General features: G+C 45.8%; 1 protein-coding gene and 1 pseudogene across 7 annotated transcripts in view; one reads left to right on the forward strand and one right to left on the reverse strand.

The window, feature by feature from the left end:
* The first annotated feature begins 18,191 nt into the window (after positions 1-18,191).
* On the forward strand, positions 18,192-19,381 carry LOC121555185 (annotated as a pseudogene).
* A 31,350-nt stretch (positions 19,382-50,731) lies between these two features.
* prkag3b (protein kinase, AMP-activated, gamma 3b non-catalytic subunit) overlaps positions 50,732-72,089 on the reverse strand; it is a 26,450-nt gene continuing 5,092 nt past the window's right edge. For 5 of the 7 annotated variants that reach the window (XR_005997834.2, XR_005997837.2, XR_005997836.2 and 2 more), the window contains 9 exons: positions 71,265-71,323; positions 69,962-70,007; positions 64,144-64,198; positions 63,883-64,009; positions 63,482-63,647; positions 62,872-62,909; positions 62,487-62,633; positions 60,865-61,055; positions 59,030-59,540 (listed from right to left, as the gene is read on the reverse strand). Coding sequence is in view for 2 of the 7 variants with exons in the window: in XM_041868888.2 (XP_041724822.1) it covers positions 59,518-59,540; positions 60,962-61,055; positions 62,487-62,633; positions 62,872-62,909; positions 63,482-63,647; positions 63,883-64,009; positions 64,144-64,198; positions 69,962-70,007; positions 71,265-71,323 (755 nt within the window). In the remaining 5 variants the exon portion in view is untranslated. Of the gene's footprint in view, positions 50,914-59,029; positions 59,541-60,864; positions 61,056-62,486; positions 62,634-62,871; positions 62,910-63,481; positions 63,648-63,882; positions 64,010-64,143; positions 64,199-69,961; positions 70,008-71,264; positions 71,324-72,089 lie in introns of those variants that run through there. The other 2 variants (XM_045212069.1, XM_041868888.2) reach the window with 2 other exon arrangements.

Here is a 72,089-nt window from a genome sequence, read left to right on the forward strand (position 1 = left end):
GCGACTTACAGTCATGTGTGCATACATTTTTACGTATGGGTGGTCCCGGGGATCGAACCCACTACCCTGGCGTTACAAGCGCCATGCTCTACCAATTGAGCTACAGTGAGGGAAAAAAGTATTTGATCCCCTGCTGATTTTGTACGTTTGCCCTCTGACAAAGAAATGATCAGTCTATAATTTTAATGGTAGGTTTATTTGAACAGTGAGAGACAGAATAACAACAAAAAAATAGGTATTTGACCCCCTCTCAATCAGAAAGAGTTCTGGCTCCCAGGTGTCTTTATACAGGTAATGAGCTGAGATTAGGAGCACACTCTTAAAGGGAGTGCTCCTAATCTCAGCTTGTTACCTGTATGAAAGAAACCTGTCCACAGAAGCAATCAATCAATCAGATTCCAAACTCTCCACCATGGCCAAGACCAAAGAGCTCTCCAAGGATGTCAGGGACAAGATTGTAGACCTACACAAGGCTGGAATGGGCTACAAGACCATCGCCAAGCAGATTGGTGAGAAGGTGACAACAGTTGGTGCGATTATTCGCAAATGGAAGAAACACTAAATAACTGTCAATCTCCCTCGGCCTGGGGCTCCATGCAAGATCTCACCTCGTGGAGTTGCAATGATCATGAGAACGGTGAGGAATCAGCCCAGAACTACACGGGAGGATCTTGTCAATGATCTCAAGGCAGCTGGGACCATAGTCACCAAGAAAACAATTGGTAACACACTACGTCGTGAAGGACTGAAATCCTGCAGCGCCCGCAAGGTCCCACTGCTCAAGAAAGCACATATACATGCCCGTCTGAAGTTTGCCAATGAACATCTGAATGATTCAGAGGAGAACTGGTTGAAAGTGTTGTGGTCAGATGAGACCAAAATGGAGCTCTTTGCCATCAACTCAACTCGCCGTGTTTGGAGGAGGAGGAATGCTGCCTATGACCCCAAAAACACCATCCCCACCGTCAAACATGGAGGTGGAAACATTATGCTTTGGGGGTGTTTTTCTGTTAAGGGGACAGGACAACTTCACTGCATCAAAGGGACGATGGACGGGGCCATGTACCGTCAAATCTTGGGTGAGAACCTCCTTCCCTCAGCCAGGGCATTGAAAATGGGTCGTGGATGGGTATTCCAGCATGACAATGACCCAAAACCACAGCCAAGGCAACAAAGGAGTGGCTCAAGAAGAAGCACTTTAAGGTCCTGGAGTGGCCTAGCCAGTCTCCAGACCTTAATCCCATAGAAAATCTGTAGCGGGAGCTGAAGGTTCGAGTTGCCAAATGTCAGCCTCGAAACCTTAATGACTTGGAGAAGATCTGCAAAGAGGAGTGGGACAAAATCCCTCCTGAGATGTGTGCAAACCTGATGGCCAACTACAAGAAACATCTGACCTCTGTGATCGCCAGCAAGGGTTTTGCCACCAAGTACTAAGTCATGTTTTGCAGAGGGGTCAAATACTGATTTCCCTCATTAAAATGCAAATTAATTTATAACATTTTTTTACATGCATTTTTCTGGATATTTTTGTTGTTATTCTGTCTCTCACTGTTTAAATAAACCTACCATTAAAATGATAGACTGATAATGCTTTTGTCAGTGGGCAAACGTACAAAATCAGCAGGGGATCAAATACTTTTTTCCCCTCACTGTAGTAATTAGTGGCCTCCTTGTGAATAAATGTTTTGTTTGTTTTAACTATGATTTAAAAATAACTGCTCTTCTGGTAAAACAGAGATAGAGGATGATAGATTGTTGTTGTTTTCCTTAATTAGAAATAATAAATAATAAGTGTTAAATCGACATTTTTTGAGAAGACTGGAATTAAATTAATGCCTTCTAGTAATGAGAATGCAAATATGTTATTAGTTATTGGTGGTTTGTGAATAGACTTTACTAAGGCCATGTTCTAGTTCGTAGGTAAAAGAGAGACAGTCCAGCGAGAATCGAACTGTAAGGAAGCAGAGGTCTGAATAATAGCTGTAAGGAAGCAGAGGTCTGAATAATAGTTGAATGGGAAACATTCTTTGACAAATTCTAATTGTTATTACTTTATTCTGTAGTTTGCGTAACACCAGTGATGTATGCAAATAGTTAATGAATTCTAAAATGATAATTTGTTTTCGGTACGTGGATCAGTGGATTGCAGGTAGTTTTAACTATTATGCTGATGGGATAGCACCAACTTTTTGTAGGTTCTGGATTGATGAAACAACAAATGTATATTTTTACTAAATCAATGCAACAGGTTGAAATGATTAGATTACCGGAAAGTGGTTATGGGTTTGTTATGTTATAGGTGTATATTCCACTTAATGAAACATGGTAATATCTGATGTGTCTTGATTGGGAGTTTCTCTTCTAGGCTATGAATGATAAGGGAGATGTAGGAGACCACGTCTCACACAACATTTTTAATAGATACTTGGGATCAAATATCACTGATTCCTTTACGCTGAGTAAATTGACTGTATTTGCGACAGGTAAAAAAGTATTACATTTAGTGAATTAAAGAATCCTTCCGAGGGTCAAAGATAATGGATTCTGGAAAGGTGACATGTAAATTGGCAGTATGTATGTAAGCTACATGTAAACATTTACATTTTAGTCATTTAGCAGATGCTCTTATCCAGAGCGACTTACAGTTAGTGAATACATATTTTTTTATACTGGCCCCCCGTGGGAATCGAACCCACAACCCTGGCGTTGCAAACGCCATGCTCTATCAACTGAACTACATCCCTGCCAGCCATTCCCTCCCCTACCCTGGGCCAATTGTGCGCCGCCCATGAGTCTCCCGGTCACGACAGAGCCTGGATTCGAACCAGGATCTCTAGTGGCACAGTTAGCACTGCGATGCAGTGCCTTAGACCACTGCGCCACTCAGGAGACCAACAACAATAGCTAAAGGGGGTGAATTCGAGGGTTGTGTGTTGTAGTAAAGTGTAATAGGCGTTATGGGCGTCGAGTGACGAGAACCAGGACCAGACCATCATCACATTATTAAACTGTTTTGGTGGAGGGGGGGCACAGGGCATGTGGGGAAGTGCAACCACCGAGGCAAGAGATAGCATATTTGGGGATTTGAGTTTTCGAAGTCACGAAGCGTTTTGGGCGTGATCAAGTGGGAGCAGTGCGACTAGGGAAAAGCCTAAGGGTTTAAATCTCATGAGACTTCATTTTGTTTTACGTGCACTGGATTGTGAAATTCCCCGGGGAATGGAGCAGTCACGAGTGATGTTCTTGAGGGTTTTCTGAGTGGGGGGGGATCAGGAGATGTGGACTGGTAAATTCAATAGAGAGTGAGAATTTGAAATGTAAATTGTTTGGACTGGTTAAGAGGTATCAAAATGGAAACTAACTAAATGTGCACTTTTTTTTCCAGGAAAATGGAGTAGTGATTTTCTCTTTCTTCGAAATGTTTCCCGAGACTATTAAAAGGCCATTTTTGTTTGTTGTTTTATTATATGTTTTTCAAATAACCACAAACAACCCACTTAGTATGAAATGGTAGCTGTATAGGATTTTGATTTTAGGGACTCTTTTCACGGGATCGAAGTGATATATCTTAAAGGGGCAAACACATGTAATTTGAGGTTTTATTTACTGAGTGAGTTTTAAGTAAATACATATTTTGAAAAGAGCTGTACTAAGGACGTACTGTACACTTGGGATACAAAATGTTTGAAATGTTTTGATGGTTCTTAATGATTAGTCTACTATAGAATGAAACACTTCTTTGAAGGGTTTGAATGACCTCTGACCTTTGTCCTGACTTTCTAGTGTGATTTGATCACCCACACTGGAAAACCGAGTGACATAGGATGATGAGTTTAAGGTAATTTATTAAACAGCGTTAAGGGTCATTTATAATTTGGCAATAATCCTTTATATCATTCCAAACAGGACAAGGATAAAGTGAGAGTTAGTCCTGAATGAGGGATATTCCTTGAATAAGGTTATGGGATACAATTAAATTAAGATATTCTCAAAGGTTGTCATTTTAATTTAATTTATTATTTTGGTTTAACAGACGATGTTGTTGTTTTGGTTTTTGAACGCATGAATCAAGATGTGAATCATGTGTCCAATAGGGGGAGTACTGGTTGCATGTTTTTTAGGGGGGAAATATGCTAATTGTATTAAGGATATGAGCAGTAGTAAGTAATGTGTTATGGGTTAGGTTAAATGTTTTTTGTGGTAGGGGGCAGGGTGATAAGAAGACATGGTACAGTAGCATACTGTGTGTCACCTAACCTAACAATGTTCTTAAGACTTTCTTCCCATGGGTGAAGGCCACTCTGCCCAACTGAGCAGGAGAATCTGAGCATTTTCTGCGCTCTGGAGACTATGTGGCGGTAATAGACTACAGAAGAAAGAGCTGGAAAGACCCTATGTGGAGGGGCCCGTACCAGGTGTTGTTGGCTACCTCAATGACGGTAAAAGTGGCAGAGACAGATACTTAGATCCATGTGTCCCACTATAGGAGTGTTCCAACCCCAGGAGAGGAAGACAGCCCCGCCATTGGGTAGCATTGTTGTCTGTTGTGTCTGTCAGTGTTTGTGTGTCTTTGCAGCAGTGACTCCGAGCTTCCCTATTGGTAAGCTGACAAAAGGACACTCTCTGCAGACCAATGTCGATGGATTGAGAGGGACTCTGGCTGATCCGGAGACCCTAGTGACGGGGAAGGTCTGGCTGATCCGGAGACCCTAGTGACGGGAGAAGGTTAACAGCTAAAGTGACCATACATCATCGTCCAGGTTACACCAATGGCTGTACGGATAGAGGGGAGCGCGACCTGGTATCATCTAAACCACTGCACCAGAGTATCACGAGGGAACCGATGACTTAGAGATGAGGGAGCCGAGGATGCTGGAGCTGGCGAGAATCAGGAGATGGGGGAGGCAATTACTGATGAGCTACGTGTTCTTGCTGATACCCTCAGCGGAGGGGTAGACCTTCAAGACCTCCCAGACCTCCAAGACATCCCAGACCTCCAAGATATTCCAGACATCCAAGACGCATAAGATATCCCCATCATTGATTTCTCTGCCCTTGACTAGTCCCCCTGAGAATAAGGGGAATGGCTGACAATAGTAAAGAGCAAAAGAATAAGACAGAGAAAATAAACTGACAGGATTAAAATGTATTTTCCTGCACAGGCAGGAACCGTAACTAAAATGCAGAAAGGGATCGCTATTAAAGTACAAGGGTCAACTGGTTATTGGTGTGGGAGGAACCAACACAAGGATTATGGGGAAATCAGAAAACTGTGACCTTAAGAAAATAAAAGAAAAAGACAGGTGGATCATAGATATAAGGATAACAGCCCAAGACTTAGATAAACAATGTGATGTAGTATTTAGTGCTACATTTCCAGGGGGAAGTGTTGTTGAAGTAGTTATTCCTTGGGAAAGTGCACTAAACCCTGTACATGTTAGAGCCATACCAACTACAGAAGAAAGGGAATGGAAGGAGCCGTTAAACAATGACTGGTATAGATGAGTACAATATACTACATTAAAATTAAAGAAAGAAAACTGTCTAATATGCACTTAATTTCCTTTTAAAAGAATTCCAAATCTCCACAGTTACCAGGACTGTTCAACCACAACTTCCGTCATCTAAGGAACACATATTGCCAAGGAGAATGTTTGTCATATTTAGAAAATCCTAAATATAAACAATTTTATAATCAACCAGGGTGGGGAAAGAAGTGAAAGCAATTAGATGCTAGAATAGAGACAAGGGAAAGGGAAACACCAGAGAAATATCAAATAGACTATGAGCAAAAATATGAGCGTTACAATAAAACAATTGAGTTAAAATTTAGGAGAATTCAAGGGAGAATGTGAAACTCTATCACACTTAGATACAGATAGCCTTTGGATTGCAGGGTACCCTCAAAGAAAAATCCATCAGACAGCAGGGTCAAGTATTAGAAATTGGTATTAAGAATGATTGGTGAAACATAATCATTTGTCATTTAGTCAATGCGTATAGGGATTTTTTGGATTGGAAAAGAACCCAACTAAACTGTTATGATCTGTCCTTTTTCGAGGTTACTACGGAGGGTGTCTTGATGCATAGCAGAGATAATTCGGTCCAGAACGGTGTGAACCTCAATAAAAACAAAAAACCCTCTACCCAGCTGAAGAGGAGCAACAAAGGCGTTGAAGACATTCCTGTCCAGCACACCTCTACCAGGAGACCTGAATCAGAACCAGCATCCAATCGAGCAATCAATCTTATGCCTTTTCTCTCAAGAATGTGACAGGAGTCCATGTGGAGTGGGCATGAAGAGAGATCTATTCAAATACAACATGTCTCATGGTTCTGGTATAATGGTTGGCAAAACGGACAAAACAGAATGGAGGTTGAGGTGGGGCGGCTCAGGTGTGACATTGGAATTGGGACATTGTCATGGGCAGTCCAAGATGAACTATGAAGCTATCTGAAGAACATAATGAAGACAAGCCAGAAGATTGAGAGCCTGGGGAGGAAGAGATTGTTATTTGAGGTAGTAGGTTGATTAAGGAGGTATTATACACTGCTAAATTTATAGTAATTTAGACTAAGAATGCATTGAGATACTGATCTGTCGTTATTCTCCTTATGAGGAAGCAAATGCTAGAATTATGGATAATATAAATGTACATTCTGCCAGTTTTAATGGGTGCTAAGGTGAAAGTTTTAACTTTGAGTGATGGAACCAAGGTGAAAAATTAAGAATTGTCATTCTACATTTGTTTTGGGTAATTAATTTGATTATGATTATGAGTTGTAAGCTGACTGATTGATCTGAATGAAGTTATGTGAGTTAAAGATGTTGACACTATTCTCAACATGTCCTAGATATTATGGTTAAAACAAAGTTGCTTTTATCTTAGGTGTGTTAATGTGTTAGGATACTAACACTTATATTGGAATTGGTTTGAGTAGAAACTTCTGAATTTTAATGTTTGAAAACTATAACCTTAAATGCCAGGATTGTGTCTGATATCATGACCATAATTAATCATTATATACTGTTGTGGGGTTGTGGGACAATGAGTATGAGGGGGATTTTTTTGTGAACTATGTGCTAAACAAAGTTAAATCACGGACGTCTCTGTTGCTAGGCAAGAACTAAGAATGGTTCCTTTCACTGGGCTTGTGTATGTGTGAAATGGGGATCTGACCTAGGGTCGAATTGCTCGCTCTTACCTAATCCATGGCTGTCTTACCTTATCAGAGACTGAAACCAGACTGTTGCCTAATGCATCTCTCCTCAAACAAAGGTTCTGAGAGTGGAGCCAAAGTTGAACAGCGTTTAGACTAGTCATGAGTAATTACAGCATGACGGGAGGGAAGAGGAGTAGGTTTGGGTATGTTTGAAAGATTAAGTGTGAACCTGTCATGTCCAACAATCAATCTTCAGGTCAAGCCCGGGAGAGCTGGGGTTGAACGGAGTTTAAACTGAACATGAGTGTTTTTGCAAGATAAGGGCTTGATTGATTGTATTACTATTGATTCTGAATTGAATAAAAGTCAAATTTAGCCGCTTTCAAAGACTAAGGGGATGGGCGGAGCGGTAGAGAGAGGGAAACCAGAATGGTGGTAGGGGAACCCAAGAGGGAGGGGCTTTAAGCTAGGATGTGTGTGAATATGACTATATAGACGGAGAGCCAAGGGAGAGAGGAGAGGTGCTCTGCAGGACCATCACGGCTTTGTCCATTGTAATAAAGTCAATCTTGATTTTACAAAAACTCTGGAAGAACTTTGATTTTTAATCAAGTATAGTCAGAATTGTCCACATCACAGGTCAAATGAATGACAAATATGAAAGGCCATAAATCATGTGCAATGGTCGTTATGGACCTCTGTTCTCTTGGCCCTCCCACTCCTACAGGAGGGCAGCTCCCGCTCAGCCCAGTCAAAGCTCTTCTCTGTCCTGGCACCACAATTGTGGAACAAGCGTCCTCCTGACGCTAGAACAGCAGAGTCCCTGCCCATCTTTCAAAAAGTCTGACACCCTTGCCTTTCTTGAACTAATACTCGCATTTTACTTTTTTACTTTTTTCCTACAGTGTTGTAAAGTTCAGGGAATACTTGTACAGCTGTGGGAGGAGTGTTGTCATGATCAAACTGCCATTCAGCTCCTCTTGAGTCATCTTCTGCTTGAAATCAGCATAATGTCCAATCCATTGAGAGGGATACAGTTCACAGGATACAGTTCTGCTACAATGACACACGCAGGGAAAGGAATTCTGTTTCTCTCCATCCAGAGTCCACTCCAGGAAGAAGCCCAGGCACCACATGATATTGTGTGCAAAAATATATATATTATACTCTATTCTATTGTACAGTTTGTAGGCAGTTGAACTGTGCCAGCATAACATCAACAGTAGGGTAGAATAGTTGAACATGCATACGCACACAGGCACAGATATTAGAACAATATCTAGCCTAATAAATATAAATATAAATATGACATAACCTTCAACATTTGCACAGTGACCAGACCGTACAAATGTACTTAGGTAGGTAGGCAGACAGTATCTACCTACAGCCATGTCTATAAGGCATGCTTAGGCAAATATTTTTTATAGTAAAACTAGCTTATCAGTCTGAGATTTACAACAGTCAATTGTTGTATTATTCTTTCTGCTCACTGTTAGCTAGTAAACTTAGCTAGCTAGCTGGATAGCCAATACTTGTTATTTACATCTGTTTGGAATCCTATATTGCGTCATGCTTATAATTCTGTGAGATTGAAATGCTTCCACGGTCATAATCAAAACCAACGTCAACCCTCGTCAATTATGTTACATAGCTAGCTAGTAAAATTATTTACAGTTGCTGATGTTACACATTTGCTAACAAGTTACAAACACAAGGCATGGTGCATAACAAGTTAGCAGGCACCAGGCTAACTAGCTAGCCAACTACAGTCATGTGCTAACATTTGCTGGCAAACCTAGCTTTAGGTGGCTGGTTGTAATGTTGTAGCTTGCTGGTAATTAGCCATATCTATGAATAAAAAAAGAAGAGGTTTTACAATCGATATACAATATATGTCAGATTGTAAAACCTCTTGTATGTTTTGTCATAGATATGGCTACCTTTATTTGTTTAGCTAGCTAGACTAGCTAGCTACCTAAGTTAGCAAACAGAAAACTAATTTGATTTCCCCACACTGTAACACAGTAGTATGTTAGCCAGCAACACACAATATGGGTTTCTGTAGATAAACTCAAGTTAGCTAGCTAGGTGGCTTGCAGGAAAAATTACATACTTAGCTAGCCACCATATGTGTCATCTGCCCTCTTGGTGCTGGCATCGGCTGTAGCTGAGCTTCTAGCTAAATCCAACTCTTTGTTTCGAATCATCTTCGCTATATTCCGGTTGAAACATGTATGGTTGAAGGTCACCATGTGGGTAATAGAACATTACAAAAATACTCCATTGTCAAATTCGTGTTGATGAGAAGAATCACTTCAAGCCATTGCAGTTCTTTCAGTTTTGTCCAAAGGATTGTGTTGTTAGTGTCCGCCTCCCTTTCAAAAAAGCCTGCCTTGGGGGAGGGAAGGGCCAAAGCACGAAGCCCAGCCCCACATGAGTTGTAGTCTTTCAGAGACTGGAAAAAAATGTGTCAGCTTGTATATTTAGAAATTAATCCACTGATAGGAACAACACTGAAAGACATTCAATGGCTCAAAATGCATAGTGTGATACAGTGACTGTACGTACATACCCCAACCAGAAGCCATGGAATTACAGGCAACATCCACACTGAGCTAAAGGGTAGAGCTTAACCCGGAAGTTTATAAGAAATCCCGCTATGCCCTCGGACGAACCATCAAACAGGCAAAGCGTCAATACAGGACTAAGATCTAATCCTTCTACACCGGCTCCGACGCTCGTCGGATGTGGCAGGGCTTGCAAACTATTACAGACTACAAAGGGAAGCACAGCCACGAGCTGCCCAGTGCCACGAGCCTACCAGACAAGCTAAATTACTTATATGCTTGCTTCGAGGCAAGTAACACTGAAACATGCATGAGAGCATCAGCTGTTCCGGATGACTGTGTGATCACACTCTCTGTAGCCGATGTGAGTAAGACTTTTAAGCAGGTCAACATTCACAAGGCCGCAGGGCCAGACGGATTACCAGGACGTGTACTCCGAGCATGCGCTGACCAACTGGCAAGTGTCTTCACTGACATTTTCAACCTCTCCCTGTCTGAGTCTGTAATACCAACATGTTTCAAGCAGACCACCATAGTCCCTGTGCCCAAGAACACTAAGGTAACCTGCCTAAATGACTACCGAACCGTAGCACTCACGTCTGTAGCCATGAAGTGCTTTGAAAGGCTGGTCATGGCTCACATCAACACCATTATCCCAGAAACCCTAGACCCACTCTAATTTGCATATCGCCCCAACAGATCCACAGATGATGCAATCTCTATTGCACTCCACTCTGCCCTTTCACACCTGGACAAAAGGAACACCTATGTGAGAATGCTATTCGTTGACTACAGCTCAGCGTTCAACACCATAGTGCCCTCAAAGCTCATCACTAAGCTAAGGACCCTGGGACTAAACATCTCCCTCTGCAACTGGATCCTGGACTTCCTGATGGGCCGCCCCCAGGTGGTAAGGGTAGGTAACAACACATCTGCCACACTGATCCTCAACACGGGGGCCCCTCAGGGGTGCGTGCTCAGTCCCCTCCTGTACTCTCTGTTCACCCATGACTGCATGGCCAGGCACGACTCCAACACCATCATTAAGTTTGCTGATGACACAACAGTGGTAGGCCTAATCACCGACAACGACGAGACAGCCTATAGGGAAGAGGTCAGAGACCTGGCCGTGTGGTGCCAGGACAACAACCTCTCCTTCAACATGATCAAGACAAAGGAGATGATTGTGGACTACAGGAAAAAGAAGAGAACTGAGCACGCACCCATTCTCATCGACGGGGCTGTAGTGGAACAGGTTGAGAGCTTCAAGTTCCTTGGTGTCCACATCACCAACGAACTATCATGGTCCAAACACACCAAGACAGTCATGAAGAGGGCACGACAAAGCCTATTCCCCCTCAGGAGACTGAAAAGATTTGGCATGGGTCCTCAGATCCTCAAAATGTTCTACAGCTGCACCATTGAGAGCATCCTGACTGGTTGCATCACTGCCTGGTATGGCAACTGCTCGGCCTCCGACTGCAAGGCACTACAGAAGGTAGTGCGTACGGCCCAGTACATCACTGGGGCCAAGCTTCCTGCCATCCAGGACCTCTATACCAGGCGGTGTGAGAGGAAGGCCCTCAAAATGGTCAAAGACTCCAGCCACCCTAGTCATAGACTGTTCTCTCTGCTACCGCACAGCAAGCGGTACCGGAGCGCCAAGTCTAGGTCCATAAGGCTTCTTAACAGCTGCTACCCCCAAACCATAAGACTCCTGAACATCTAATCCAATGGCCACCCAGACTATTTGCATTGCCCCCCCACCCCTCTTTTACGCTGCTGCTACTCTCTGTTTATTATTTATGCATAGTCACTTTAATAACTCTACCTACATGTACATATTACCCCAATTACCTCGACTAACCGGTGCCCCCGCACATTGACTCGGTACCTCCTGTATATAGCCTCGCTATTGTTATTTTTACTGCTTCTCTTTAATTATTTGTTACTTTTATTTCGTATTATTTTATATTGTCTTTTTTTGTGTTATTGTTTTTTTTTAGATTATTCTTTCTTAAAACTGCATTGTTGGTTAAGGCGCTTGTAAGTAACACCAGGGTCCAGAATCTTCACAAGGTCCTTTGCTGTTGTTCTGGGATTGATTTGCACTTTTCGCACCAAAGTACGTTCATCTCTAGGAGACAGAACGCGTCTCCTTCCTGAGCGGTATGACGGCTGCGTGGTCCCATGGTGTTTATACTTGCGTACTATTGTTTGTATAGATGAACGTGGTACCTTCAGGCATTTGGAGATTGCTCCCAAGGATGAACCAGACTTGTGGAGGTCTACAATTTATTTTCTGAGGTCTTGGCTGATTTCTTTAGATTTTCCCATGATGTCAAGCAAAGAGGCACTGAGTTTGAAGATAGGCCTTGAAATACATCCACAGGTACACCTCCAATTATAATAATAATAAATAATATGCCATTTAGCAGACGCTTTTATCCAAAGCGACTTACAGTCATGCGTGCATACATTTTTTTTGTGTATGGGTGGTCCTGGGGATCAAACCCACTACCTTGGCGTTACAAGCGCCGTGCTCTACCAGCTGAGCTACAGAGGACCACAATTTACTCAAATGATGTCAATTAGCCTATCAGAAGCTTCTAAAGCCATGACATCATTTTCTGGAATTTTCCAAGCTGTTTAAAGGCACAGTCAACTTAGTGTATGTAAACTTTTGAACCACTGGAATTGTGATACAGTGAATTATAAGTGAAATAATCTGTCTGTAAACAATTGTTGGAAAAATTACTTATGTTATGCACAAAGTAGATGTCCTAACCGACTTGCCGAAACTATAGTTTGTTAACAAGAAATTAGTGGAGTGGTTGAAGAACGAGTTTTAATGACTCCAACCTAAGTGTCTGTAAACTTCCGACTTCAACTGTAAATGTAAAATGTAAATATTCATAGAGTATGCAATTTAGGCAGTGTTCATTTTGGCACTCTTTTTACGTTTTAGTGTTGGTCACATTTTTGTCGTTTGAATAATGATTTAGTCTAGTTATTGTCAAAATACATTTTAGTCATTTAGCAGACGCTCTTATCCAGAGTGACTTACAGGAGCAATTAGGGTTAAGTGCCTTGCTTAAGGGCACATCGACAGATTTTTCACCTAGTCGGCTCGGGGATTAGAACCAGCAACCTTTCGGTTACTGGCACAACGCTCTTAACCACTTAGCTACCTTCCGTCCTAAACAGTGGGCCATTTTATCAACTAAATTACCTTTCGTTTTAATCACATCACATTTGTATCGCCTCATTAACCTATAGTAAACATAAATCCCTGACTTCCATGTGCACAAACATACATACCCTGATATTGTTCTGCATCACATCCTATTCTCTTCCCAACAGCAGAAATATGACAAACATCTTTATTAGGTATACCCCCTTTTGCCTCCAGAACAGCCTGAATTCTTCGGGGCATGGAAACTTTGCTCAATTGGTATCAAGGGACCTAACATTCCCCATTACACCACCGCCACCAGCCGGTACCGCTGACACCAGGCAGGATGGGGCCATTCCCCACACCATTGCACCACCGCCACCAGCCGGTACCGTTGACACCAGGCAGGATGGGGCCATGGACTCATGCTGCTTACTCCAAATCCTGACTCTACCATCAGCATGACGCAACAGGAACCGGGATTCGTCAGACCAGGCTATGTTTTTTTCCACTCCTCAATTGTCCAGTGTCGGTGCTCGCGTGCCCACTGGAGCCGATTCTTCTTGTTTTTAGCTGTAATAGCCCATCCGTGACAAGGACCGACGAGTTGTGCCCTGTCGGTATTCGGCCAAGATTACTACAAGTTTAGATAACTGGCTAGACTAACTACCAATCAAAAAAATGTTTAGCTGACATGGCTAATTGAGTGACTGTCAGTGACTGACAAAACAAGAGAAAAACTGCTGATGCAACAACCAAATTTCGAAATTGCACCTTGTTGTATTCAACTATTCTTACTCTCAATAGTAAGTTGAGACCCCGACTGAGTTCCTAGTGGCCAGGGTTCCTAAGCGACCGTTTATGTCTCTTATGCGTGGAACCGGCCCTGATTATGTGACTTGTTAAGCAGAATTTTACTCCTGAATTTATTTATGCTTGCCATATCAAAGGGGTTGAGTACTTAGACTCAAGATAATTCAGCTTTTCATTTATTTATTTTCTTTATTAACAAAAATTCCACTTTGACATTATGGGGTATTGTGTGTAGGCCAGTGACAAAATTTTGAAAAAGGAAAGGGAGGTGAATACTTTCTGAACTGTATATCATTCTAAGACAAAAACAAAAATGCATGGCAGATTGCACAAGCACTTTAAAAAAACAAAAACAGTAATTGGTGACATATTTTATTTCAATCCTAGACTTTCAAATCTCTTATTTCCTAACATGGGGACAATTGGGGAACCAAAACACTCCCAAAAAATAAGGGGTAAAAATAGGATCATTTTCCCTGTTGTTGCTCTGATTCTGTAATAGTCACGTTGTATGTTTACAACTGCATCAGAATCCCACAGTCCTTACCATTCTAACAGTGCTAACCATGCTCTTGTCAGATTTATAGTTTGAATGTATTTCCTGAAGGTATAGGTGTGGCTTAGAGCCACCAGAGGGCGCCAGAGTTTAACAGCTTTAAACTGTTGAGGATACTGGAGCCGAGAGAGATTTATGTCTATTCATTATTCCCATGGATTACTATGGACTTTAGCAATCTCATTCTATAGCAGCAAAACCTACAAATATAACGTGTGTGTGTGTGTGTGTGTGTGTGTGTGTGTGTGTGTGTGTGTGTGTGTGTGTGTGTGTGTGTGTGTGTGTGTGTGTGTGTGTGTGTGTGTGTGTGTGTCCCAGCCCACACAATGTTCTGAGAATCAAATGTTTATTTCTTAGAGGTTGGTGAGAGCATTGTTGTCCCATTGATATTTTGCAAACAACCTTCCCACAACTTTCTGGGAATGGTGCAGGATAGATGCTTGGCTTTCGAACATTCTCAGCACATTTAAGGAACTTGTCAAAAACACATTATTTTCATAGTATTTCATTACTTTAATAGATTGTTTCCTAAAACATGGTTACATTTAAATAAAATTTTGGTAATGTCATATGAATGTTGTCCAACTGGTTTGACATTGGGAATGTTCTCAAATAGTTCAGAGAACGTTAAGAAACAATGTTCTTCTGTGGGAATTTCAGTACTTCAGCATAACATTTCCTGCAGGTTACCTCATGGTTCTATTCAAAGTAATGTTCTAAAATTGTTCCGAGAACGTTAAGAAAACATTCCATAAAAAAAACTTTAAGCAACGGTTCAGAGAACGTTCTAAGAATGTTACTTAAAAATGTATACATTCCATTCTCAGCATCAACAAAACTCTCTCTTATCCTCCATCTTGTTAAGTGTGTTCAGGTGTGTTGGCCGCGCCCACTAATTGGCCACACCTGATCATAATGAGTGCTTGTTTCCTTTGAAATGGGGCCTGTTTGAATAGACTAAAATTAACAGCTTTGTTCGTGTAAAAACAAAACATGGCATGTTAGCTCCATGCTGGTGGCGCAGCGGACCAAACCCATGAATAGAAAACAGAAGATTATGGTTTGAATCTCACTGATGCCGTGTCACAATAAGAAATACATGTGTTTGCATGATTAATGCCTAAGGAAATTAATTGCCATGTGTCCTATCTGTGCTTGGAGTTAAAAACAGTTCAACCAAAATAAGATAGCAGTGTTATTAGAAGTCTTCTTGAAACATTCAGTGAAAGTTAAAGAGGTTATTCAGAAACCTAAAATAAACTTTAATTTCCATTCTCAGAGCGTTAATAAAACCTTCCAGGAAAACTTTCAAAGGACCAAAAACATTTTCAGAACCAGGGATTCCGTTAGCCATTGTTTTTGCCTATTCATTGATGGAAATACCAGTCGATGGAAATACACTGAACAAAAATATCAACGCAACATGTAAAGTGTTGGTCCCATATTTCATGAGCTGAAATAAAATATCTCAGAAATGTTCCATACGTACAAAAAGCTTATTTGTCCCAAAAAAAAAATGTACATCCCTGAATTTAATGTTAATCTCTCTACCATAAGCCACCTTCAATGTAATTTTAGATAATTTGGCAGTACGTCCAACCGGCCTCACAACCGCAGACCACGTGTAACCACGCCAGCCAAGGACTGAAATTATTGGCACCCTTGATAAAGAAAAGCAAAAAAAGACTGTAAAATAAATACAAATACTGAACTACTGTATATTGTACTGTATATTGTTCTGTATACTGAGCTACTGTATATTGTTCTGTATACTGAGCTACTGTATATTGTACTGTATATTGAGCTACTGTAAATTGTACTGCATACTAAGCTACTGTATATTGTACTGTATACTGAGCTACTGTATATTGTACTTTATACTGAGCTACTGTATACTGAGCTACTGTATATTGTACTGTATACTGAGCTACTGTATATTGCACTGTATATTGTACTGTATACTAAGCTACTGTATATTGTACTGTATACTGAGCTACTGTATATTGTACTGTATACTAAGCTACTGTATATTGCACTGTATACTGAGCTACTGTATATTGTACTGTATACTGAGCTACTGTATATTGCACTGTATACTGAGCTACTGTATATTGTTCTGTATACTGAGCTACTGTATATTGTACTGTATACTGAGCTACTGTATATTGTACTGTATATTGTTCTGTATACTGAGCTACTGTATATTGTACTGTATACTGAGCTACTGTATATTGTACTGTATACTGAGCTACTGTATACTGAGCTACTGTATATTGTACTGTATACTGAGCTACTGTATATTGTACTGTATACTGATCTACTGTATATTGTACTGTATACTGAGCTACTGTATATTGTACTGTATACTGATCTACTGTATATTGTACTGTATACTGAGCTACTGTATACTGAACTACTGTATATTGTACTGTAAATTGTTCTGTATACTGAGCTACTGTATATTGTTCTGTATACTGAGCTACTGTATATTGTACTATATACTGAGCTACTGTATATTGTACTGTATATTGTTCAGTATACTGAGCTACTGTATATTGTACTGTATACTGAGCTACTGTATATTGTACTGTATACTGATCTACTGTATATGGTACTGTATACTGTACTGTATATTGTACTGTATACTGAGCTACTGTATATTGTACTTTATATTGTACTGTATATTGTCCTGTATATTGTACTGTAAACTGAGCTACTGTATATTGTACTGTATACTGAGCTACTGTATATTGTACTGTATACTGTACTGTATATTGTACTGTATACTGTACTGTATACTGAGCTACTGTATATTGTACTGTATACTGAGCTACTGTATATTGTACTGTATATTGTATTGTATACTGAGCTACTGTATATTCTACTGTATACTGAGCTACTGTATATTGTACTGTATATTGTTCTGTATACTGAGCTACTGTATATTGTATTGTATATTGAGCTACTGTATATTGTACTTTATACTGAGCTACTGTATATTGTACTGTATACTGAGCTACTGTATATTGTCCTGTATACTGAGCTACTGTATACTGTACTGTATACTGTACTGTATATTGTACTGTATACTGAGCTACTGTATTTTGTTCTGTATACTGAGCTACTGTATATTGTACTGTATACTGAGCTACTGTATATTGTACTGTATACTGAGCTACTGTATATTGTACTGTATACTGAGCTACTGTATATTGTACTGTATACTGTACTGTATATTGTACTGTATACTGAGCTACTGTATATTGGACTGTATATTGTACTGTATACTGAGCTACTGTATATTGTACTGTATACTGAGCTACTGTATATTGTACTGTATACTGATCTACTGTATACTGTACTGTATTTCGTACTGTGTACTGAGCTACTGTATATTGTTCTGTATACTGAGCTACTGTATATTGTACTGTATACTGTACTGTATACTGAGCTACTGTATATTGTACTGTATACTGAACTACTGTATATTGTACTGTATACTGAGCTACTGTTTATTGTACTGTATACTGAACTACTGTATATTGTCCTGTATACTGAACTACTGTATATTGTACTGTATACTGAACTACTGTATATTTTCCTGCATACTGAACTACTGTATATTGTACTGTATACTGAACTACTGTATATTGGACTGTATATTGAGCTACTGTATACTGTACTGTATACTGTACTGTATATTGTACTGTATACTGATCTACTGTATATGGTACTGTATATTGTTCTGTATACTGAGCTACTGTATATTGTACTGTATACTGAGCTACTGTATACTGAGCTACTGTATATTGTACTGTATAGTGTGCTACTGTATATTGTATGCTCAACATTTGGAAAATTATATTATTTTATACTAATACAATTAGTATTACAGCTACCTTTTTTTGGACTCTGTTCTGGATGTGGTGAGGAAAGAGAGGATACATCTACAATGAGGCAACTGGTGGGTCAACATGCACAACATTTTACTCTGTAACATTAGCTTGCTCTCTAGTTGGACTATTTTACATTAATTATATGGCATTTGTGTCCAAACAGGAGCAAAAATGTGTTCCCAGAGCAATTCTGGTGGATCTGGAGCCAGGCACCATGGATTCAGTTCACTCTGGACCATTTGGACAAACCTTTAGACTGGATAACTTTGTCTTTGGTATGTGAAGTTTGTAAATACAAATAAGTTGATGACACGTGGATGTCATCAGTCAAATATATTCAATGTGTAGCCAAATCACTCAGGTTACACACAACACAGATACACCTGAACTGAATTGGGGAAACTGTCAAATGAATGTATTGAAAATGTCTAACATTTATTTTTTCTGCTCACAGTGCAGAGTGGTCCTGGTAACAACAACGCTGCAAGGCCACTACACAGAGGGAGCGGAGCCGACGGACTGTCCTGGATGTGGCGAGTCTGCGACATCCCCGCAGCACTGCCATCCAGGAGCTGTTCAGGAGTATTTCTGAGCAGTTCACAGCCGTGTTCTGTAAAGCCTTCCTGCACTGGTACACCGGGGAGGGGGGGCATGGACGAGATGGAGTTCACTGAGGCTGAGAGCAACATGAATGGCCTGGTGTCAGAGTACCAGCAGTACCAGGACGCCACCACTGAGGAGAAAGGAGAGCTTGAAGTGGATATAGGCTGAAAAGACTAACACATAACATCTTCCTATCCCTTGGTTCTGTTGTCCAGTCCTGTCCCTTGGTTCTGTTGTCCAGTCCTATCCCTTGGTTCTGTTGTCCAGTCCTGTCCCTTGGTTCTGTTGTCCAGTCCTATCCCTTGGTTCTGTTGTCCAGTCCTGTCCCTTGGTTCTGTTGTCCAGTCCTATCCCTTGGTTCTGTTGTCCAGTCCTGTCCCTTGGTTCTGTTGTCCAGTCCTATCCCTTGGTTCTGTTGTCCAGTCCTATCCCTTGGTTCTGTTGTCCAGTCCTATCCCTTGGTTCTGTTGTCCAGTCCTATCCCTTGGTTCTGTTGTCCAGTCCTATCCCTTGGTTCTGTTTAACACCACCTGTCTTTCTGAGTTGTCCTTCTGTGATTATCTGTCAATATAAATGTTGCATTTGGTGTATCTTCCAAAACACATGGTCTCTGCCTAATGCTTGGTGTATCTACCAAAACACATGGTCTCTGCCTAATGCTTGGTGTATCTACCAAAACACATGGTCTCGGCCTAATGCTTGGTGTATCTACCAAAACACATGGTCTCGGCCTAATGCTTGGTGTATCTACCAAAACACATGGTCTCTGCCTAATGCTTGGTGTATCTACCAAAACACATGGTCTCGGCCTAATGCTTGGTGTATCTACCAAAACACATGGTCTCGGCCTAATGCTTGGTGTATCTACCAAAACACATGGTCTCTGCCTAATGCTTGGTGTATCTACCAAAACACATGGTCTCTGCCTAATGCTTGGTGTATCTACCAAAACACATGGTCTCTGCCTAATGCTTGGTGTATCTACCAAAACACATGGTCTCTGCCTAATGCTTGGTGTATCTACCAAAACACATGGTCTCGGCCTAATGCTTGGTGTATCTACCAAAACACATGGTCTCGGCCTAATGCTTGGTGTATCTACCAAAACACATGGTCTCGGCCTAATGCTTGGTGTATCTACCAAAACACATGGTCTCGGCCTAATGCTTGGTGTATCTACCAAAACACATGGTCTCGGCCTAATGCTTGGTGTATCTACCAAAACACATGGTCTCTGCCTAATGCTTGGTGTATCTACCAAAACACATGGTCTCGGCCTAATGCTTGGTGTATCTACCAAAACACATGGTCTCTGCCTAATGCTTGGTGTATCTACCAAAACACATGGTCTCTGCCTAATGCTTGGTGTATCTACCAAAACACATGGTCTCTGCCTAATGCTTGGTGTATCTACCAAAACACATGGTCTCTGCCTAATGCTTGGTGTATCTACCAAAACACATGGTCTCTGCCTAATGCTTGGTGTATCTACCAAAACACATGGTCTCGGCCTAATGCTTGGTGTATCTACCAAAACACATGGTCTCTGCCTAATGCTTGGTGTATCTACCAAAACACATGGTCTCTGCCTAATGCTTGGTGTATCTACCAAAACACATGGTCTCGGCCTAATGCTTGGTGTATCTACCAAAACACATGGTCTCTGCCTAATGCTTGGTGTATCTACCAAAACACATGGTCTCGGCCTAATGCTTGGTGTATCTACCAAAACACATGGTCTCTGCCTAATGCTTGGTGTATCTACCAAAACACATGGTCTCGGCCTAATGCTTGGTGTATCTACCAAAACACATGGTCTCTGCCTAATGCTTGGTGTATCTACCAAAACACATGGTCTCGGCCTAATGCTTGGTGTATCTACCAAAACACATGGTCTCGGCCTAATGCTTGGTGTATCTACCAAAACACATGGTCTCGGCCTAATGCTTGGTGTATCTACCAAAACACATGGTCTCGGCCTAATGCTTGGTGTATCTACCAAAACACATGGTCTCGGCCTAATGCTTGGTGTATCTACCAAAACACATGGTCTCGGCCTAATGCTTGGTGTATCTACCAAAACACATGGTCTCGGCCTAATGCTTGGTGTATCTACCAAAACACATGGTCTCGGCCTAATGCTTGGTGTATCTACCAAAACACATGGTCTCTGCCTAATGCTTGGTGTATCTACCAAAACACATGGTCTCTGCCTAATGCTTGGTGTATCTACCAAAACACATGGTCTCTGCCTAATGCTTGGTGTATCTACCAAAACACATGGTCTCTGCCTAATGCTTGGTGTATCTACCAAAACACATGGTCTCTGCCTAATGCTTGGTGTATCTACCAAAACACATGGTCTCGGCCTAATGCTTGGTGTATCTACCAAAACACATGGTCTCGGCCTAATGCTTGGTGTATCTACCAAAACACATGGTCTCGGCCTAACGCTTGGTGTATCTACCAAAACACATGGTCTCGGCCTAATGCTTGGTGTATCTACCAAAACACATGGTCTCGGCCTAATGCTTGGTGTATCTACCAAAACACATGGTCTCGGCCTAATGCTTGGTGTATCTACCAAAACACATGGTCTCGGCCTAATGCTTGGTGTATCTACCAAAACACATGGTCTCGGCCTAATGCTTGGTGTATCTACCAAAACACATGGTCTCTGCCTAATGCTTGGTGTATCTACCAAAACACATGGTCTCGGCCTAATGCTTGGTGTATCTACCAAAACACATGGTCTCTGCCTAATGCTTGGTGTATCTACCAAAACACATGGTCTCTGCCTAATGCTTGGTGTATCTACCAAAACACATGGTCTCTGCCTAATGCTTGGTGTATCTACCAAAACACATGGTCTCGGCCTAATGCTTGGTGTATCTACCAAAACACATGGTCTCTGCCTAATGCTTGGTGTATCTACCAAAACACATGGTCTCTGCCTAATGCTTGGTGTATCTACCAAAACACATGGTCTCGGCCTAATGCTTGGTGTATCTACCAAAACACATGGTCTCGGCCTAATGCTTGGTGTATCTACCAAAACACATGGTCTCTGCCTAATGCTTGGTGTATCTACCAAAACACATGGTCTCGGCCTAATGCTTGGTGTATCTACCAAAACACATGGTCTCTGCCTAATGCTTGGTGTATCTACCAAAACACATGGTCTCGGCCTAATGCTTGGTGTATCTACCAAAACACATGGTCTCGGCCTAATGCTTGGTGTATCTACCAAAACACATGGTCTCTGCCTAATGCTTGGTGTATCTACCAAAACACATGGTCTCGGCCTAATGCTTGGTGTATCTACCAAAACACATGGTCTCTGCCTAATGCTTGGTGTATCTACCAAAACACATGGTCTCTGCCTAATGCTTGGTGTATCTACCAAAACACATGGTCTCGGCCTAATGCTTGGTGTATCTACCAAAACACATGGTCTCTGCCTAATGCTTGGTGTATCTACCAAAACACATGGTCTCGGCCTAATGCTTGGTGTATCTACCAAAACACATGGTCTCGGCCTAATGCTTGGTGTATCTACCAAAACACATGGTCTCGGCCTAATGCTTGGTGTATCTACCAAAACACATGGTCTCGGCCTAATGCTTGGTGTATCTACCAAAACACATGGTCTCGCCTAATGCTTGGTGTATCTACCAAAACACATGGTCTCTGCCTAATGCTTGGTGTATCTACCAAAACACATGGTCTCGGCCTAATGCTTGGTGTATCTACCAAAACACATGGTCTCGGCCTAATGCTTGGTGTATCTACCAAAACACATGGTCTCTGCCTAATGCTTGGTGTATCTACCAAAACACATGGTCTCGGCCTAATGCTTGGTGTATCTACCAAAACACATGGTCTCTGCCTAATGCTTGGTGTATCTACCAAAACACATGGTCTCGGCCTAATGCTTGGTGTATCTACCAAAACACATGGTCTCGGCCTAATGCTTGGTGTATCTACCAAAACACATGGTCTCGGCCTAATGCTTGGTGTATCTACCAAAACACATGGTCTCGGCCTAATGCTTGGTGTATCTACCAAAACACATGGTCTCGGCCTAATGCTTGGTGTATCTACCAAAACACATGGTCTCGGCCTAATGCTTGGTGTATCTACCAAAACACATGGTCTCGGCCTAATGCTTGGTGTATCTACCAAAACACATGGTCTCGGCCTAATGCTTGGTGTATCTACCAAAACACATGGTCTCGGCCTAATGCTTGGTGTATCTACCAAAACACATGGTCTCGGCCTAATGCTTGGTGTATCTACCAAAACACATGGTCTCTGCCTAATGCTTGGTGTATCTACCAAAACACATGGTCTCTGCCTAATGCTTGGTGTATCTACCAAAACACATGGTCTCTGCCTAATGCTTGGTGTATCTACCAAAACACATGGTCTCTGCCTAATGCTTGGTGTATCTACCAAAACACATGGTCTCGGCCTAATGCTTGGTGTATCTACCAAAACACATGGTCTCTGCCTAATGCTTGGTGTATCTACCAAAACACATGGTCTCTGCCTAATGCTTGGTGTATCTACCAAAACACATGGTCTCTGCCTAATGCTTGGTGTATCTACCAAAACACATGGTCTCGGCCTAATGCTTGGTGTATCTACCAAAACACATGGTCTCTGCCTAATGCTTGGTGTATCTACCAAAACACATGGTCTCGGCCTAATGCTTGGTGTATCTACCAAAACACATGGTCTCGGCCTAATGCTTGGTGTATCTACCAAAACACATGGTCTCGGCCTAATGCTTGGTGTATCTACCAAAACACATGGTCTCGGCCTAATGCTTGGTGTATCTACCAAAACACATGGTCTCTGGCCTAATGCTTGGTGTATCTACCAAAACACATGGTCTCGGCCTAATGCTTGGTGTATCTACCAAAACACATGGTCTCTGCCTAATGCTTGGTGTATCTACCAAAACACATGGTCTCGGCCTAATGCTTGGTGTATCTACCAAAACACATGGTCTCTGCCTAATGCTTGGTGTATCTACCAAAACACATGGTCTCTGCCTAATGCTTGGTGTATCTACCAAAACACATGGTCTCTGCCTAATGCTTGGTGTATCTACCAAAACACATGGTCTCTGCCTAATGCTTGGTGTATCTACCAAAACACATGGTCTCTGCCTAATGCTTGGTGTATCTACCAAAACACATGGTCTCGGCCTAATGCTTGGTGTATCTACCAAAACACATGGTCTCTGCCTAATGCTTGGTGTATCTACCAAAACACATGGTCTCTGCCTAATGCTTGGTGTATCTACCAAAACACATGGTCTCTGCCTAATGCTTGGTGTATCTACCAAAACACATGGTCTCGGCCTAATGCTTGGTGTATCTACCAAAACACATGGTCTCTGCCTAATGCTTGGTGTATCTACCAAAACACATGGTCTCGGCCTAATGCTTGGTGTATCTACCAAAACACATGGTCTCGGCCTAATGCTTGGTGTATCTACCAAAACACATGGTCTCGGCCTAATGCTTGGTGTATCTACCAAAACACATGGTCTCGGCCTAATGCTTGGTGTATCTACCAAAACACATGGTCTCGGCCTAATGCTTGGTGTATCTACCAAAACACATGGTCTCTGCCTAATGCTTGGTGTATCTACCAAAACACATGGTCTCGGCCTAATGCTTGGTGTATCTACCAAAACACATGGTCTCGGCCTAATGCTTGGTGTATCTACCAAAACACATGGTCTCGGCCTAATGCTTGGTGTATCTACCAAAACACATGGTCTCTGCCTAATGCTTGGTGTATCTACCAAAACACATGGTCTCGGCCTAATGCTTGGTGTATCTACCAAAACACATGGTCTCGGCCTAATGCTTGGTGTATCTACCAAAACACATGGTCTCGGCCTAATGCTTGGTGTATCTACCAAAACACATGGTCTCGGCCTAATGCTTGGTGTATCTACCAAAACACATGGTCTCGGCCTAATGCTTGGTGTATCTACCAAAACACATGGTCTCTGCCTAATGCTTGGTGTATCTACCAAAACACATGGTCTCGGCCTAATGCTTGGTGTATCTACCAAAACACATGGTCTCGGCCTAATGCTTGGTGTATCTACCAAAACACATGGTCTCTGCCTAATGCTTGGTGTATCTACCAAAACACATGGTCTCGGCCTAATGCTTGGTGTATCTACCAAAACACATGGTCTCGGCCTAATGCTTGGTGTATCTACCAAAACACATGGTCTCTGCCTAATGCTTGGTGTATCTACCAAAACACATGGTCTCTGCCTAATGCTTGGTGTATCTACCAAAACACATGGTCTCTGCCTAATGCTTGGTGTATCTACCAAAACACATGGTCTCTGCCTAATGCTTGGTGTATCTACCAAAACACATGGTCTCTGCCTAATGCTTGGTGTATCTACCAAAACACATGGTCTCTGCCTAATGCTTGGTGTATCTACCAAAACACATGGTCTCGGCCTAATGCTTGGTGTATCTACCAAAACACATGGTCTCGGCCTAATGCTTGGTGTATCTACCAAAACACATGGTCTCGGCCTAATGCTTGGTGTATCTACCAAAACACATGGTCTCTGCCTAATGCTTGGTGTATCTACCAAAACACATGGTCTCGGCCTAATGCTTGGTGTATCTACCAAAACACATGGTCTCGGCCTAATGCTTGGTGTATCTACCAAAACACATGGTCTCTGCCTAATGCTTGGTGTATCTACCAAAACACATGGTCTCGGCCTAATGCTTGGTGTATCTACCAAAACACATGGTCTCGGCCTAATGCTTGGTGTATCTACCAAAACACATGGTCTCGGCCTAATGCTTGGTGTATCTACCAAAACACATGGTCTCTGCCTAATGCTTGGTGTATCTACCAAAACACATGGTCTCGCCTAATGCTTGGTGTATCTACCAAAACACATGGTCTCTGCCTAATGCTTGGTGTATCTACCAAAACACATGGTCTCTGCCTAATGCTTGGTGTATCTACCAAAACACATGGTCTCGGCCTAATGCTTGGTGTATCTACCAAAACACATGGTCTCTGCCTAATGCTTGGTGTATCTACCAAAACACATGGTCTCGGCCTAATGCTTGGTGTATCTACCAAAACACATGGTCTCGGCCTAATGCTTGGTGTATCTACCAAAACACATGGTCTCGGCCTAATGCTTGGTGTATCTACCAAAACACATGGTCTCGGCCTAATGCTTGGTGTATCTACCAAAACACATGGTCTCGGCCTAATGCTTGGTGTATCTACCAAAACACATGGTCTCTGCCTAATGCTTGGTGTATCTACCAAAACACATGGTCTCTGCCTAATGCTTGGTGTATCTACCAAAACACATGGTCTCGGCCTAATGCTTGGTGTATCTACCAAAACACATGGTCTCGGCCTAATGCTTGGTGTATCTACCAAAACACATGGTCTCGGCCTAATGCTTGGTGTATCTACCAAAACACATGGTCTCGGCCTAATGCTTGGTGTATCTACCAAAACACATGGTCTCGGCCTAATGCTTGGTGTATCTACCAAAACACATGGTCTCTGCCTAATGCTTGGTGTATCTACCAAAACACATGGTCTCTGCCTAATGCTTGGTGTATCTACCAAAACACATGGTCTCTGCCTAATGCTTGGTGTATCTACCAAAACACATGGTCTCTGCCTAATGCTTGGTGTATCTACCAAAACACATGGTCTCTGCCTAATGCTTGGTGTATCTACCAAAACACATGGTCTCTGCCTAATGCTTGGTGTATCTACCAAAACACATGGTCTCTGCCTAATGCTTGGTGTATCTACCAAAACACATGGTCTCGGCCTAATGCTTGGTGTATCTACCAAAACACATGGTCTCTGCCTAATGCTTGGTGTATCTACCAAAACACATGGTCTCGGCCTAATGCTTGGTGTATCTACCAAAACACATGGTCTCGGCCTAATGCTTGGTGTATCTACCAAAACACATGGTCTCGGCCTAATGCTTGGTGTATCTACCAAAACACATGGTCTCGGCCTAATGCTTGGTGTATCTACCAAAACACATGGTCTCGGCCTAATGCTTGGTGTATCTACCAAAACACATGGTCTCGGCCTAATGCTTGGTGTATCTACCAAAACACATGGTCTCGGCCTAATGCTTGGTGTATCTACCAAAACACATGGTCTCGGCCTAATGCTTGGTGTATCTACCAAAACACATGGTCTCTGCCTAATGCTTGGTGTATCTACCAAAACACATGGTCTCGGCCTAATGCTTGGTGTATCTACCAAAACACATGGTCTCGGCCTAATGCTTGGTGTATCTACCAAAACACATGGTCTCTGCCTAATGCTTGGTGTATCTACCAAAACACATGGTCTCTGCCTAATGCTTGGTGTATCTACCAAAACACATGGTCTCTGCCTAATGCTTGGTGTATCTACCAAAACACATGGTCTCTGCCTAATGCTTGGTGTATCTACCAAAACACATGGTCTCTGCCTAATGCTTGGTGTATCTACCAAAACACATGGTCTCGGCCTAATGCTTGGTGTATCTACCAAAACACATGGTCTCGGCCTAATGCTTGGTGTATCTACCAAAACACATGGTCTCGGCCTAATGCTTGGTGTATCTACCAAAACACATGGTCTCGGCCTAATGCTTGGTGTATCTACCAAAACACATGGTCTCTGCCTAATGCTTGGTGTATCTACCAAAACACATGGTCTCGGCCTAATGCTTGGTGTATCTACCAAAACACATGGTCTCTGCCTAATGCTTGGTGTATCTACCAAAACACATGGTCTCGGCCTAATGCTTGGTGTATCTACCAAAACACATGGTCTCGGCCTAATGCTTGGTGTATCTACCAAAACACATGGTCTCTGCCTAATGCTTGGTGTATCTACCAAAACACATGGTCTCGGCCTAATGCTTGGTGTATCTACCAAAACACATGGTCTCGGCCTAATGCTTGGTGTATCTACCAAAACACATGGTCTCTGCCTAATGCTTGGTGTATCTACCAAAACACATGGTCTCTGCCTAATGCTTGGTGTATCTACCAAAACACATGGTCTCTGCCTAATGCTTGGTGTATCTACCAAAACACATGGTCTCGGCCTAATGCTTGGTGTATCTACCAAAACACATGGTCTCTGCCTAATGCTTGGTGTATCTACCAAAACACATGGTCTCGGCCTAATGCTTGGTGTATCTACCAAAACACATGGTCTCTGCCTAATGCTTGGTGTATCTACCAAAACACATGGTCTCTGGCCCTAATGCTTGGTGTATCTACCAAAACACATGGTCTCGGCCTAATGCTTGGTGTATCTACCAAAACACATGGTCTCGCCTAATGCTTGGTGTATCTACCAAAACACATGGTCTCGGCCTAATGCTTGGTGTATCTACCAAAACACATGGTCTCGGCCTAATGCTTGGTGTATCTACCAAAACACATGGTCTCTGCCTAATGCTTGGTGTATCTACCAAAACACATGGTCTCTGCCTAATGCTTGGTGTATCTACCAAAACACATGGTCTCTGCCTAATGCTTGGTGTATCTACCAAAACACATGGTCTCTGCCTAATGCTTGGTGTATCTACCAAAACACATGGTCTCTGCCTAATGCTTGGTGTATCTACCAAAACACATGGTCTCTGCCTAATGCTTGGTGTATCTACCAAAACACATGGTCTCTGCCTAATGCTTGGTGTATCTACCAAAACACATGGTCTCGGCCTAATGCTTGGTGTATCTACCAAAACACATGGTCTCGGCCTAATGCTTGGTGTATCTACCAAAACACATGGTCTCGGCCTAATGCTTGGTGTATCTACCAAAACACATGGTCTCTGCCTAATGCTTGGTGTATCTACCAAAACACATGGTCTCGGCCTAATGCTTGGTGTATCTACCAAAACACATGGTCTCGGCCTAATGCTTGGTGTATCTACCAAAACACATGGTCTCGGCCTAATGCTTGGTGTATCTACCAAAACACATGGTCTCTGCCTAATGCTTGGTGTATCTACCAAAACACATGGTCTCGGCCTAATGCTTGGTGTATCTACCAAAACACATGGTCTCGGCCTAATGCTTGGTGTATCTACCAAAACACATGGTCTCGGCCTAATGCTTGGTGTATCTACCAAAACACATGGTCTCTGCCTAATGCTTGGTGTATCTACCAAAACACATGGTCTCGGCCTAATGCTTGGTGTATCTACCAAAACACATGGTCTCTGCCTAATGCTTGGTGTATCTACCAAAACACATGGTCTCGGCCTAATGCTTGGTGTATCTACCAAAACACATGGTCTCTGCCTAATGCTTGGTGTATCTACCAAAACACATGGTCTCTGCCTAATGCTTGGTGTATCTACCAAAACACATGGTCTCGGCCTAATGCTTGGTGTATCTACCAAAACACATGGTCTCGGCCTAATGCTTGGTGTATCTACCAAAACACATGGTCTCTGCCTAATGCTTGGTGTATCTACCAAAACACATGGTCTCGGCCTAATGCTTGGTGTATCTACCAAAACACATGGTCTCTGCCTAATGCTTGGTGTATCTACCAAAACACATGGTCTCTGCCTAATGCTTGGTGTATCTACCAAAACACATGGTCTCGGCCTAATGCTTGGTGTATCTACCAAAACACATGGTCTCTGCCTAATGCTTGGTGTATCTACCAAAACACATGGTCTCTGCCTAATGCTTGGTGTATCTACCAAAACACATGGTCTCTGCCTAATGCTTGGTGTATCTACCAAAACACATGGTCTCTGCCTAATGCTTGGTGTATCTACCAAAACACATGGTCTCTGCCTAATGCTTGGTGTATCTACCAAAACACATGGTCTCGGCCTAATGCTTGGTGTATCTACCAAAACACATGGTCTCTGCCTAATGCTTGGTGTATCTACCAAAACACATGGTCTCGGCCTAATGCTTGGTGTATCTACCAAAACACATGGTCTCGGCCTAATGCTTGGTGTATCTACCAAAACACATGGTCTCTGCCTAATGCTTGGTGTATCTACCAAAACACATGGTCTCGGCCTAATGCTTGGTGTATCTACCAAAACACATGGTCTCGGCCTAATGCTTGGTGTATCTACCAAAACACATGGTCTCGGCCTAATGCTTGGTGTATCTACCAAAACACATGGTCTCTGCCTAATGCTTGGTGTATCTACCAAAACACATGGTCTCTGCCTAATGCTTGGTGTATCTACCAAAACACATGGTCTCTGCCTAATGCTTGGTGTATCTACCAAAACACATGGTCTCTGCCTAATGCTTGGTGTATCTACCAAAACACATGGTCTCTGCCTAATGCTTGGTGTATCTACCAAAACACATGGTCTCTGCCTAATGCTTGGTGTATCTACCAAAACACATGGTCTCTGCCTAATGCTTGGTGTATCTACCAAAACACATGGTCTCTGCCTAATGCTTGGTGTATCTACCAAAACACATGGTCTCTGCCTAATGCTTGGTGTATCTACCAAAACACATGGTCTCTGCCTAATGCTTGGTGTATCTACCAAAACACATGGTCTCGGCCTAATGCTTGGTGTATCTACCAAAACACATGGTCTCGGCCTAATGCTTGGTGTATCTACCAAAACACATGGTCTCTGCCTAATGCTTGGTGTATCTACCAAAACACATGGTCTCGGCCTAATGCTTGGTGTATCTACCAAAACACATGGTCTCTGCCTAATGCTTGGTGTATCTACCAAAACACATGGTCTCTGCCTAATGCTTGGTGTATCTACCAAAACACATGGTCTCTGCCTAATGCTTGGTGTATCTACCAAAACACATGGTCTCGGCCTAATGCTTGGTGTATCTACCAAAACACATGGTCTCGGCCTAATGCTTGGTGTATCTACCAAAACACATGGTCTCTGCCTAATGCTTGGTGTATCTACCAAAACACATGGTCTCTGCCTAATGCTTGGTGTATCTACCAAAACACATGGTCTCGGCCTAATGCTTGGTGTATCTACCAAAACACATGGTCTCAGCCTAATGCTTGGTGTATCTACCAAAACACATGGTCTCGGCCTAATGCTTGGTGTATCTACCAAAACACATGGTCTCGGCCTAATGCTTGGTGTATCTACCAAAACACATGGTCTCTGCCTAATGCTTGGTGTATCTACCAAAACACATGGTCTCGGCCTAATGCTTGGTGTATCTACCAAAACACATGGTCTCTGCCTAATGCTTGGTGTATCTACCAAAACACATGGTCTCTGCCTAATGCTTGGTGTATCTACCAAAACACATGGTCTCTGCCTAATGCTTGGTGTATCTACCAAAACACATGGTCTCTGCCTAATGCTTGGTGTATCTACCAAAACACATGGTCTCTGCCTAATGCTTGGTGTATCTACCAAAACACATGGTCTCTGCCTAATGCTTGGTGTATCTACCAAAACACATGGTCTCTGCCTAATGCTTGGTGTATCTACCAAAACACATGGTCTCTGCCTAATGCTTGGTGTATCTACCAAAACACATGGTCTCTGCCTAATGCTTGGTGTATCTACCAAAACACATGGTCTCTGCCTAATGCTTGGTGTATCTACCAAAACACATGGTCTCGGCCTAATGCTTGGTGTATCTACCAAAACACATGGTCTCTGCCTAATGCTTGGTGTATCTACCAAAACACATGGTCTCTGCCTAATGCTTGGTGTATCTACCAAAACACATGGTCTCTGCCTAATGCTTGGTGTATCTACCAAAACACATGGTCTCTGCCTAATGCTTGGTGTATCTACCAAAACACATGGTCTCTGCCTAATGCTTGGTGTATCTACCAAAACACATGGTCTCGGCCTAATGCTTGGTGTATCTACCAAAACACATGGTCTCTGCCTAATGCTTGGTGTATCTACCAAAACACATGGTCTCGGCCTAATGCTTGGTGTATCTACCAAAACACATGGTCTCGGCCTAATGCTTGGTGTATCTACCAAAACACATGGTCTCGGCCTAATGCTTGGTGTATCTACCAAAACACATGGTCTCGGCCTAATGCTTGGTGTATCTACCAAAACACATGGTCTCGGCCTAATGCTTGGTGTATCTACCAAAACACATGGTCTCGGCCTAATGCTTGGTGTATCTACCAAAACACATGGTCTCTGCCTAATGCTTGGTGTATCTACCAAAACACATGGTCTCTGCCTAATGCTTGGTGTATCTACCAAAACACATGGTCTCTGCCTAATGCTTGGTGTATCTACCAAAACACATGGTCTCTGCCTAATGCTTGGTGTATCTACCAAAACACATGGTCTCTGCCTAATGCTTGGTGTATCTACCAAAACACATGGTCTCTGCCTAATGCTTGGTGTATCTACCAAAACACATGGTCTCTGCCTAATGCTTGGTGTATCTACCAAAACACATGGTCTCTGCCTAATGCTTGGTGTATCTACCAAAACACATGGTCTCGGCCTAATGCTTGGTGTATCTACCAAAACACATGGTCTCGGCCTAATGCTTGGTGTATCTACCAAAACACATGGTCTCGGCCTAATGCTTGGTGTATCTACCAAAACACATGGTCTCGGCCTAATGCTTGGTGTATCTACCAAAACACATGGTCTCGGCCTAATGCTTGGTGTATCTACCAAAACACATGGTCTCTGCCTAATGCTTGGTGTATCTACCAAAACACATGGTCTCTGCCTAATGCTTGGTGTATCTACCAAAACACATGGTCTCTGCCTAATGCTTGGTGTATCTACCAAAACACATGGTCTCTGCCTAATGCTTGGTGTATCTACCAAAACACATGGTCTCTGCCTAATGCTTGGTGTATCTACCAAAACACATGGTCTCTGCCTAATGCTTGGTGTATCTACCAAAACACATGGTCTCTGCCTAATGCTTGGTGTATCTACCAAAACACATGGTCTCTGCCTAATGCTTGGTGTATCTACCAAAACACATGGTCTCGGCCTAATGCTTGGTGTATCTACCAAAACACATGGTCTCGGCCTAATGCTTGGTGTATCTACCAAAACACATGGTCTCGGCCTAATGCTTGGTGTATCTACCAAAACACATGGTCTCTGCCTAATGCTTGGTGTATCTACCAAAACACATGGTCTCGGCCTAATGCTTGGTGTATCTACCAAAACACATGGTCTCTGCCTAATGCTTGGTGTATCTACCAAAACACATGGTCTCTGCCTAATGCTTGGTGTATCTACCAAAACACATGGTCTCTGCCTAATGCTTGGTGTATCTACCAAAACACATGGTCTCGGCCTAATGCTTGGTGTATCTACCAAAACACATGGTCTCGGCCTAATGCTTGGTGTATCTACCAAAACACATGGTCTCTGCCTAATGCTTGGTGTATCTACCAAAACACATGGTCTCGGCCTAATGCTTGGTGTATCTACCAAAACACATGGTCTCTGCCTAATGCTTGGTGTATCTACCAAAACACATGGTCTCTGCCTAATGCTTGGTGTATCTACCAAAACACATGGTCTCTGCCTAATGCTTGGTGTATCTACCAAAACACATGGTCTCGGCCTAATGCTTGGTGTATCTACCAAAACACATGGTCTCTGCCTAATGCTTGGTGTATCTACCAAAACACATGGCCTCGGCCTAATGCTTGGTGTATCTACCAAAACACATGGTCTCGGCCTAATGCTTGGTGTATCTACCAAAACACATGGTCTCTGCCTAATGCTTGGTGTATCTACCAAAACACATGGTCTCGGCCTAATGCTTGGTGTATCTACCAAAACACATGGTCTCGGCCTAATGCTTGGTGTATCTACCAAAACACATGGTCTCGGCCTAATGCTTGGTGTATCTACCAAAACACATGGTCTCGGCCTAATGCTTGGTGTATCTACCAAAACACATGGTCTCGGCCTAATGCTTGGTGTATCTACCAAAACACATGGTCTCGGCCTAATGCTTGGTGTATCTACCAAAACACATGGTCTCTGCCTAATGCTTGGTGTATCTACCAAAACACATGGTCTCGGCCTAATGCTTGGTGTATCTACCAAAACACATGGTCTCTGCCTAATGCTTGGTGTATCTACCAAAACACATGGTCTCTGCCTAATGCTTGGTGTATCTACCAAAACACATGGTCTCTGCCTAATGCTTGGTGTATCTACCAAAACACATGGTCTCTGCCTAATGCTTGGTGTATCTACCAAAACACATGGTCTCTGCCTAATGCTTGGTGTATCTACCAAAACACATGGTCTCTGCCTAATGCTTGGTGTATCTACCAAAACACATGGTCTCTGCCTAATGCTTGGTGTATCTACCAAAACACATGGTCTCTGCCTAATGCTTGGTGTATCTACCAAAACACATGGTCTCGGCCTAATGCTTGGTGTATCTACCAAAACACATGGTCTCGGCCTAATGCTTGGTGTATCTACCAAAACACATGGTCTCGGCCTAATGCTTGGTGTATCTACCAAAACACATGGTCTCGGCCTAATGCTTGGTGTATCTACCAAAACACATGGTCTCTGCCTAATGCTTGGTGTATCTACCAAAACACATGGTCTCTGCCTAATGCTTGGTGTATCTACCAAAACACATGGTCTCTGCCTAATGCTTGGTGTATCTACCAAAACACATGGTCTCGGCCTAATGCTTGGTGTATCTACCAAAACACATGGTCTCTGCCTAATGCTTGGTGTATCTACCAAAACACATGGTCTCGGCCTAATGCTTGGTGTATCTACCAAAACACATGGTCTCTGCCTAATGCTTGGTGTATCTACCAAAACACATGGTCTCTGCCTAATGCTTGGTGTATCTACCAAAACACATGGTCTCGGCCTAATGCTTGGTGTATCTACCAAAACACATGGTCTCGGCCTAATGCTTGGTGTATCTACCAAAACACATGGTCTCTGCCTAATGCTTGGTGTATCTACCAAAACACATGGTCTCGGCCTAATGCTTGGTGTATCTACCAAAACACATGGTCTCGGCCTAATGCTTGGTGTATCTACCAAAACACATGGTCTCTGCCTAATGCTTGGTGTATCTACCAAAACACATGGTCTCGGCCTAATGCTTGGTGTATCTACCAAAACACATGGTCTCTGCCTAATGCTTGGTGTATCTACCAAAACACATGGTCTCTGCCTAATGCTTGGTGTATCTACCAAAACACATGGTCTCTGCCTAATGCTTGGTGTATCTACCAAAACACATGGTCTCGGCCTAATGCTTGGTGTATCTACCAAAACACATTGTCTCAGCCTAATGCTTGGTGTATCTACCAAAACACATGGTCTCAGCCTAATGCTTGGTGTATCTACCAAAACACATGGTCTCTGCCTAATGCTTGGTGTATCTACCAAAACACATGGTCTCTGCCTAATGCTTGGTGTATCTACCAAAACACATGGTCTCGGCCTAATGCTTGGTGTATCTACCAAAACACATGGTCTCGGCCTAATGCTTGGTGTATCTACCAAAACACATGGTCTCGGCCTAATGCTTGGTGTATCTACCAAAACACATGGTCTCGGCCTAATGCTTGGTGTATCTACCAAAACACATGGTCTCGGCCTAATGCTTGGTGTATCTACCAAAACACATGGTCTCTGCCTAATGCTTGGTGTATCTACCAAAACACATGGTCTCGGCCTAATGCTTGGTGTATCTACCAAAACACATGGTCTCGGCCTAATGCTTGGTGTATCTACCAAAACACATGGTCTCTGCCTAATGCTTGGTGTATCTACCAAAACACATGGTCTCGGCCTAATGCTTGGTGTATCTACCAAAACACATGGTCTCGGCCTAATGCTTGGTGTATCTACCAAAACACATGGTCTCGGCCTAATGCTTGGTGTATCTACCAAAACACATGGTCTCTGCCTAATGCTTGGTGTATCTACCAAAACACATGGTCTCTGCCTAATGCTTGGTGTATCTACCAAAACACATGGTCTCGGCCTAATGCTTGGTGTATCTACCAAAACACATGGTCTCTGCCTAATGCTTGGTGTATCTACCAAAACACATGGTCTCGGCCTAATGCTTGGTGTATCTACCAAAACACATGGTCTCGGCCTAATGCTTGGTGTATCTACCAAAACACATGGTCTCGGCCTAATGCTTGGTGTATCTACCAAAACACATGGTCTCTGCCTAATGCTTGGTGTATCTACCAAAACACATGGTCTCGGCCTAATGCTTGGTGTATCTACCAAAACACATGGTCTCGGCCTAATGCTTGGTGTATCTACCAAAACACATGGTCTCTGCCTAATGCTTGGTGTATCTACCAAAACACATGGTCTCTGCCTAATGCTTGGTGTATCTACCAAAACACATGGTCTCTGCCTAATGCTTGGTGTATCTACCAAAACACATGGTCTCGGCCTAATGCTTGGTGTATCTACCAAAACACATGGTCTCGGCCTAATGCTTGGTGTATCTACCAAAACACATGGTCTCTGCCTAATGCTTGGTGTATCTACCAAAACACATGGTCTCGGCCTAATGCTTGGTGTATCTACCAAAACACATGGTCTCGGCCTAATGCTTGGTGTATCTACCAAAACACATGGTCTCGGCCTAATGCTTGGTGTATCTACCAAAACACATGGTCTCGGCCTAATGCTTGGTGTATCTACCAAAACACATGGTCTCGGCCTAATGCTTGGTGTATCTACCAAAACACATGGTCTCTGCCTAATGCTTGGTGTATCTACCAAAACACATGGTCTCGGCCTAATGCTTGGTGTATCTACCAAAACACATGGTCTCTGCCTAATGCTTGGTGTATCTACCAAAACACATGGTCTCGGCCTAATGCTTGGTGTATCTACCAAAACACATGGTCTCTGCCTAATGCTTGGTGTATCTACCAAAACACATGGTCTCTGCCTAATGCTTGGTGTATCTACCAAAACACATGGTCTCGGCCTAATGCTTGGTGTATCTACCAAAACACATGGTCTCTGCCTAATGCTTGGTGTATCTACCAAAACACATGGTCTCGGCCTAATGCTTGGTGTATCTACCAAAACACATGGTCTCTGCCTAATGCTTGGTGTATCTACCAAAACACATGGTCTCTGCCTAATGCTTGGTGTATCTACCAAAACACATGGTCTCTGCCTAATGCTTGGTGTATCTACCAAAACACATGGTCTCTGCCTAATGCTTGGTGTATCTACCAAAACACATGGTCTCGGCCTAATGCTTGGTGTATCTACCAAAACACATGGTCTCGGCCTAATGCTTGGTGTATCTACCAAAACACATGGTCTCGGCCTAATGCTTGGTGTATCTACCAAAACACATGGTCTCGGCCTAATGCTTGGTGTATCTACCAAAACACATGGTCTCTGCCTAATGCTTGGTGTATCTACTGTGACGTCACGAGAGGCTACACAGCTTTCAGCGGGATTGCTCAAGTAGTGCAAGGCGACATAGGTTCAAACAAAACAAGGATTTTATTATAGGTCTTGGGGAAATTAACGAAAATATAACAAAATTCTGTTCTCTTGTGGCTCTTTAAGGGTTAACAGTTCAGGGATGTCTCTTCCACATCCAAAATCATAATTCTCACTCGCTCAGATAACTTTTCCCCAGCCTTACTGTAGTCCACGTTGCAGCTAGTGGCCAACCCAGCAAAAAGTCCTTCCAAATGTCTCTCACGTATTTCCACAGGTGCATATATCCAAAGGTGAGTATTTCCCAAAGGTAAGTATCTCCAAATCCTTATATTCCTCATGGAAGTGGAACGTGCAGCACTCTTGTCCTCCAGAGAGCCCAGGTTGGAGACTGTGTCTCTTCCCTTCCCAAACCTTCCGCTCATCAGCTCCTCATTTGTTTCAGCTGCGTGGGAAGATTGGCCATAGAGGGGTGGAGTTCCCCGACCATACCAGCAGATGGAGCCATAGCTGTCTGGGTTTGCAGCCACCTCAGGGGGGATGTAACGTCCCTCCAGGACACAGCCTCTCGTGACATCACACATCCCCTCCTCGGGACCGACGTCCTCGTCGGGGTAAAGGCAGCGAAGCAAAGGCATCACGCCGGGAGAGGGCGTCCGCATTGCCGTGGTGCTTGCCAGCCTGCTCTCTCTTCAACTCCTCCACCTCTAGGACCAGGGACTCAGCCTCCTGTTGTCTCTCCTTGAGTTTCTTACTGAAACGCATCAGCCTTGGTTTTAGCAGAGTTTAGCTTCTGTTGAGCAGCTTTCAGTTCCTTCTCTCTCTCTGCCTCCGCATTCTTCATCTTGTTCTCCAACACCTTGTACTTCTCCTCTGCCTTCTTCTGGACCTCCTTACTACTGCGCAGGGTCTCCTCACACTCCTCGATGGTCCTGCGCAGCCTCTCCAGCTCCTCCTGTTGCTTAGGGAAGGAGCTCTGTTGGAGTTTAGCCTGGAGGATATCTAACTCTTCTGTCTTCATGTCTAACTGTTGCTTTAACAAACGATACCTCTCCGCGGTCCCCTTCAGACCAGACAGTTCTTTTGTCCAGATTCTGTAGCTCCGTCTCTGTGTCGGTCTGGGCACCTGCCATCCCTATCAGAGCCCGGGCGGGAGTGAGTAACTCGGAGGATTGCACCGGAGCCTTCCCAGGATGAGTCTTGCCTCTCCGTTTCCGAGGTACTCGGGTTATCCCTCTCCTGAGACTCTCTCCAGAGTGGGTAAAAGGCTGGGCAGTCTCGTCCAATTAGGACAGGGACGGGGAGGGAATCAACCACCCCCGCCGTCGTGTGTATGGTTCCCCGTGTGCTGGTCATTGTAAGTTCAGTAATGGGGTATTCTCTGGTGTCCCCATGGACACAGGAAACTGGGAGGACTTTCCCCGGGGTCAGACACGTTGGGCCCACCAAATCCTTACGCACCAGGGTGGCCCGGCTACCAGAATCCAGTAAGGCCTCCACATCATGGTGATTCACAGTTACCGCCCAGGTGGGGGTCGATCTGGGCCGCCATCTACGACTCCCAAGAGCGAGGCAAAACGGTGTGTGGGTGCTGAGCTGGAGGACTCCGCAGTGGGCATAGGTTCATCGGCTGGTTTCCCACACTGCCAGGAGATATGTCCCATCTCCCCACACCGGTAACACTGCTCGAAGTTTCCCCCTCCTGGTGTACTCTTCTTGGACCCGCCTGGTTTCTGGCTCCCCCTGGAGCCGGGATAAGTCCCTGACGTGGCTGGGTTCGAGACCTTGGGGTCCTTTGGACGGGTTCTTCCCATTTGTGGTGGGGCCGCACTCCTGGGGTCTTTTCGGGAAGCATTCAGCATCTCTCGCTGTGGCCTGGTACTTTTCCACAGCTTCCACGGTCAGATCAGCCGTGGTCAAGGCCTGTTGACTGATGAACCGTTTTGCCTCATAAGGCAGGGCGCGTGAGGTAACGATCCACCACAACGGCCTCCACCACCGCCGCTGCTGTATTCCTCTGCGGATCCAGCCATTTCCTTGCGATTCGGACAAGTTCATGCATCTGCGCCCGAGGAGGTTGGTCTGGTTGGAAGGTCCAGCTGTGAAAGCGCTGGGCCATACCAAACTTTGTGAGTCCATATCTGCTGAGGATCTCAGACTTCAGGGCATCATAGTCAGTAACCTGGTCAGGGCCCAGGTCCCGGACAGCATTCAGCGATTCCCCGGTTAGAAAGGGGGCTAACAGACCAACCCACTGTTGCTTGGGCCAGGCTTCCCTAGTGGCCGTGGCCTCAAATGCATGCAGGTATGCCTCAATGTCATCGGTAGCTCCCATCTTAGATATAAAGTCACTTGCCTTTATTGGGCGGGTATTTTGGACCACCCTCTGTCTCTGCAACTGCAATTCCTCTGCCTTCAGAAGGTTGGCTTTCTTTTGCTCCTCCAAGAGAGCCACGTTTGCTTGCATCTGGGGCTTGCTGGCCAGCAACAAGGGCTTTCAATATGTCCTCCATTTCAGTCGGCGGGGAGCCTACGGCCAACTTGGAAAACTGGGTGATCAAACCTTCGGTATCCTCCTCTGACATGCACTATTAACGCTTGAGCGTGCCCGTATTCTCCACCATCTGTGACGTCACGAGAGGCTACACAGCTTTCAGCGGGATTGCTCAAGTAGTGCAAGGCGACAAGGTTCAAACAAAACAAGGATTTTATTATAGGTCTTGGGAAATTAACGAAAATATAACAAAATTCTGTTCTCTTGTGGCTCTTTAAGGGTTAACAGTTCAGGGATGTCTCTTCCACATCCAAAATCATAATTCTCACTCGCTCAGATAACTTTTTCCCCAGCCTTACTGTAGTCCACGTTGCAGCTAGTGGCCAACCCAGCAAAAAGTCCTTCTAAATGTCTCTCACGTATTTCCACAGGTGCATATATCCAAAGGTGAGTATTTCCCAAAGGTAAGTATCTCCAAATCCTTATATTCCTCATGGAAGTGGACGTGCAGCACTCTTGTCCTCCAGAGAGCCCAGGTTGGAGACTGTGTCTCTTCCCTTCCCAAACCTTCCGCTCATCAGCTCCTCATTTGTTTCAGCTGCGTGGGAAGATTGGCCATAGAGGGGTGGAGTTCCCGACCATACCAGCAGATGGAGCCATAGCTGTCTGGGTTTGCAGCCACCTCAGGGGGATGTAACGTCCCTCCAGGACACAGCCTCTCGTGACATCACACTACCAAAACACATGGTCTCGGCCTAATGCTGGGTGTATATACCAAAACACATGGTCTCTGCCTAATGCTTGGTGTATCTACCAAAACACATGGTCTCGGCCTAATGTTTGGTGTATCTACCAAAACACATGGTCTCTGCCTAATGCTTGGTGTATCTACCAAAACACATGGTCTCTGCCTAATGCTTGGTGTATCTACCAAAACACATGGTCTCTGCCTAATGCTTGGTGTATCTACCAAAACACATGGTCTCGGCCTAATGCTTGGTGTATCTACCAAAACACATGGTCTCTGCCTAATGCTTGGGTGTATCTACCAAAACACATGGTCTCGGCCTAATGCTTGGTGTATCTACCAAAACACATGGTCTCTGCCTAATGCTTGGTGTATCTACCAAAACACATGGTCTCGGCCTAATGTTTGGTGTATCTACCAAAACACATGGTCTCTGCCTAATGCTTGGTGTATCTACCAAAACACATGGCCTCGGCCTAATGCTTGGTGTATCTACCAAAACACATGGTCTCGGCCTAATGCTTGGTGTATCTACCAAAACACATGGTCTCGGCCTAATGCTTGGTGTATCTACCAAAACACATGGTCTCAGCCTAATGCTTGGTGTATCTACCAAAACACATGGTCTCAGCCTAATGCTTGGTGTATCTACCAAAACACATGGTCTCTGCCTAATGCTTGGTGTATCTACCAAAACACATGGTCTCGGCCTAATGCTTGGTGTATCAACCAAAACACATGGTCTCTGCCTAATGCTTGGTGTATCTACCAAAACACATGGTCTCGGCCCTAATGCTTGGTCTATCTACCAAAACACATGGTCTCTGCCTAATGCTTGGTGTATCTACCAAAACACATGGTCTCTGCCTAATGCTTGGTGTATCTACCAAAACACATGGTCTCTGCCTAATGCTTGGTGTATCTACCAAAACACATGGTCTCTGCCTAATGCTTGGTGTATCTACCAAAACACATGGTCTCTGCCTAATGCTTGGTGTATATACCAAAACACATGGTCTCTGCCTAATGCTTGGTGTATCTACCAAAACACATGGTCTCTGCCTAATGCTTGGTGTATCTACCAAAAACACATGGTCTCTGCCTAATGCTTGGTGTATCTACCAAAACACATGGTCTCTGCCTAATGCTTGGTGTATCTACCAAAACACATGGTCTCTGCCTAATGCTTGGTGTATCTACCAAAACACATGGTCTCTGCCTAATGCTTGGTGTATCTACCAAAACACATGGTCTCTGCCTAATGCTTGGTGTATATACCAAAACACATGGTCTCTTTCTAATGCTTGGTGTATCTACCAAAACACATGGTCTCTGCCTAATGCTTGGTGTATCTACCAAAACACATGGTCTCGGCCTAATGCTTGGTGTATCTACCAAAACACATGGTCTCGGCCTAATGCTTGGTGTATCTACCAAAACACATGGTCTCGGCCTAATGCTTGGTGTATCTACCAAAACACATGGTCTCGGCCTAATGCTTGGTGTATCTACCAAAACACATGGTCTCGGCCTAATGCTTGGTGTATCTACCAAAACACATGGTCTCTGCCTAATGCTTGGTGTATCTACCAAAACACATGGTCTCGGCCTAATGCTTGGTGTATCTACCAAAACACATGGTCTCGGCCTAATGTTTGGTGTATCTACCAAAACACATGGTCTCAGCCTAATGCTTGGTGCATCTACCGAAACACATGGCCTCGGCCTAATGCTTGGTGTATCTACCAAAACACATGGTCTCGGCCTAATGCTTGGTGTATCTACCAAAACACATGGTCTCGGCCTAATGCTTGGTGTATCTACCAAAACACATGGTCTCAGCCTAATGCTTGGTGTATCTACCAAAACACATGGTCTCAGCCTAATGCTTGGTGTATCTACCAAAACACATGGTCTCTGCCTAATGCTTGGTGTATCTACCAAAACACATGGTCTCGGCCTAATGCTTGGTGTATCAACCAAAACACATGGTCTCTGCCTAATGCTTGGTGTATCTACCAAAACACATGGTCTCGGCCTAATGCTTGGTGTATCTACCAAAACACATGGTCTCTGCCTAATGCTTGGTGTATCTACCAAAACACATGGTCTCTGCCTAATGCTTGGTGTATCTACCAAAACACATGGTCTCTGCCTAATGCTTGGTGTATCTACCAAAACACATGGTCTCTGCCTAATGCTTGGTGTATCTACCAAAACACATGGTCTCTGCCTAATGCTTGGTGTATCTACCAAAACACATGGTCTCTGCCTAATGCTTGGTGTATCTACCAAAACACATGGTCTCTGCCTAATGCTTGGTGTATCTACCAAAACCACATGGTCTCGGCCTAATGCTTGATGTATCTACCAAAACACATGGTCTCGGCCTAATGCTTGGTGTATCTACCAAAACACATGGTCTCGGCCTAATGCTTGGTGTATCTACCAAAACACATGGTCTCGGCCTAATGCTTGGTGTATCTACCAAAACACATGGTCTCTGCCTAATGCTTGGTGTATCTACCAAAACACATGGTCTCGGCCTAATGCTTGGTGTATATACCAAAACACATGGTCTCGGCCTAATGCTTGGTGTATATACCAAAACACATGGTCTCTGCCTAATGCTTGGTGTATCTACCAAAACACATGGTCTCGGCCTAATGTTTGGTGTATCTACCAAAACACATGGTCTCGGCCTAATGCTTGGTGTATCTACCAAAACACATGGTCTCTGCCTAATGCTTGGTGTATCTACCAAAACACATGGTCTCTGCCTAATAATTGGTGTATCTACCAAAGCACATGGTCTCGGCCTAATGCTTGGTGTATCTACCAAAACACATGGTCTCTGCCTAATGCTTGGTGTATCTACCAAAACACATGGTCTCGGCCTAATGCTTGGTGTATCTACCAAAACACATGGTCTCTGCCTAATGCTTGGTGTATCTACCAAAACACATGGTCTCGGCCTAATGTTTGGTGTATCTACCAAAACACATGGTCTCTGCCTAATGCTTGGTGTATCTACCAAAACACATGGCCTCGGCCTAATGCTTGGTGTATCTACCAAAACACATGGTCTCGGCCTAATGCTTGGTGTATCTACCAAAACACATGGTCTCGGCCTAATGCTTGGTGTATCTACCAAAACACATGGTCTCAGCCTAATGCTTGGTGTATCTACCAAAACACATGGTCTCAGCCTAATGCTTGGTGTATCTACCAAAACACATGGTCTCAGCCTAATGCTTGGTGTATCTACCAAAACACATGGTCTCTGCCTAATGCTTGGTGTATCTACCAAAACACATGGTCTCTGCCTAATGCTTGGTGTATCTACCAAAACACATGGTCTCTGCCTAATGCTTGGTGTATCAATAAAACACATGGTCTCTGCCTAATGCTTGAAATAAACACTAGCTATTCAGTGGTAACAATTTATTAAAATGGTAAGTTCAGTACAAGAAGGTGAAATGAGTATTGACAACATCAAGCTTTTACACGGGTTTCCAATGTTTGAGAATATGTTTTACATACATTTCTGGGTGACTGGTTTACAATGGATGACTGCAACTGTGTAATTGAATATTGTGTAAAGAACAAACAAGATGTAAGACAGAACCTAATATCACCTGATACTAACAACTACTACAAAAGATTGGTATGCTGAGGTAGAGACTCAACCCCAATACAAAATTAAACGGTCTAACTGTTATGAATATTGCTATGACAATCCAATTCTTAGGCTATTTCAATTTCAGTTAAAATGTTTAATGTTTGTGTGAAAATACTGTACATTGATTAAAATAAAAGTATTACACTTTTTCATGATGCACGGACAGTAGCATCCAGGTCAGGGGGTAGGTAGGGTCAGGGGTCAGGGGTCAGGGTCAGGGGGTAGGTAGGGTCAGGAGGTAGGTAGGGTCAGGGGGTAGGCAGGTTCAGGGGTAGGTAGGGTCAGGGGTAGGTAGGGTCAGGGGGTAGGTAGGGGGTAGGTAGGGTCAGGGGGTAGGGTAGGGTCAGGGGGTAGGTAGGGTCAGGGGGTAGGGTAGGGTCAGGGGGTAGGTAGGGGGTAGGTAGGGTCAGGGGGTAGGTAGGGGTCAGGGGAGGTAGGGTCAGGGGGTAGGTAGGGTCAGGGGTAGGTAGGGGGTAGGTAGGGTCAGGGGGTAGGTAGGGTCAAGGGGTAGGCAGGGTCAGGGGGTAGGTAGGGTCAGGGGTAGGGTCAGGGGTAGGTAGGGTCAGGGGGAAGTAGGTAGGGGTAGGTAGGGTCAGGGTAGGTAGGGGGTAGGTAGGGTCAGGGGTAGGTAGGGGGGTAGGCAGGGTCAGGGGTAGGTAGGGTCAGGGTAGGTAGGTAAGGGGGTAGGTAGGGTCAAGAGGTAGGGTCAGGGGGTAGGTAGGGTCAGGGAGTAGGTAGGGTCAGGGGGTAGGTAGGGGTAGGTAGGGTCAGGTGGTAGGTAGGGGGGTAGGGTAGGGTCAGGGGTAGGTAGGGTCAGGGGTAGAGTAGGGTCAGGGGGTAGGTAGGGTCAGGGGTAGGTAGGGGGTAGGTAGGGTCAGGGGGTAGGTAGGGGGTAGGTAGGGTCAGGGGGTAGGTAGGGTCAGGGGTGAGGTAGGGTCAGGGGGTAGGGTAGGTCAGGGGTAGGTAGGGTCAGGGGAGGTAGGGTCAGGGGGTAGGTAGGGTCAGGGGTAGGTAGGGTCAGGGGTAGGTAGGGTCAGGGTAGGTAGGGGTAGGCAGGGTCAGAGAGGTAGGGTCAGGGTGTAGGTAGGGGGTAGGCAGGGTCAGGGGGTAGGGTCAGGGGGTAGGGTCAGGGGGTAGGTAAGGTCAGGGGGTAGGTAGGGTCAGGGGGTAGGTAGGGTCAGGGGGTAGGTAGGGGTAGGCAGGGTCAGGGGGTAGGTAGGGTCAGGGGTAGGCAGGGTCAGGGGCAGGTAGGTGGGGGTAGGTAGGGGTAGGTAGGGGGTAGGTAGGGTCAGGGGGTAGGTAGGGTCAGGGTCAGGGGGTAGGTAGGGTCAGGGGGTAGGTAGGGGGTAGGTAGGGGGTAGGTAGGGTCAGGGGGTAGGTAGGGTCAGGGGTCAGGGGGTAGGTAGGGTCAGGGAGTAGGGTCAGGGGTAGGAAGGGTCAGGGGGTAGGTAGGGTCAGGGGGTAGGGTCAGGGGGTAGGTAGGGTCAGGGGTAGGTAGGGTCAGGGGGGTAGGTAGGGTCAGGGGGTAGGTAGGGTCAGGGGGGTAGGTCAGGGGGTAGGTAGGGTCAGGGGTAGGCAGGTCAGGGGTAGGTAGGGAGGTGCAGGGTCAGGGGTAGGTAGGGTCAGGGGTAGGTAGGGTCAGGGGTAGGTAGGGTCAGGGGGTAGGTAGGGTCAGGGGGTAGGTAGTGGGTAGGTAGGGTCAGGGGTAGGTAGGGTCAGGGTAGGTCAGTGGGTAGGTAGGGTCAGGGGTAGGCAGGGTCAGGGGGTAGGTAGGGGGTAGGCAGGGTCAGGGGGTAGGTAGGGTCAGGGGTAGGTAGGGTCAGGGGTAGGTAGGGGGTAGGTAGGGGTAGGTAGGGTCAGGGGGTAGGTAGGGTCAGGGGTCAGGGGGTGGTAGGGTCAGGGGTAGGTAGGTGGGTAGGTAGGGTCAGGGGTAGGTAGGTCAGGGGTCAGGTAGGGGGTAGGTAGGGTCAGGGGGTAGGTAGGGTCAGGGGTAGGTAGGGTCAGGGGGGTAGGTAGGGTCAGGGGTAGGTAGGTTCAGGGGTAGGTAGGGTCAGGGGTAGGTAGGGTTAGGGGTAGGTAGGGTCAGGGGTGAGGGTCAGGGGGTAGGTAGGGGGTAGGCAGGGTCAAGAGAGGTAGGGTCAGGGGTAGGTAGGGGTAGGTAGGGTCAGGGGTAGGCAGGGTCAGGGGGTAGGTAGGGGTAGTTAGGGTCAGGGGTAGGTAGGGTCAGGGGAGTAGGTAGGGTCAGGGGTAGGTAGGGTCAGGGGTAGGTAGGGTCAGGGGTAGGTAGGGTCAGGGGGTAGGCAGGGTCAGGGGGTAGGCAGGGTCAGGGGTAGGTAGGGTCAGGGGGTTAGGTAGGGTCAGGGGTAGGTAGGGGGTAGGTAGGGGGTAGGTAGGGTCAGGGGGTAGGTAGGGGTAGGCAGGGTCAGGGGTAGGTAGGGTCAGGGGGTAGGCAGGTCAGGGGGTAGGTCAGGGGGTAGGTAGGGTCAGGGGGTAGGTAGGGGGTAGGCAGGGTCAGGGGGTAGGTAGGGTCAGGGGGTAGGCAGGGTCAGGGGGTAGGTAGGGGGTAGGTAGGGTCAGGGGGTAGGGTCAGGTGGTAGGTAGGGTCAGGGGGTAGGTAGGGGGTAGGTAGGGTCAGGGGGTAGGTAGGGGTGTAGGTAGGGTCAGGGGTAGGTAGGGTCAGGGGTAGGTAGGGTCAGGGGTAGGTAGGGTCAGGGTAGGCAGGGTCAGGGGGTAGGTGGGGTCAGGTAGGGGGTAGGGTAGGGGTCAGGGGGTAGGTAGGGTCAGGGGTAGGTAGGGTCAGGGGGTGGGGTCAGGGGTAGGCAGGGTCAGGGGTAGGTAGGGTCAGGGGGTAGGTAGGGGGTAGGTAGGGTCAGGGGGTAGGTAGGGGGTAGGCAGGGTCAGGGGTAGGTAGGGTCAGGGGGTAGGCAGGGGGTAGGTAGGGGTCAGGGGGTAGGTAGGGGTAGGTAGGGTCAGGGGGTAGGTAGGGTGCAGGTAGGGTCAGGGGTAGGTAGGGTCAGGGGGTAGGTAGGGTCAGGGGTAGGTAGGGTCAGGGTAGGGTGAGGGTCAGGGGGTAGGAGGGTAGGGTCAGGGTAGGTAGGGTCAGGGGGTAGGCAGGGTCAGGGGGTAGGTAGGGTCAGGGGGTAGGTAGGTCCAGGGGGTAGGTAGGGTCAGGGGTAGGTAGGGTCAGGGGTTAGGTAGGGTCAGGGGTAGGGGCAGGGTCAGGGTAGGTAGGGTCAGGGGGTAGGTAGGGTCAGGGGTAGGTAGGGGGTAGGAGGGGGTAGGTAGGGTCAGGGGGTAGGCAGGGTCAGGGGTAGGTAGGGTCAGGGAGGCAGGGTCAGGGGTAGGTAGGGTCAGGGTAGGGTCAGGGGTAGGTAGGGTCAGGGGGTAGGTCAGGGGGTAGGTAGGGTCAGCGGGTGGGTAGGGGGTAGGTAGGGTCAGGGGTAGGTAGGGTCAGGGGGTAGGGTAGGGTCAGGGGTAGGTAGGGTCAGGAGTAGGTAGGGTCAGGGGTAGGGTCAGGGGGTAGGTAGGGTCAGGGAGTAGATAGGGTCAGGGGGTAGGTAGGGGGTAGGTAGGATCAGGGGTAGGTAGGGTCAGGGGTAGGGGAGGGTCAGGGGGTAGGTAGGGTCAGGGGGTAGGGTAGGGGTAGGTAGGGTCAGGGGGTAGGTAGGGTCAGGGGGTAGGGTAGGGTCAGGGTAGGTAGGGTCAGGGGGTAGGTAGGGTCAGGGGGTAGGTAGGGTCAGGGGGAGGTAGGGTCAGGGGTAGGTAGGGTCAGGGGTAGGTAGGGTCAGGGGAGTAGGGTCAGGGGGTAGGTAGGGTCAGGGGGTAGGTAGGGTCAGGGGTAGGTAGGGTCAGGGGGTAGGGTCAGGGGTAGGTAGGGTCAGGGAGTAGGTAGGGTCAGGGGGTAGGTAGGGTCAGGGGGTAGGTAGGGTCAGGGGTAGGTAGGGTCAGGGGGTAGAGTCAGGGGGTAGGTAGGGTCAGGAGTAGGTAGGGTCAGGGGTAGGGTCAGGGGAGGTAGGTAGGGTCAGGGGGTAGGTAGGGTCAGGGTAGGGTCAGGGGGTAGGTAGGGTCAGGGAGTAGGTAGGGTCAGGGGGTAGGGTCAGGGGGTAGGTAGGGTCAGGGTAGGTAGGGTCAGGGGTAGGGTCAGGGGTAGGCAGGGTCAGGGGGTAGGTAGGGTCAGGGGGTAGGTAGGGTCAGGGGTAGGGTAGGGACAGGGGGTAGGTAGGGTCAGGTGGTAGGTAGGGGGTAGGTAGGGTCAGGGGTAGGTAGGGTCAGGGGTACGTAGGGTCAGGGGTAGGCAGGGTCAGGGTAGGCAGGGTCAGGGGGTAGGTAGGGTCAGGGGTAGGGTCAGGGGGTAGGTAGGGTCAGGGAGTAGGTAGGGTCAGGGGGTAGGCAGGGTCAGGGGGTAGGCAGGGTCAGGGGGTAGGTAGGGTCAGGGGGTAGGTAGGGTCAGGGGTAGGTAGGGTCAGGGGTAGGTAGGGGTAGGCAGGGTCAGGGGGTAGGTAGGGTCAGGGGGTAGGTAGGGTCAGGGGGGTAGGCAGGGTCAGGGGGTAGGTAGGGTCAGGGGGTAGGTAGGGTCAGGGGGTAGGCAGGGTCAGGGGTAGGTAGGGTCAGGGGGTAGGTAGGGGGTAGGGTAGGGTCAGGGGGTAGGTAGGGTCAGGGGGTAGGTAGGGTCAGGGGGTAGGTAGGGTCAGGGGGTAGGTAGGGGGTAGGCAGGGTCAGGGGGTAGGTAGGGTCAGGGGTAGGTAGGGTCAGGGGTAGGTAGGGTCAGGGGGTAAGCAGGGTCAGGGGTAGGTAGGGTCAGGGGTAGGTAGGGTCAGGGGTAGGTAGGGTCAGGGGGTAGGTAGGGTCAGGGGGTAGGCAGGGTCAGGGGGTAGACAGGGGGTAGGTAGGGTCAGGTGGTAGGTAGGGGGTAGGTAGGGTCAGGGGGTAGGTAGGGTCAGGGGCTAGGTAGGGTCAGGGAGTAGGTAGGGTCAGGGAGTAGGTAGGGTCAGGGGTCAGGGTCAGGGGTAGGTAGGGTCAGGGGGTAGGGTCAGGGGGTAGGGTCAGGGGGTAGGTAAGGTCAGGGGGTAGTGTCAGGGGGTAGGTAGGGTCAGGGGTCAGGGTCAGGGGTAGGTAGGGTCAGGGGGTAGGTAGGGTCAGGGAGTAGGTAGGGTCAGGGGTCAGGGTCAGGGGGTAGGTAGGGTCAGGGGTAGGTAGGGTCAGGGGTAGGGTCAGGGGGTAGGGTCAGGGGTAGGTAGGGTCAGGGGTAGGTAGGGTCAGGGGGTAGGGTCAGGGGGTAGGCAGGGGGTAGGCAGGGTCAGGGGGTAGGTAGGGTCAGGGGGTAGGTAGGGTCAGGGGGTAGGCAGGGTCAGGGGTAGGTAGGGTCAGGGGGTAGGTAGGGTCAGGGGTAGGGTCAGGGGTAGGGTCAGGGGTAGGTAGGGTCAGGGGGTAGGTAGGGTCAGGGGGTAGGTAGGGTCAGGGGGTAGGGTCAGGGTAGGGTCAGGGTGGTAGGTAGGGTCAGGGGGTAGGCAGGGTCAGGAGGTAGGTAGGGTCAGGGAGTAGGGTCAGGGGGTAGGTAGGGTCAGGGGTAGGCAGGGTCAGGGGGTAGGGTCAGGGGGTAGGTAGGGTCAGGGGGTAGGCAGGGTCAGGGGGTAGGTAGGGTCAGGGAGTAGGTAGGGTCAGGGGGTAGGCAGGGTCAGGGGGTAGGTAGGGTCAGGGGGTAGGCAGGGTCAGGGGTAGGTAGGGTCAGGGGAGTAGGTAGGGTCAGGGGGTAGGCAGGGTCAGGGGGTAGGTAGGGTCAGGGGGTAGGTAGGGTCAGGGTGTAGGCAGGGTCAGGGAGTAGGTAGGGTCAGGGGGTAGGTAGGGTCAGGGGTAGGCAGGGTCAGGGGAGTAGGTAGGGTCAGGGGTAGGTAGGGTCAGGAGTAGGGTCAGGGGGGTAGGTAGGGTCAGGGGGTAGGTAGGGTCAGGGGTAGGTAGGGTCAGGGGGTAGGTAGGGTCAGGGAGTAGGGTCAGGGGGTAGGTAGGGTCAGGGGGTAGGTAGGGTCAGGGGTAGGTAGGGTCAAGGGGGTAGGTAGGGTCAGGGGGTAGGCAGGGTCAGGAGTAGGTAGGGTCAGGGGGTAGGTAGGGTCAGGGGGCATAGGTAGGGTCAGGGAGTAGGTAGGGTCAGGGAGTAGGTAGGGTCAGGGGGTAGGGTCAGGGGGTAGGCAGGGTCAGGAGTAGGTAGGGTCAGGGGTAGGTAGGGTCAGGGGGTAGGTAGGGGGCAGGTAGGGTCAGGGGTGGGTAGGGTCAAGAGGTAGGGTCAGGGGTAGGTAGGGTCAAGGGGGTAGGCAGGGTCAGGGGGGTAGGGTAGGGTCAGGGGTAGGTAGGGTCAGGGGGTAGGCAGGGTCAGGGGGTAGGTAGGGTCAAGAGGTAGGGTCAGGGGGTAGGTAGGGTCAAGGGGGTAGGCAGGGTCAGGGGGTAGGGTATGGTCAGGGGGTAGGTAGGGTCAGGGTGTAGGTAGGGTCAGGGGGTAGGTAGGGCCAGGGGGGGGAATACGTGCAGCAGGCCAGGCCAGTCAGGTCAGGGGATAGGGTCAGGGGTAGGTAGGGTCAAGAGGAGTATATATCTGTGCAGCAGGCCAGGCCAGGGTCAGGTCAGGGGGTAGGTAGGTAGGGTCATAGGTAAGGCTGTTCATCATCAGGAGACTCCAGTCCTGGCAGACTCCTGTCCTGGTAGACTCCATCCCACTCACCCCCTACACCAGGTTATCAGTCAACCTACCAGGGTGGTTACAAACGGTACAGGATTTAAATTATCAACATGTATTGATCATATCTTTACTAATGCTGCAAAGATTAGTTTGAAAGCAGTATCCAAATCCATCGGATGTAGTGATCACAATATAGTAGCCATATCTAGGAAAACCAAAGTTCCAAAGGCTGGGCCTAATATAGTGTATAAGAGGTCATACAATAAGTTTTGTAGTGATGCCTATGTTCTTGATATAAAGAATGTATGTTGGTCTGTGGTGTGTAATGAGAAGCAAACAGACACTGCACTTGACACATTTATGAAATTGCTTATTCCAGTTACTAATAAGCATGCACCCATTAAGAAAATGACTATAAAAACTGTTAAATCCCCGTGGATTGATGAGGAATTTAAAAATGGTATGGTTGAGAGGGATGAGGCAAAAGGAATGGCAAATAAGTCTGGCTGCACAACCGATTGGCAAACGTATTGCAAACTGAGAAATCATGTGACTAAACTGAATAAAAAGAAGAAGAAACTACACTATGAAACAAAGATAAATGACATAAAGAATGGGATTAAAAAGTTTTGGAGCACCTTCAATGATATTTTGGGAAAAAAGGCAAACTCAGCTCCATCATTCATTGAATCAGATGGCTCATTCATCACAAAACCAACTGATATTGTCAACTACTTTAATAATCTTTTCATTGGCAAGATTAGCAAATTTAGGCATGACATACCAGCAACAATTACTGACACTACACATCCAAGAATATCTGACCAAATTATGAAAGACAAGCATTGTAATTTTGAATTCCGTAAGTGAGTGTGGAAGAGGTGAAAAAAGTATTGTTGTCTATTAACAATAACAAGCCACCGGGGATGGAAAATTGCTGAGGATAATAGTATACGATATTGCCACTCCAATTTGACATATTTTCAATTTAAGCCTACTAGAAAGTGTGTGCCCCCAGGCCTGGAGGGAAGCAAAAGTCATTCCGTTACCTAAGAATAGTAAAGCCCCCTTTACTGGCTCAAACAGCCAACCAATTAGCCTGATACCAACCCTTAGTAAATTATTGGAAAAAATTGTGTTTGACCAGATACAATGCTATTTTACTGTAAACAAATTGACAACTAACTTTCAGCATGCTTATAGAAAAGGACATTCAACAAGCACAGCACTTACACAAATGACTAATGATTGGCTGAGAGAAATTGATGATAAAAATATTATGGGGGCTGTTTTGTTAGACTTCAGTGCGGCTTTTGACATTATCGATCAAAGTCTGCTGCTGGACAAACGTATGTGTTATGGCTTTACACCCCCTGCTATATTATGGATATAGAGTTACTTGTCTACCAGAACACAGAGGGTGTTCTTTAATGGAAGCCTCTCAAACATAATCCAGGTAGAATCAGTAATTCCACAGGGCAGCTGTCTAGGCCCCTTGCTTTTTTCCATCTTTACTAATGACATGCCACTGGCTTTGAGTAAAGCCAGTGTGTCTATGTATGCGGATGACTCAACACTATACACGTCAGCTACTACAGCAACTGAAATAACTGCAACACTTAACAAAGAGCAGCAGTTAGTTGCAGAATGGGTGACAAGGAATAAGTTAGTCCTAAATATTTCCAAAACTAAAAGCATTGTATTTGGGTCAAATCATTCACTAAACCCTAAACCTCAACTAAATCTCGTAATGAATAATGTGGAAATTGAGCAAGTTGAGGAGACTAAACTGCTTGTAGTAACCCTGGATTGTAGACTGTCATGGTCAAAGCATATTGATACAACTAGTAGCTAAGATGGGTAGAAGTATGTCCATAATTGAGTGCTGCTCTGCCTTCTTAACAACACTATCAACAAGGCAGGTCCTACAGGCCCTAGTTTTATCGCACCTGGACTACTGTTCAGTAGTGTGGTCAGGTGCCACAAAGAGGGACTTGGGAAAATTGCAGTTGGCTCAGAACAGGGCAGCACGGCTGGCCCTTAAAAGTAAGCGGAGAGCTAACATTAATAATATGCATGTCAGTCTCTCTTGGCTCAGAGTGGAGGAGAGATTGACTTCACCACTACTTGTTTTTAAGAGAGGTGTCGACGAGCTGAATGCACGGAGCTGTCTGTTTGGAATACTGGCTCGGACACCCATGCATACCCCTCAAGACATGCCACCAGAGGTCTCTTCACAGTCCCCAAGTCCAGAACAGACTATGGGAGGCGCACAGTACTACATAGAGCCATGACTACATGGAACTCTATTCCACATCAGGTAACTGATGCAAGCAGTAGAATCAGATTTTTAAAAACAGGTAAAAATACACCTTGTGGAACAGCGGGGACTGTGAAGAGACACACACACAGGCACATACACACATACATATAGACACTCACTCTACACACACGTACACATGGATGTTGTATTGTAAATATGTGATAATGGAGTAGTGGCCTGAGGGAACACACTAAATGTATTGGGTAAAGTGTTATGAAATATAATGTCATGTAATATTTTAAATTGTATATAACTGCCTTAATGTTGCAGGACCCCAGGAAAAGTAGCTGCTGCCTTGGCAGGAACTAATGGGGATCCTTAATAAATACAAAAATACCTATCTGTTTCTACTTTTTTTTAAAGAAAATGTTCTTCCACCTCAGGAGGTTGAAAAGATTTGGCATGATTTGGCATCAGATCCTCAAAAAGTTATACAGCCGCACCATTGAGAGCATCTTGACTGGCTGCATCACCGCCTGGTATGGCAACTGCACCGTCCAGTATATCGCTGGTGCCGAGCTCCTTGCCATTCAGGACGTCTATATCAGGCGGTGTGAAAGGAAGACCTTGAAAATTGTCTAAGACCCTGTATATAGTCACCTTACCCCTATACATATCTACCTCTATCACTCCAGTATCCCTGCACATTGTTAATATGGTACTGGAACTGACCCTGTATATAGTCACCTGACCCCTATACATATCTACCTCCATCACTCCAGTATCCCTGCACATTGTTAATATGGTATTGGAACTGACCCTGAAACTGACCCTGTATATAGCTACTGACCCTGTGTATAGCTGTTGACCCTGTATATACAGTTGAAGTCGGAAGTTTACATACACCTTAGCCAAATACATTTAAACTCAGTTTTTCACAATTCCTGACATTTAATCCCAGTAAAAATTCCCTGTTTTAGGTCAGTTAGGATCACCACTTTATTTTAAGAATGTCAAATGTCAGAATAATAGAAGAGAGAATGATTTATTTCAGCTTTTAATTCTTTCATCACATTCCCAGTGGGTCAGAAGTTTACATATACTAAATTAGTATTTGGTAGCATTGCCTTCAAATTGTTTAACCCCCGTGCTTCACGGTTGGGATGGTGTTCTTCGGCTTGCAAGGTACCCCCATTTTCCTCCAAACATAACGATGTTCATTATGGCCAAACAGTTCTATTTTTGTTTCATCAGACCAGAGGACATTTCTCCAAAAAGTACGATCTTTGTCCCCATGTGCAGTTGCAAAACGTAGTCTGGCCTTTTTATGGCGGTTTTGGAGCAGTGGCTTCTTCCTTGCTGAGTGGCCTTTCAGGTTATGTCGATATAGGACTCGTTTTACTGTGGATATAGATACTTTTGTACCTGTTTCCTCCAACATCTTCACAATGTCCTTTGCTGTTGTTCTGGGATTGATTTGCACTTTTCGCACCAAAGTACGTTCATCTCTAGGAGACAGAACGCGTCTCTTTCCTGAGCGGTATGACGTCTGCGTGGTCCCATGGTGTTTATACATGCATACTATTGTTTGTACAGATGAACATGGTATCTTCAGGCGTTTGGAAATTGCTCCCAAGGATGAACCAGACTTGTGGAGGTCTACAATGTTTTTCTCAGGTCTTGGCTGATTTCTTTTGATTTTCCCATGATGTCAAGCAAAGAGGCACTGAATTTGAAGGTAGGCCTTGAAATACATCCACAGGTACACCTCCAATTGACTCAAACTATGTCAATTAGCCTATCAGAAGCTTCTAAAGCCATGACATCATTTTCTGAAATGTTCCAAGTTGTTTAAAGGCACAGTCAATTTAGTGTATGTAAACTTCTGACCCACTGGAATTGTGATACAGTGAATTATAAGCGAAATAATCTGTCTGTAAACAATTGTTGGAAGAATACTTGTGTCATGCACAAAGTAGATGTCCTAACCGACTTGCCAAAACTATAGTTTGTTAACAAGACATTTGTGGAGTGGTTTAAAAACTAGTTTTAATGACTCCAACCTAAGTGTATGTAAACTTCCGACTTCAACTGTAGCTACTGTCCCTATATCTACAGTGAGGGAAAAAAGTATTTGATCCCCTCCTGATTTTGTACGTTTGCCCACTGACAAAGAAATGATCAGTCTATCATTTTAATGGTAGGTTTATTTGAACAGTGAGAGACAGAATAACAACAAACAAATCCAGAAAAACGCATGTCAAAAATGTTATGACTTGATTTGCATTTTAATGAGGGAAATAAGTATTTGACCCCCTCTCAATCAGAAAGATTTATGGCTCCCAGGTCTCTTTTATACAGGTAACGAGCTGAGATTAGGAACACACTCTTAAAGGGAGTGCTGCTAATCTCAGCTTGTTACCTGTATAAAAGACACCTGTCCACAGTAGCAATCAATCAATCATATTCCAAACTCTCCACCATGGCCAAGGACAAGATTGTAGACCTACACAAGGCTGGAATGGGCTACAAGACCATCGCCAATTAGCTTGGTGAGAAGGTGACAACACAAAATAACTGTCAATCTCCCTCGGCCTGGGGCTCCATGCAAGATCTCACCTCGTGGAGTTGCAATGATCATGAGAATGGTGAGGAATCAGCCCAGAACTACACGGGAGGATCTTGTCAATGATCTCAAGGCAGCTGGGACCATAGTCAACAAGAAAACAATTGGTAACACACTACGCCGTGAAGGACTGAAATCCTGCAGCGCCCGCAAGGTCCCCCTGCTCAAGAAAGCACATATACAGGGCCATCTAAAGTTTGCCAATGTACATCTGAATGATTCAGAGGAGAACTGGGTGAAAGTGTTGTGGTCAGATGAGACCAAAATTGAGCTCTTTGGCATCAACTCAACTCGCCGTGTTTGGAGGAGGAGGAATGCTGCCTATGACCCCAAGAACACCATCCCCACCGTCAAACATGGAGGTGGAAACATTATGCTTTGGGAGTGTTTTTCTGCTAAGGGGACAGGACAACTTCACCGCATCAAAGGGACGATGGACAGGGCCATGTACTGTCAAATCTTGGGGGAGAACCTCCTTACCTCAGCCAGGGCATTGAAAATGGGTTGTGGATGGGTATTCCAGCATGACAATGACCCAAAACACACGGCAAGGCAACAAAGGAGTGGCTCAAGAAGAAGCACATTAACTAATCTCACTGCAACTCCCCTCCATGTCTCCGACCACTACTTTGTATCCTTTTCTCTCTCGCTCTCCTCCAACACTACTCACCAACACTACACAGATGGTAATGCGCCGCCGCAACCTTTGCTCTCTCTCTCCCGCTACTCTCTCCTCTTCCATCCTATCATCTCTTCCCTCTGCTCAATCCTTCTCCCTCCAATCTCCTGATTCTGCCTCCTCAACCCTCCTCTCCTCCCTTTCTGAATCCTTTGACTCTCTATGTCCCCTATCCTCCAGGCCGGCTCGGTCCTCCCCTCCAGCTCCGTGGCTTGATGACTCATTGCGAGCTCACAGAACAGAGCTCCGGACAGCTGAGCGGAAATGGAAGAAAACTAGACTCCCTGCAGACCTGGTATCTTTTCACTCCCTCCTCTCTACATTTTCTTCATCTGTTTCTGCTGCTAAGGCCACTTTCTACCACTCGAAATTCCAAGCATCTGCCTCTAACCCTAGGAAGCTCTTTGCCACATTCTCCTCCCTGCTGAATCCTCCTCCCCCCCCTCCTCCCTCTCTGTGGATGACTTCGTCAACCACTTTGAAAAGAAGGTTGACGACATCCGATCCTCGTTTGTTAAGTCAAATGACACTGCTGGTCCTGCTCACACTGCCCTACCCTATGCTTTGACTTCTTTCTCCCCTCTCTCTCCAGATAAAATCTTGCGACTTGTGACTGCAGGCCGCCCAACAACCTGCCCGCTTGACCCTATCCCCTCCTCTCTTCTCCAGACCATCTCCGGTGACCTTCTCCCCTACTTCACCTCGCTGATCAACTCATCCTTGACCACTGGCTATGTCCCTTCCGTCTTCAAGAGAGCGAGAGTTGCACCCCTTCTCAAAAAACCAACACTCGATCCCTCTGATGTCAACAACTACAGACCAGTATCCCTTCTTTCTTTTCTTTCCAAAACTATTGAGCGTGCCGTCTTTAGCCAACTCTCTTGCTATCTCTCTCAGAATGACCTTCTTGATCCAAACCAGTCAGGTTTCAAGACTGGTCATTCAACTGAGACTGCTCTTCTCTGTGTCACGGAGGCTCTCCGCACTGCTAAAGCTAACTCTCTCTCCTCTGCTCTTGTCCTTCTAGACCTGTCTGCTGCCTTTGATACTGTGAACCATCAGATCCTCCTCTCCACCCTCTTCGAGCTGGGCATCTCCGGCGCTGCTCAATCTTGGATTGCGTCCTACCTGACCGGTCGCTCCTACCAAGTGGCGTGGCGAGAAGCTGTCTCCGCACCACGTGCTCTCACCACTGGTGTCCCCCAGGGCTCAGTTCTAGGCCCTCTCCTATTCTCGCTATACACCAAGTCACTTGGCTCTGTCATATCCTCACATGGCCTCTCCTATCATTGCTACGCTGACGATACACAACTAATCTTCTCCTTTTCTCCTTCTGATAACCAGGTGGCGAATCGCATCTCTGCATGTCTGGCAGACATATCAGTATGGATGACGGATCACCATCTCAAGCTGAACCTTGGCAAGACGGAGCTGCTCTTCCTCCCGGGGAAGGACTGCCCGTTCCATGATCTCACCATCACGGTTGACAACTCCGTTGTGTCCTCCTCCCAGAGTGCGAAGAGCCTTGGCGTGACCCTGGACAACACCCTGTCGTTCTCCGCTAACATCAAGGCGGTGACCCGATCCTGTAGGTTCATGCTCTACAACATTCGGAGAGTACGACCCTGCCTTACACAAGAAGCGGCACAGGTCCTAATCCAGGCACTTGTCATCTCCCGTCTGGATTACTGCAACTCGCTGTTGGCTGGGCTCCCTGCCTGTGCCATTAAACCCCTACAACTCATCCAGAATGCCGCAGCCCGTCTGGTGTTCAACCTTCCCAAGTTCTCTCACGTCACCCCGCTCCTCCGCACACTCCACTGGCTTCCAGTTGAAGCTCGCATCTGTTACAAGACCATGGTGCTTGCCTATGGAGCTGTGAGGGGAACGGCACCTCCGAACCTTCAGGCTCTGATCAGTCCCTACACCCAAATGAGGGCATTGCGTTCATCCACCTCTGGCCTGCTGGCTCCCCTTCCTCTGCGGAAGCATAGTTCCCGCTCAGCCCAGTCAAAACTGTTCGCTGCTCTGGCACCCCAATGGTGGAACAAGCTCCCTCACGACGCCAGGACAGCGGAGTCATACCCCCCCAAAAAAAACATTTTTTTCAAAAAAATTTAGAAAAAAAAGATAAAAAAGAAAAAAAGACTAAATTTGTAAAGTGGTTATCCCACTGGCTATAAGGTGAATGCACCAATTTGTAAGTCGCTCTGGATAAGAGCGTCTGCTAAATGACGTAAATGTAAACGTAAATGTAAATTAAGGTCCTGGAGTGGCCTAGCCAGTCGCTATATTATTTAAAGAGACATGATATTTATGGAGTAGAGGAACATTATTTAAAGAGACAATATTTATGGAGTAGAGGAACATTATTTAAAGAGACAATATTTATGGAGTAGAAGAACATTATTTAAAGAGACAATATTTATGGAGTAGAGGAACATTATTTAAAGAGACAATATTTATGGAGTAGAGGAACATTATTTAAAGAGACATAATATTTATGGAGAAGAGTGGAACATTATTTATAATAATAATAATAAGCCATTTAGCAGATGCTTTTATCCAAAGCGACTTACAGTCATGCGTGCATAATTGTTTTTGTGTATGGGTGGTCCCGAGGATCGAACCCACTACCTTGGCGTTACAAGCACCGTGCTCTACCAGCTGAGCTACAAAGGACCACATTTAAAGAGACATAATATATATGGAGAAGAGGAGAAACATTATTTAAAGAGACATGATATTTATGGAGTAGAATAACATTATTTAAAGAGACATAATAATTATGGATTAGAGGAGGAACATTATTTAAAGAGACAATATTTATGGAGAAGAGGAACATGTATTTGGAGGAAACATAAATATTGTGTATCTTTAAATAATCACTAAATAGGAGAGATTTGAGAAAATGTACATTATCAAAAAAATGTATAAATAAACAAACAAAGACACAAATACATGAATATAAAAATACGAACGCATTGGTGTTATCCTGCAGAATATAATAAACCTTTTAAAAAGCATTTTTTAAAGTTACCGAGCATGATCAAAAATATTTACAGTTTCTTTCTTCATTCATTATAAGTCTCCCAATTTTTCTTCAGTTTGCTCTTTGCGAAATCTCTGTAAAATAGAAGCAAAATCAACAAATCATTATTTTTGACAGAGACAAGTAATGTCTGTTTTCCTCCCCAATAGGAAGGTGTGTTTGTCTAAACGGTTTCATCTTTGTCCATGTTTTATGTTATGTAGTTTGACTTTTGGTTGGGAATGAGCACTGAACTGGCTCAAATCATTCAGAGTGTCAGAGGAAGGCCCTCAAAATTGTCAAAGACTCCAGCCACCCTAGTCATAGACTGTTCTCTCTGCTACCGCACGGCAAGCGGTACCGGAGTGCCAAGTCTAGGTCCAAAAGACTTCTCAACAGCTTCTACCCCCAAGCCATAAGACTCCTGAACAGCTAATCATGGCTACCCGGACTATTTGCACTGCCCCCCCACCCCATCCTTTTTACGCTGCTGCTACTCTGTTAAGTATTTATGCATAGTCACTTTAACTCTACCCACATGTACATATTACCTCAACTACCTCAACTAGCCGGTGCCCCCGCACATTGACTATGCAACGGTACCCCCCTGTATATATAGCCTCCCTACTGTCACTTTATTTTACTGTATATATAGCCTCCCTACTGTCACTTTATTTTACTGTATATATAGCCTCCCTACTGTCACTTTATTTTACTTCTGCTCTTTTTTTCTCAACACTTTTTTGTTGTTGTTTTATTCTTACTTTTTTGTTTAAAATAAATGCACTGTTGGTTAAGGGCTGTAAGTAAGCATTTCACTGTAATGTCTGCACCTGTTGTATTCGGCGCATGTGACCAATAAAATTTGATTTGATTTGATTTGATTCATTAACATGCTAACAATATGTCTCATGGCAGCTCAGACACATTCATTCCATCAAAGACAAAGATGCTGTTTTGATCATCAAGACAAGAAGAAATGGGCCAGGCAGATTGGTCTACTGCAGTCACATGTCAAACAGAAGTGACTGACTACAGCTCCCTCTCACACAGAGGCTGCAAATTGGCACCCTATTCCCTATATAGTGCACTACTTTTGACCAGAGCCCATATCTTGTCAAAAGTAGTGCACTACATAGGGAACAGGGTGCCATTTGGGATGTAGTCATCCAGAGATAGGGGGGAGAGGAGAGGAGAGGAAGAGGAAGAGGAAGAGGAAGAGGAAGAGGAGAGGAGAGGAGAGGAGAGGCAGAAGCTACAGAGAGCTATGTATGGCAGCACCTCCATCAGGCAGCAACCGGCAGGACAGGACAGGACAGGGCAGGGCAAGGCAGGACAGGGCAGGACAGGGCAGAGCATGGCAGGACTAGAGGGCAGGGCAGGATTAGAGGGCGACCGACAGCCCACGCGTGGGCTTACCTGGGGTTGGGGCTGGGGAGGGGCTGGGAGGTGGTTGGTGGTGATCGATGGATTCACACCCCCACAGTCAGGTGCTAAGAGAAAAGGGCATCAATACCTGCCGGGGTCAAGACCAGGGCCTGGAGGAGGTCAGAGAGCGAGACGATCCCTCCCACCACGTCATCTTTATCCACCAGCACTAGACGGTGAACCTGGGAGGAAGAGGAGGAAGAGGAGGAGAGACGGTGAACCTGGGAGGAAGAGGAGGAAGAGGAGGCGAGACGGTGAACCTGGGAGGAAGAGGATGAGGAAGAGGAGGAGACGGTGAACCTGAGAGGAAGAGGATGAGGAAGAGGGGGCGAGACGGTGAACCTGGGAGGAAGAGGATGAGGAAGAGGAGGAGTGACGGTGAACCTGGGAGGAAGAGGAGGAAGAGGAGGAGAGACGGTGAACCTGGGAGGAAGAGGATGAGGAAGAGGAGGAGAGACGGTGAACCTGGGAGGAAGAGGAGGAGAGACGGTGAACCTGGGAGGAAGAGGAGGCAAGATGGTGAACCTGGGAGGAAGAGGAGGAAGAGGAGGAGAGACGGTGAACCTGGGAGGAAGAGGAGGAAGAGACGGTGAACCTGGGAGGAAGAGGAGGAGAGACTGAACCTGGGAGGAAGAGGAGGAGGAAGAGGAGAGACACGGCATGACAGAGGCTGTGAACCAAATGACACACTATTCCCTATATAGCGCACTACTTTAGACCAGTTCCCTATATAGTGCACTACTTTACACCAGTTCCCTATATAGTGCACTACTTTAGACCAGTTCCCTATATAGTGCACTACTTTAGACCAGTTCCCTATATAGTGCACTACTTTAGACCAGTTCCCTATATAGTGCACTACTTTAGACCAGTTCCCTATATAGTGCACTACTTTAGACCAGTTCCCTATATAGTGCACTACTTTACACCAGTTCCCTATATAGTGCACTACTTTACACCAGTTCCCTATATAGTGCACTACTTTACACCAGTTCCCTATCTAGTGCACTACTTTACACCAGTTCCCTATATAGTGCACTACTTTACACCAGTTCCCTATCTAGTGCACTACTTTACACCAGTTCCCTATCTAGTGCACTACTTTAGACCAGTTCCCTATATAGTGCACTACTTTACACCAGTTCCCTATCTAGTGCACTACTTTACACCAGTTCCCTATATAGTGCACTACTTTACACCAGTTCCCTATATAGTGCACTACTTTAGACCAGTTCCCTATATAGTGCACTACTTTACACCAGTTCCCTATCTAGTGCACTACTTTAGACCAGTTCCCTATATAGTGCACTACTTTAGACCAGTTCCCTATCTAGTGCACTACTTTACACCAGTTCCCTATATAGTGCACTACTTTACACCAGTTCCCTATATAGTGCACTACTTTACACCAGTTCTCTATCTAGTGCACTACTTTACACCAGTTCTCTATCTAGTGCACTACTTTACACCAGTTCTCTATCTAGTGCACTACTTTAGACCAGGGTCAATAGGGCTCTGGTCAACAGTAGTGCACTATATAGGAAAAAGGGTGCCATTTGGGACGAAACAGGACAACACAGAGACCAGCAGGGAAACACTACAGTAAGTCTTACCTCTGCCTTAGCAATGCGATCGATGATAGTCTCCAGAGTTTCGTGGGGGTAACACTTCAGCACTCCCCCCACACAGCAGGCCCTGGAGCTAATCGCCTCCTGCATTGTCATGTTCAGGTTGTTGTAGTTCTTCTGAGCTGCCAGGTTCTACAGCAACACAGGAGGAAGACAGATGGTAATTATGCTAATTACAATACTATTTGCTGTCTTATCACTCCCCCCCCCATATGGCACATTTCAAAAATAGCAGATACAAGATGCTTGACATTTTGCACAGCCTCCTTGGCATCTGGTTGCGTCTAATCCATGGGACATTTGCCATGTGAACCATTTTTATGCAGTTTTTTCCATCTCAGTGCAGAGTAATTGATATGGTCCCACTTACAATCACATCAAACCTGGAGTACAGAGCCTTGACCTTCCCTGAAAACAGAAAACATACAGATAAGGCTGGCGTTCAAACTGAAGGGCCAACCCTAGCGTTCAAACTGAAGGGCCAACCCTAGCGTTCAAACTGAAGGGCCAACCCTAGCGTTCAAACTAGGTCTGGTATTCGGTATTTTATTAGGATCCCCATTAGCTGTTGCAAAAGCAGCAGCTACTCTTCCTGGGGTCCACACAAAACATGAAACATGACATAATACAGAACATTAATAGACAAGAACAGCTCAAGGACAGAACTACATACATTTTATTTTTTAAAGACAGACGTGGCCAACATATCAATACATACACACAAACTATCTAGGTCAAATAGGGGAGAGGCGTTGTGACGTGAGGTGCTGCTTTATCTGTTTTTTTGAAACCAGGTTTGCTGTTTATTTGAGCAATATGAGATGGAACAGAGTTCCATGCAATAATGGCTCTATAGAATACTGTACCCTAGAATTAGGCATTGTAAATTTTTTGGTGAAAAAAACCCAAACTTTTCCTAAAAGTTAGTGGAAGTCAATGTTAAAGGTGTTATCATCACTGAGGTGAAACCAGACACATACCCTCCTCATTGACCACTGGCAGAGCGGAAACCCTTCGTTCTACAAAGATGGCCAGGGCATCATACACCGTGGCTGTCTCCTGGATAGTAGCGATCCGTTTAAACGTTCCAATGTCCACCTCCTCAATCCTCTTTTGGAGGTACCGAGGCTTCGGGATCATGGTGCCCTGGGAGGAAGAATGGCTTCATAAAGTAAAGTGAACCAAGTTTCTAGCCTGGTCCCCAGATCAGTTTGAGATGTCTTGTCAACTTCTACGGTCCTTGTCACAACGGCCATAGAAATAGGAAAATATATGTCACAAACAGATCTGGGACCAGGCTATCAAGTTTCCAGAATCATTACATGTTGTTTATCAACAGAAAAAAATATGCCAGATGGGCTCATATGAAAGCGGTTCTCACAAAGATGTGGAGGAACTTGAGGATGCGTTTGTGGGTGAGGATGTGCAGGACGTTGCCAGACTCTGGGTCGATCACAGGCAGCCGGTGGATCTTATACTTCAGTAGAGAGTAGATGGCATCAAAGAGGCTGGAGGGACAAGAGACAGGTGTCCAAGTCTGAGAAGAGAGGTTGTCGTGACAATGGCGTAGCAGTTGGCAACACAGAACAAACACATCTGGGACTAAGGGCCAGAGAAGGTAAGGCTGCACACTGCTACTTACCTGGAGTCGGGTGTGATACTGATCAGAGTATGGTTGGAGTACTTCAGTAATTCCTCTGGAGCACGAAGCAGGAGGAAACACAGCGAATGTAAACAAGACTTCAATCAATCAAATGTATTTTATAAAAGCCCTTTTTACATCAGCGATTGTTACAAAGTGCTTTTTATGGATACCTAGACTAAAACCCAAACGGCCAAGCAAAAAGGGGATTCCATTGTGCCATCTATTTCTAGGTAGCTACATGTTTATAGTCACCTCTATGGGGTTATAGTCACCTCTACGGGGTTATAGTCACCTCTACGGGGTTATAGTCACCTCTACAGGGTTTTGTCACCTCTACAGGGTTACAGTCACCTCTACGGGGTTATAGTCACCTCTAAGGGGTTATAGTCACCTCTACAGGGATATAGTCACCTCTACAGGGTTATAGTCACCTCTACAGGGTTATAGTCACCTCTACAGGGGTTATAGTCACCTCTACGGGGTTATAGTCACCTCTACGGGGTTATAGTTACCTCTACGGGGTTATAGTCACCTCTACGGGGTTATAGTCACCTCTACAGGGATATAGTCACCTCTCCCGGGTTATAGTCACCTCTACAGGGTTATAGTCACATCTCCCGGGTTATAGTCACCTCTACAGGGTTATAGTCACCTCTACAGGGTTATAGTCACCTCTACGGGGTTATAGTCACCTCTACAGGGTTATAGTCACCTCTCCCGGGTTATAGTCACCTCTCCCGGGTTATAGTCACCTCTACGGGGTTATAGTCACCTCTACGGGGTTATAGTCACCTCTACAGGGTTATAGTCACCTCTACGGGGTTATAGTCACCTCTACGGGGTTATAGTCACCCCTACGGGGTTATAGTCACCTCTCCCGGGTTATAGTCACCTCTACAGGGTTATAGTCACCTCTACAGGGTTATAGTCACCTCTACAGGGTTATAGTCACCTCTACAGGGTTATAGTCACCTCTACGGGGTTATAGTCACCTCTACGGGGTTATAGTCACCTCTACGGGGTTATAGTCACCTCTACGGGGTTATAGTCACCTCTATAGGAGTTTATAGTCACCTCTACAGGGTTATAGTCACCTCTACGGGGTTATAGTCACCTCTACGGGGTTATAGTCACCTCTACGGGGTTATAGTCACCTCTACAGGGTTATAGTCACCTCTACGGGGTTATAGTCACCTCTACAGGGTTATAGTCACCTCTACGGGGTTATAGTCACCTCTACGGGATTATAGTCACCTCTACAGGGTTATAGTCACCTCTACAGGGTTATAGTCACCTCTACGGGGTTATAGTCACCTCTACATGGTTATAGTCACCTCTCCCGGGTTATAGTCACCTCTACAGGGTTATAGTCACCTCTACGGGGTTATAGTCACCTCTTCCCACGGGGAGCCAGTATAAAAAAATAATAAAAAAAATGTATTCACTAACTGTAAGTCGCTCTGGATAAGAGCGTCTGCTAAATGACTAAAATGTAAATGTAAATGTAATAGTCACCTCTACGGGGTTATAGTCACCTCTACAGGGTTATAGTCACCTCTCCCGGGTTATAGTCACCTCTACGGGGTTATAGTCACCTCTAAGGGGTTATAGTCACCTCTACAGGGTTATAGTCACCTCTACAGGGTTATAGTCACCTCTACGGGGTTATAGTCACCTCTACGGGGTTATAGTCACCTCTACGGGGTTATAGTCACCTCTACAGGGTTATAGTCACCTCTACGGGGTTATAGTCACCTCTAAGGGGTTATAGTCACCTCTAAGGGGTTATAGTCACCTCTACAGGGATATAGTCACCTCTACAGGGTTATAGTCACCTCTACAGGGTTATAGTCACCTCTACGGGGTTATAGTCACCTCTACGGGGTTATAGTCACCTCTACGGGGTTATAGTCACCTCTACGGGGTTATAGTCACCTCTACGGGGTTATAGTCACCTCTACAGGGTTATAGTCACCTCTCCCGGGTTATAGTCACCTCTACAGGGTTATAGTCACCTCTCCCGGGTTATAGTCACCTCTACAGGGTTATAGTCACCTCTACAGGGTTATAGTCACCTCTACAGGGTTATAGTCACCTCTACAGGGTTATAGTCACCTCTACAGGGTTATAGTCACCTCTACGGGGTTATAATCACCTCTCCCGGGTTATAGTCACCTCTACAGGGTTATAGTCACCTCTACAGGGTTATAGTCACCTCTAAGGGGTTATAGTCACCTCTACGGGGATATAGTCACCTCTACGGGGTTATAGTCACCTCTACAGGGTTATAGTCACCTCTACAGGGTTATAGTCACCTCTACGGGGTTATAGTCACCTCTACAGGGTTATAGTCACCTCTACAGGGTTATAGTCACCTCTACGGGGTTATAGTCACCTCTACGGGGTTATAGTCACCTCTACATGGTTATAGTCACCTCTACAGGGTTATAGTCACGTCTACAGGGTTATAGTCACGTCTACAGGGTTATAGTCACCTCTATGGGGTTATAGTCACCTCTACTGGGTTATAGTCACCTTTACAGGGTTTTAGTCACCTCTACAGGGTTATAGTCACCTCTACGGGGTTATAGTCACCTCTACGGGGTTATAGTTACCTCTACAGGGTTATAGTCACCTCTACAGGGTTATAGTCACCTCTACAGGGTTATAGTCACCTCTACAGGGTTATAGTCACCTCTACAGGGTTATAGTCACCTCTATAGGGTTATAGTCACCTCTACAGGGATATAGTCACCTCTACGGGGTTATAGTCACCTCTACAGGGTTATAGTCACCTCTACAGGGTTGTAGTCACATCTACAGGGTTATAGTCACCTCTACAGGGTTATAGTCACCTCTACAGGGTTATAGTCACCCCTACGGGGTTATAGTCACCTCTACGGGGTTATAGTCACCTCTACGGGGTTATAGTCACCTCTACGGGGTTATAGTCACCTCTACGGGGTTATAGTCACCTCTACGGGGTTATAGTCACCTCTACGGGGTTATAGTCACCTCTACAGGGTTATAGTCACCTCTACAGGGTTATAGTCACCTCTACGGGGTTATAGTCACCTCTACGGGGTTATAGTCACCTCTACGGGGTTATAGTCACCTCTAAATGGTTATAGTCACCTCTACGGGGTTATAGTCACCTGTACGGGGTTATAGTCACCTCTACGGGGTGATAGTCACCTCTACAGGGTTATAGTCACCTCTACGGGGTTATAGTCACCTCTACGGGGTTATAGTCACCTCTACGGGGTTATAGTCACCTCTACATGGTTATAGTCACCTCTACAGGGTTATAGTCACCTCTACAGGGTTATAGTCACCTCTACAGGGTTATAGTCACCTCTACAGGGTTATAGTCACCTCTACAGGGTTATAGTCACCTCTACTGGGTTATAGTCACCTCTACTGGGTTATAGTCACCTCTACGGTGTTATAGTCACCTCTACAGGGTTATAGTCATCTCTATGGGGTTATAGTCACCTCTATGGGGTTATAGTCACCTCTACTGGGTTATAGTCACCTCTACGGGGTTATAGTCACCTCTACGGGGTTATAGTCACCTCTACAGGGTTATAGTCACCTTTACAGGGTTATAGTCACATCTACAGTGTTATAGTCACCTCTACAGGGTTATAGTCACCTCTACGGGGTTATAGTCACCTCTACGGGGTTATAGTCACCTCTACGGGGTTATAGTCACCTCTACAGGGTTATAGTCACCTTTACAGGGTTATAGTCACCTTTACATGGTTATAGTCACCTCTACAGGGTTAGAGTAACCTCTACAGGGTTATAGTCACCTCTACGGGGTTATAGTCACCTCTACAGGGTTATAGTCACCTCTACAGGGTTATAGTCACCTCTACGGGGTTATAGTCACCTCTACGGGGTTATAGTCACCTCTAAAGGGTTATAGTCACCTCTACAGGATTATAGTCACCTCTATGGGGTTATAGTCACATCTATGGGGTTATAGTCACCTCTACGGGGTTATAGTAACCTTTACAGGGTTATAGTCACCTCTACAGGGTTATAGTCACCTCTACAGGGTTATAGTCACATCTACAGGGTTATAGTCACCCCTACAGGGTTATAGTCACCTCTACAGGGTTATAGTCACCTCTACGGGGTTATAGTCACCTCTACAGGGTTATAGTCACCTCTACAGGGTTATAGTCACCTCTACAGAGTTATAGTCACCTCTACGGGGTTATAGTCACCTCTATGGGGTTATAGTCACCTCTACAGAGTTATAGTCACCTCTACGGGGTTATAGTCACCTCTACAGGGTTATAGTCACCTCTACGGGGTTATAGTCACCTCTACGGGGTTATAGTCACCTCTACGGGGTTATAGTCACCTCTAAAGGGTTATAGTCACTTCTACAGGATTATAGTCACCTCTATGGGGTTATAGTCACCTCTACGGGGTTATAGTCACCTCTACGGGGTTATAGTCACCTCTACGGGGTTATAGTCACCTCTACGGGGTTATAGTCACCTCTACGGGGTTATAGTCACCTCTACGGGGTTATAGTCACCTCTACGGGGTTATAGTCACCTCTACGGGGTTATAGTCAACTCTACGGGGTTACAGTCACCTCTACAGGGTTATAGTCACCTCTACGGGGTTATAGTCACCTCTACGGGGTTATAGTCACCTCTACAGGGTTATAGTCACCTCTACAGGGTTAGAGTCATCTCTACAGGGTTATAGTCACCTCTACAGGGTTATAGTCACCTCTACGGGGTTATAGTCACCTCTACGGGGTTATAGTCACCTCTACAGGGTTATAGTCACCTCTACAGGGTTATAGTCACCCCTACGGGGTTATAGTCACCTCTACAGGGTTATAGTCACCTCTACATGGTTATAGTCACCTCTACGGGGTTATAGTCACCTCTACAGGGTTATAGTCACCTCTACGGGGTTATAGTCACCTCTACGGGGTTATAGTCACCTCTACGGGGTTATAGTCACCTCTACGGGGTTATAGTCACCTCTACGGTGTTATAGTCACCTCTACGGGGTTATAGTCACCTCTACAGGGTTATAATCACCTCTACAGGGTTATAGTCACCTCTACAGGATTATAGTCACCTCTACGGGGTTATAGTCACCTCTACGGGGTTATAGTCACCTCTACGGGGTTATAGTCACCTCTACGGGGTTATAGTCACCTCTACGGGGTGATAGTCACCTCTACAGGGTTATAGTCACCTCTACAGGGTTATAGTCACCTCTACAGGGTTATAGTCACCTCTACGGGGTTATAGTCACCTCTACAGGGTTATAGTCACCTCTACAGGGTTATAGTCACCTCTACGGGGTTATAGTCACCTCTACGGGGTTATATTCACCTCTACAGGGTTATAGTCACCTCTACAGGGTTATAGTCACCTCTACAGGGTTATAGTCACCTCTACAGGGTTATAGTCACCTCTACAGGGTTATAGTCACCTCTACGGGGTTATAGTCACCTCTACAGGGTTATAGTCACCTTTACGGGGTTATAGTCACCTCTACAGGGTTATAGTCACCTCTACAGGGTTATAGTCACCTCTACGGGGTTATAGTTACCTCTACAGGGTTATAGTCACCTCTACAGGGTTATAGTCACCTCTACAGGGTTATAGTCACCTCTACAGGGTTATAGTTACCTCTACAGGGTTATAGTCACCTCTACAGGGTTATAGTTACCTCTACAGGGTTATAGTCACCTCTACAGGGTTATAGTCACCTCTACAGGGTTATAGTCACCTCTACAGGGTTATAGTCACCCCTACGGGGTTATAGTTACCTCTACATTCTTCTATCTTGTGCTTCTCCAGTTCGTAGATCTCTACCTGTAAGACACAAGTGTACTCTGTACTGAAAGACACAAGTGTACTCTGTACTGTAAGAGATGTGTATGAAGTACTGTAAGACACAAGTGTACTCTCACAGTACAGAGGGGAAGAAGAAGTACCCTCCTGTTTTCATTCCAACCCTGTTCCTGGAGAGCTTTCCTCCTGTAGGTTTTCACTCCAACCCTGTTCCTGGAGAGCTACCCTCCTGTAGGTTTTAACTCTAACCCTGTTCCTGGAGAGCTAACCTCCTGTAGGTTTTAACTCCAACCCTGTTCCTGGAGAGCAACCCTCCTGTAGGTTTTCGCTCCAACCCTGTTCCTGGAGAGCTACCCTCCTGTAGGTTTTCGCTCCAACCCTGTTCCTGGAGAGCTACCCTCCTGTAGGTTTTCGCTCCAACCCTGTTCCTGGAGAGCTACCCTCCTGTAGGTTTTAACTCCAACCCTGTTCCTGGAGAGCTACCCTCCTGTAGGTTTTCGCTCCAACCCCAGTTGTAGCTAACCTGGTTCAGTTTATCAACTAGCTAATTATTAGAATCAGGTGACTAGATTAGGGTTGGAGTTAAAACCTACAGGAGGGTAGCTCTCCAGGAACAGGGTTGGAGTTAAAACCTACAGGAGGGTAGCTCTCCAAGAACAGGGTTGGAGTTAAAACCTACAGGAGGGTAGCTCTCCAAGAACAGGGTTGGAGTTAAAACCTACAGGAGGGTAGCTCTCCAAGAACAGGGTTGGAGTTAAAACCTACAGGAGGGTAGCTCTCCAAGAACAGGGTTGGAGGTAAAACCTACAGGAGGGTAGCTCTCCAAGAACAGGGTTGGAGGTAAAACCTACAGGAGGGTAGCTCTCCAGGAACAGGGTTGGAGTTAAAACCTACAGGAGGGTAGCTCTCCAGGAACAGGGTTGGAGGTAAAACCTACAGGAGGGTAGCTCTCCAGGAACAGGGTTGGAGTTAAAACCTACAGGAGGGTAGCTCTCCAGGAACAGGGTTGGAGTTAAAACCTACAGGAGGGTAGCTCTCCAGGAACAGGGTTAGAGGTAAAACCTACAGGAGGGTAGCTCTCCAGGAACAGGGTTGGAGGTAAAACCTACAGGAGGGCAGATCTCCGGGAACAGGGTTAGACAGCCCTGGTATATCGTATGAGACACGTGTATACCATTCAACACAGGGGTGTGCTGTGTGAGAGCTGTATGCTTTGTGTTCCGGCTCCAGTAATCTGGATGACATCACAGCCAGGTCCAACAACAACAGATCACTCACCAGAGGAGACTGCCAGTACCGGTGGAGAATGTTGATAAAGTCTGTGATGGTCAGCATACCTGGAAAGATACAGGGAAGAAATAAAGCTTTAAATGGGACTAAACTATGGTGTGCATTCAGACAGAATGTATTTTCAGTTCAGTAGCTACGTAATCTGGTGAGGTCCAGATTACGTAGCAGCTTCTACCCCCAAGCTTCTACCCCCAAGCCATAAGACTCCTGAACAGCTAATCCAATGGCTACCCGGACTATTTGCACTGCCCCCCCACCCCATCCTTTTTACGCTGCTGCTACTCTGTTTATTATCTATGCATAGTCACTTTAATAACTCTACCTACATGTACATATTACCTAAATTACCTCGACTAACCTGTGCCCCCGCACATTGACTCTGTACCGGTACCCCCCTGTATATAGCCTCCCTACTGTTATTTTATTTTACTGCTGCTCTTTAATAATTTTTTTCTTAAAAACTGCATTGTTGGTTAAGGCCTTGTAAGTAAGCATTTCACTGTAACGTCTGCACCTGTTGTATTCGGCGCGTGTGGCAAATCCGATTTGATTTGATTTGATTTGAGCCCCCCCCCCCTCCCCCCTGTACGAGGGACTGGTGGCATTCTCCCTCTCGGTGGAGTAGATGTGTATTAATAACTACCGAGAGGGTGCAGGGGATTTCAGGGCCGCGTCCCAAACTGCCACCCTGTTCCCTATATAGTACACTTCTTTGACAAGGGCCCACCACTGGTCAAAAAGTAGTGCACTATATAGGGAATAAGGTGCCGTTTGGGACGCGGAATAGAAGTCCAACTAGACGCTGGAGCCCAG

Source organism: Coregonus clupeaformis, chromosome 40 (assembly GCF_020615455.1).
Source record: "Coregonus clupeaformis isolate EN_2021a chromosome 40, ASM2061545v1, whole genome shotgun sequence".
Taxonomy (NCBI): Eukaryota; Metazoa; Chordata; class Actinopteri; order Salmoniformes; family Salmonidae; genus Coregonus; species Coregonus clupeaformis.